Raw genomic sequence first — 55195 nt, forward strand, 5'->3', positions numbered from 1 at the left:
AGCCATGGGAAGGACCCATGTTGGAGCAATTCGTGGAGGACCGTCTGCCGTGGGAGGGACCCCACGCTGGAGCAGGGGAAGAGTGTGAGGAGGCCTCCCCTGAGGAGGAAGGAGCGGCAGAGACGACGTGTGATGGACTGACCGCAACCCCCATTCCCCGGTCCCCCTGTGCTGCTCTGGGGGAGGAGGGAGAGAAATCGGGAGTGAAGTTGAACCCAGGAAGAAGGGAGGGGTGGAGGGAAGGTATTTTAAGATTTGGTTTTATTTCTCATTACCCTACTCAGTTCTGATTGGCAATACATTAAACTGATTTTCCCCAAGTCGAGTCTGTTTTGCCCATGGCGGTAATTCCTCAGTGATCTCCCTGCCCTTATGTCGACTCACAGGCCTTTTCGTTATATTTTCTCTCCCCTGCCCAGCTGAGAAGGGGAGCGACAGAGCGGCTTTGGTGGGCACCCAGCATCCAGCCAGGGCCAACCCACCACCCGGGAGACCAGGACCCCCACGGGGCCGCGCTCCGCCGAACCCCGACCGGTGGGAGCAAGGCCCGTAGCAGACAGGGGCTCGGCAGCGGGGCTGCCCTGCGGGGCGAAGGGCCGGGTTCCCCCCGGCACCCCCGCAGCCCAGGCCCCGCCGAGCGGGGGGAGGCGCCGGGACCGGCCGCGCCCGCAGCCGCTCCAGCCGGGACTAGAACCGGCGACCCCCGGGTACCGCAGCCGCACTGCGCCTGCGCCAGGCCGGGGCAGCCGCTTCCGCCTTTAGTGGCTTGGGTATTTTTACCCTCCGACACTTCTGCCTTCCCCCTTTTCCCTTTAAAGGAACGCGGAAGCGGGGGGGGGGAAGAGAAACACAAACAAGCGCGCCGTGACGTCATCGCGCGACGCGGCGTGACACGTCGGCGGCGGCGGCGGCGGAACTCTGAGCCGGATGTTCCAAGATGGCGGCGGCGGGGGCCGGTGCTGCGGCCGTGAGGGGGGGCGGCGCCCGCTGCTGAGGGGCCTCCGTCGGCGGGGGGCTGCCAGGTACCGCGGGGCGGCGGAGGGCCGGGGAGCGTCGGGCCGCGGGCAGCCGGAGGGCCGGGGAGGGCGGGCGGGCTGCGTGAGGAGCGCAGGGCCTGAGGGGCGCGGGCCCCGGGGCTGGCGGCGGCCGGTGCCTCCTCTGTGAGGCTGGAGCTGGCCGGCGCCGCCGTGCCTCGGGGCGGCTGGGCCTCGGGGCGGTGGCACCCGGGGCTCGCCCGTCGCAGCGCAGGGAGGCGGCCGGTCGCTGGCGGCCCCCGGTACTCGGCCCCCGGTCCCCGGTCGGGGCAGGTTGTGGTGCCGCAAGGAGCGGGGAAGCGCTGCCGCAGTCAGCGGGGCTGTGCTGCCGAGGCGCCTTTCCTGCAGGATTTGGGTTGTTCTGGGTCGCCTCGAGTGCCACGGTGGGACAGGCGCCCAGGCTGCGGGCGTTCCCAATGGTATTTCGTGGGTCGGGAGAGAGAAAAAGAGATCCTGCGGTCAGAAGCATCGCCTGACATTCGTTATTGTGTTTCCTTCGACGAGATGCAATACTTCCCGCAGCTCAGGGTTGTTTTTTCGACTTGTGTCATAGGTCTGTGCTTTACTGGAGTAGCAACTGGTGCTGACTCAGTAGTACAGTTGCCTGAAAGTGTTCAGGACCTGCTGCTGTGAGGGGCTGGTAGTCAACGTCTCCCTTACAAAACAAATGGGAATGTTCTATGCTGCAGCTGTCTGTTAATCATAGTAAGCTCTGTGCTTTTGATTCCCAAAGAGCTCTTTTTTGCTGAATAACATTTGTAACTGTGGTTGCCGTTTATGAGAAAGCCAGTAGGAAGCTGTCACCAGCACTAAAGGTGTAGAATGTGTTCAGCCTGAGTGTCATCCACGTGCGTGCAGATGTGCAGCTGTCTACGTAGAAAAAAGAATCTGAAAAACTAGTGTCCCAGAGACTGATTTTAAAGCTGCAAATCTAATTTTCCAGCTATTCTTGTCTTTGGGATTGCAGCAGGGTTTTTTTATTTGTTTTGTCCTCGTAGTTAGGAATCTGTGTATGTGAACATGTTATTTATTGTGTGGTACATGCACCTGTGTGTGCAAACGTGTGTATGTATCTGTAGGCACACACAAGAATTAATATTAATACTCTGTAACCTGCTTTGTGGGCAGACTTATTCTTGTTCAAGAGTAATTTATTTAGCTTATTCCCCCTGGAGATGGGATTAAATTAATTCCCCCCGAATAAATTATTCCTTCATGCAGATAAATTTTCACAGAGGAGTTTAAAACTAATCATGGCTATAGAGCTCGTCAGGTGAAATTTGTTGATGGTCTTGTCTAGAGGGTAGTTTTAATCCTTGGGGTTTTTTTTTCCCCCCTCTTTGGTAACATTTTCTTGGCACGTCTGGAAACAACTTCTGCAGTTGTTATTTCTGGTGACTAATGTTTAGCAGGCTGCTCTGCAATATCCATTAATAAACCTGCTGAAAGTTAAGAATTTCCAAACTAGATAAAGCAGAGATGGATTGCTCTTAACTTAGGTAGCTATTTCTCATTTATAAATTTCTTAAAATCAGCATTTCTGTTAATACTGTATTGGGGGCAGGGAGGGTCGGTATCACCCAGTTGGTATCTTCTGTTTAAATTACCTGACACGGGCACAGTCATTTTATTTGGACTTAATTCTTCAAATCTTGTGTGCTTTCACTACTGTGTGCAGTCTGTTAATATTAACTTTCCTTCTGTAAGGAATCTGATACCCTCGTATTGAACTTCTGTAATGCGACATCAGAGATCTTGTTATAGGAATGGCAAGCCAGCACTTTAGAGTAGAACTCTACACTTATTTTAATTAGATAAATAATTACTGGTACTGGTTGTTACAAAAATGTGGTGAAGTATTAGGATTTTTTTCTTTGTGTACATGTGATAAGACACTCTAAGGATTGAAGTCCACATTAGAAATTTGGAAGTGGGTGTTTAAGTTGTAAAAATCCTTGGGTTTTGTGCTCAACCATATTTCAGAAATGACTTTTAAGATGCTGAATCTTTTTTAAAAAAAACCTAAAAATTGCACAGCTTTTGTCTGTCTTCTATAAACAGAAATGCATCTGGTATGAAACAATTGCCATGGGTACTTCACTCTACATGATACAAACTGTATTTGTTGTGTACTGTTAGAAAAGAAGACTGTCATGTGTTGCTAAAGCTTCACTGAGCTGAACTGGACAAGTACTGAAGAAGAACTCTGGTTTTGTCAGCTTCCCTCCTCCCCAGATTGTTAAGGGGTGATAAAATTGAAAAATACATGTTCTTGATTAATTTACTGAACTTCCTGTGTACCAAATTCCGAACTGGCATTGTTTGGAGTTCTTGCTGACAGAGTTGGAATACTTCTGTGCCTGTCCTTTCCACCCTGAAATACAGCTATAACTCTGATACCGTGCCAGAGTCCCGCTAGTGTTAAAATGAGAATGTTGATTAATTAATAGGTGGGGGGAGTTGATTGTCTTTTATATTCTTAAATGCAGTTTTACTATTATGCAGCATTCATCTAGAAGAGAGAATATTTGTCATGAAAAACCCAGTTGCCTTTCTCAAAATAAATAACGCTACTGCCCTACACAGTGTTTGCTTTATTAAAACAAAAATGGACTGTGTTCTGTTGAGGGGAATAACATCTGATGAATTCTTTCTTGAGATGCTTGCTTCTCATCTTACCTGTAAAAAGGTCCATTCACATTGAGCAGCAGTGCAACAGAGCTGAAGATTGTCTCTAACAGAATTAGAGATAGATGATAATTTCTCAACTCTTTAGAATTAAATTGAGCTCGCCATAGTGCTTGCAGGTTCGATTGCAGACTGACTACTGCTGCGTCTTGCCTGTGATGTGTACTTCTGCTTGAGACAAATGTAGGGAAGTGTAACAGTATAGTACCATTGATACTTTTACAGTCTGAGATTTTAACATTTGTACAGGACTGAACTATGTTTAATTACTTGGAGCTATTTGTTAGTACGGTTGTTAAATAATGTGCATTGTTACCACATGGCATTAAACTTCATTAATGCTGGACTTGGATTTCGAAATACACTGTTATGTGTAAATTTCTTATGCATTCTGGAGAAGAGAGACTTTCCACTTCAAGTTCTTTGAGTAATTTTGTTTCCAAAATAAAAAGTGCTGCATGCGATGTGAGAAAGGAAACTGACCTGTCATCTGTTTTGCTTTAACAGGGCAGAAGAAGGAAAGAAAATCTACGGCATCCACTACTAGTTTTTCATCTAGCATCTGACCCTGCTAGAAGGCCATCATGCAGCAGCCTCCGCAGACTGTTCCAGCAGGAGCGGCAGCTCCACCTCCTGCAGGCATTGCTCGGAACATGTACTGGAGAAACAGCTCGCTCAGTAAACGAGCAAATGCAACAGCTGCCCCGGTGCAGCCCGTGACAGACCCTTTTGCATTTGGCAGACAAACTCCACAGGGTTCTCATTTAGATAATCCATCCAAGGGCAATGCATTGGTTATGCAAAGTTCTTCCCCGGCGGTGTTTCCGCAGCCAGCCGTTACGCATACTTCACCATCACGTACAGGGGACAATCCTCATGGACCGCATACGTCTTTATCAGCTCCTGTACCTCAACCAGGAATAAATACCAGTATGTTTTCTAATGTTCCGATTCCTTCGCCGTCCCCGGGATATGCTATAAATAGTTCTACAGAAGTGCATCCAAATGCAGATCTTGGACTCCATGGGCCTGCAGTTCCATTGCATTATAATACAGGAGCAGCAGTTGAAAATTCTTTCAGTGTGCATCCTGGAATGGTGTCTGCGTCAAACAAACCCGGAGGCAGACAAGATGTTAGTAGAGATCCAAATGATGTTCCTTCAGGACCCAATGCAACAGCACTCTTCCCTCCACCTCCTCAGCAGCCTATGTCTCAGTGGAGGCCTGTTCAAGGTAACCTGCAGTCTCCAGTTCGCAATTTTGTGCCCTATCCTGAGCCGTCTTCTCAGATTGACGTTCATAACGTTTCTCAGTCTCCTGTTAGCGCTTCTCATCCTCCTCCACAGACAAATTTACAGCAGGGTCCTGTACACCAAGGTGTTCCACAAAATGTCATGCAAGCACCTTTATCTGTTGGTTGTGAAAAGAATGGGAAAAATGGCTCTGCAAATAGCAGTCATCACATGAACAGCATCCAGCCTGGAAATGTGTTTAGGCAGAACACAGAAATGACTAACGCTTGGTTAAGTCAACCGTACCAGGAACAGTTTTACCCACAGCCACCATTGCAAGACTTCGGTTTTGTTGTTCCCACAGCTCAGGAAAATAACCCCCAAAACCAGTCTCCAGATACGTCTGAAACATCAAATAGATGTATACCCACAGATCGAGATTCAGGAACTCTCTCCATGTTTTTCAAAGGGGATGAGGCAGAAAATGAAGAAATACTTTCATCTGAAAAAAATTACGTAGTTGAGAAAACAGAGTTTGATGCTTGTCAACCAAATTCGGCATCCTTGTATCACCAGCCAATGCATCCTCAGCGGGTTGCAACTAATGTTCTCTCTCAGGCGCAGATTGGTACAGGTTCAGCCAATGAGATGGTACAAAAAGGGATGGATGTCCAGTACTTCCCTAAAATTGTAAGTCAGCAGGAGACGCAGGCTGCTAAGCACTCTATGTTTGTTAGTGATGACAAGGCACGTATAGGTGACGCGTCTGGGAATGGTGGGTCACAGTATGAAAATGTTGAGAACCTGGAGTGCATTCAGAATCAAGAAGTGCTGCCAAGTGAACCACAGAACATCAGTGCTTCATCCCCGGCTGCTGGTCCTGATCTGTACAGATATGGATCCTTTCCAGGTCAGGTGCTTCCAAAGAATGCTGTTGTGAGCCATGCTGAAGGAGGACCAAATTTGGAGGCACCTGATTCATTACCTCATCCTGTCCGACCAGATAGTGTATCTTCAAACTATAGCAACATTAGCCATAGGAGCGCTTCTAGCTCAGCAAGACCTCAAGAGCAAGTTGGTACGTTTATTCAGCAGGAAAGTGGAAAGCCTGATGAAGAATCTTCTGCTAGCTTCTTTAAACAGATTGACTCCTCTCCTTTGGGAGGCAATTCAAGTGAGCTAAACCTAGGCAAGAACTACCATGGTAATCTATCCCAGCCTCCAACTCCAAGTCCTCCTAAGCCTACAGGGGTGTTTCAGACAAGTGCAAATAGTTCTTTTGAGCCTGTGAGGTCCCATGGAGTTGGTATAAAACCTGCAGAGATTGACCAAGCAAAGATGGTGGTTGAATTAAGAGAGAACCACTCAAACCAAAAGAATATCAAGAAGAATACAGCTGTGCCAGCTGCGTCCCCAGGCAATCTTGAACAGCCACCAGATAATCTGGAAACTATTTTTATGCCTCAGGTACACCCACTGCCTCTTGCAGTCACTGGTGAAGCTGGAAATATGTTGCACTCTGGACCTGTTATGGAAAACATACAGTCGGTATCTGAGAGAAGGTCCTCAACAAGAGCTCAGGGAGCAGTTAAGAAGTGTGATAGCCCAGCAACGACTTTGTGGGCTCATAATGAGTTACCTAATTTTGGGGGAAATGTTCTTCTAGCTCCTGCTGCTCCTGCAGTGTATGTACCTGCCAAACAAACTGTAGAAGTCATTCAGCCACCGGAAGAAGGCCTGTCTAATCAGCAGCCAAGTAAACCAGGGGCTATTGCTGTGCAGCTTTCCCAAGATGGAAATATATCTTCTGAAAATCTTGAGAATCCTCCCAAAATGGGAGAAGAGGAGGCACTTCAGTCTCAGGCAAGTTCTGGTTATGCAAGTTTGCTGTCTTCTCCACCTACAGAGTCTTTGCAAAATCAGCCTATCCTGATTGCTCAGCCTAATCAAAGCTATAACCTGGCTCAGCCAATTAATTTTTCTATTTCTCTATCTAATCAGCTAAGCAGCAGTGAGAACAATCAGCCAATGAAGGACTCTGGGGTTGGGGACAAGCCTACAATGGGTCCCCAAACTTCACATGCTGGTGGGATCATTTCTGGGGAAAACGTGCCATTACCTGTGATGCAAGTTGGATCTCTATTAGTTAATGCACTTCCAAATACTAATCTGTTAAAACATAATTTATTACAAAGCCCTGTTAATTCCTCTGATGCTGCTTCTAATCAGCCTGCAAACTTGCTTATGAAAACTCCACTTAATTTGGCTCCAGAAGGGCAAAAGAATGTTAATATGGAAGGCTTTGTTCCTGAATTTGCTAGCAAGCCAGGGTCTAACTCATCTGTTTCTCCTGGGACAAATCTACCCAGTGGAAGTGCAAGTGCATTAGTCCCCCCTGTTAATTCCGTAGTACAGGCTAATAATTCTGCAAATCATTCAAATAGCAAAGAAGAAGCTGCTGGAGTGCTTGACTTCACAGTATCACGGACATTGGAGAAAAGCAGTGCAAGTAATTCTGTACAGGTGCATAACCAGCCGCTTTCTGGTGGTTCAGTGTATCCTCAACAGTCAGCTGGCAGTGCTGGTCAGGGGAGTCCTGAGACGCATGACGAACAACATTTCTATCAACAGGTGATAAAAGATGTACAGCGTCAGGCTGTATCAGACAGAGCTGTGCAGGGAGCATTGCCATCTCAACCACAAATGCAAGCAGCTCAAATGCAGCAACCAACATCTTCTGGGCAGTCCTCAGTTCCTTCAAACTACCAGATTGCTGCAGGGACTAAAGCCATGCAGGCATCACAGCAGCGTGAGAACCAGGTGCTGGGTAACCATCCTCAACCTGTGGGTCCCCAAGAGGCAAGTTCAGCACAGCTGACAACAAGGTACAATCAGACAAGTCCTGATAAGCAACCAGCGTCTGGACAGCCGTCGGGTGCTCCAACTTCCACAGCCCCTTCTACCACCACCAGTCAGTCGGTCATGCCAAATGTGCAGCAAGACCTGCAGCGTCCATCACTGCCTCAGACTCCTCAGGATGCCTTTGGTCCACCCCAGAACCCTTACTACTACTATAGACATCCTTATGATGCTTGCCAGCCTCCATATCCGCCACCTTATCCTCCTGCAGACCCCAGAACAGCAGCTCATCTTTATTACATGGTAAATTTTTATTTTTCCCTTCCTCCCCCCTCAGTCTGTATCAGTAATTTTCATCTTTGAATTACGAGTTTAATCAGTTGTGTCACGATCAACATTCAGTATAGTAGTGTTCGGTTAACGGTTGGACTTGATGATCTTAAAGGTCTTTTCCAACCTAAACGATTCTATGATTCTATGGCATTCATGTTAAGTATTTAATTGTAGGGAAAATCCAGGTAGCAGTAACAAAGCTTACATTACAAAGATTATAAAAACTTGAGGTAGTTGCTAATACCAATTCCAGTTGGCACAGATGTTAGCTGATAGAAATTTATTTGGTTCTTTGGAAAAAGTTGGCACTTAATAACTGTCTTAGCTGCCCAGTTGTTCAAGTTTGGTTCCTATCTGGTGCCTGAATTACTGACGGTTTAACAGAGTGGCCAGCATAGTGGTTGAACTGCCTTCAGTCCAGATGTAATGGTTTTTTCTTAAGTTTAGGATATTGATAGACTTGAATATAACTTGCCACAACAGGTATCGAAAGCTATACTGTAGTCTATTGATCTGCATCTCTTCAGTTGTGGTGTGTAAGGCGATTTGCTTGTTTTTAAAGGTTTATTCTTGGAGGTGGGAAGCCTATGACCTTACATGTCAATCTCTTTTTCTAGGAGGAAAGCTACGGACAGTATGACTCATGGTACAGACGCTATGATAGCACCAGCACTGCTTATATGGAGCCTGGGAACTATCGGTATTCTGAGCCTGAACGTCCTAGTTCCAGAGCTAGTCACTGCTCTGACAGGCCTTCTTCTAGGTATGCAATTCCTAAATTGAGTAAAGATCTGGTATACCCTGAAGCTGTGAGTGTAATGATGCCTGTTGAAGTTTTGTAGCATAAGCCACGGTGAGGAAGTTGAAAGACTCATTGTGTGCTGCCATAGGAACGGATGGTATCCAATGCCACGTCTGAAAAGGATACAATTCCGTGGTCTTTTTCTGTTGCTAAAGCCTTATTACTCCTTTCATTCAGTTCTCTGAGTGGTTGTTGGTGTTTCTGCCAGGCAGGAAGTCACTGCGATGGGCTCAGCGCTGAGGTTAGCTCTTTTTACGTGTGCTGTGAAAGAGCAGTGTAGGCCATGGGTTTGTTAATCAATACTAGCTTAGTTTCTGGCTAGCGCGTCAGCAGCGGCCCCCAGTTCTGTTAATAAATGGCACTTTTGCATGTTGGTCTGGGATTTGCTTTGCAAGCGTAGCGGTACGTGTGGCCTACTGATATACGGTGTTCCAGACGTTCGGAAGAGAGAGATGGTGAATCAAGTGAAAACATCCTGGTGCTGTGGCAGGTTAATTTGTCTGGTGATTACTTCAACTGTGTGGATAAGCTTTCTCACAAAACTCCCAAACTGGCCCATGTAGCAAAGGTGCTGTGTGGGCATGTTTCACCCACTGACTTCACTACAGGTTTTGATGCAGGTAGCACATGAATTAGGAAAAGTTAAAAGCCTTGGTCTGTCTGATTATATGAAACAAAACATTTGAGAAGGGGAAACAATGTGTTCAGATGCGACTTGCAAATATTAAATAAAAAGCAGAAATGAAATCTCTAGTATTTCTCAAGCAAGAAGCAGCAAATTACCCTCCAGGGATTACTGCTTTCTGATGGTTATTGCATAAGTGATTTGTATGAACTTCAAACTAACGACAAAATGTTACTGTTGCATTATCTGGTGGGTGGGTTTGCAGGTTTCCAAGAGAGAACCCCAGTTATCTGTCTGGAAATGATGAAACCTTTTGTAGTATTTGTCTGTTGTTGTTGGTAGTTCACTCACGGAGCAGTCTTCAAATTAAAAACATAACATTTTGCTTACCACCTCCAGAAGATTATAGAAGGTGTATATTGGCCTTGAGCGTAGCTGCGTGTGATAACTTTTATCATCATCTTAAGTGAATGTAAGTGCACTGTGAGATCTTGTAATGAGATAATAACCTTTAGCAGCACTTCCTGGCGTGTACTCTTCTTATGTACTATTTTTATAAGAGGTTGAAGTTCCTATAGGTAGCATTGGGCAGATCAAAGCTTGTTACGAGTAGCTCTGTCAGTGTTGATGTGTGACATGACAGTGCAGTCAGATGTGGACGGTAGTACGGTACTGCAGGGCGGCAGAGCCTGAGAGTGGCAAAGTCAGTGTGATAGCGTGTCTGAAACTTGCCCTTAATCTACCAGCATTAATGATGCAGCTTTGTAAACTCTGTTTGGGGAGGGGAATAACATCTTTCTGAAGGAGACTGAGAAGATTGGTTGGGTGGATAAACCTGATGTGATAAGATCAAATCTCCTCCTCTGCAGAGGAAGGTGCTGTGTTAGCAAACTTCCCCTGCCTTCCAGGGAGGAGCATCACTTGACTTGCTTGGCCACTTTGGAGTTTGTGCTATCAGTTGTGTGATCAGTTGTAGAGGAGCATGAAAGTTCCCATTGTTCCAAACTGGCATTAAATAACTTTACCTCCTGTGCGTGTGTGTATGTATACATATGTGCATTTGTGAGTGTATATACACATGTATATATACATGTGTAGATATAAACTTACCTGTATATACATACACGAACATGTATACGCATAGATGTGTATGTACATATATATAGACACACTACATTTTTCATCTAACATTTGTTTTCTAGCTTTTTTCAGAAATTATGGGATGGTGTCCTAAAAATGGCATCTAATAAAGGCTTGTGATTTTTCAAGTAACGGCCGCATCTTTCTTTTTCCATCAAGTGTTCTAATTCTGTTTTGCGTATGCATTGACTCTTACTTCGATGTGTTGGGTTTAGTCAGATTCATGCACTTGTGTTCATTTGGACAATCAGTATTCTAACAGGGGCTCTGTAAATGAGTATTTTCTTCTATTCAGTCCTCTCTATTTGCTCAAATGGAAAACAAGCCTTTCCTACATGCTACTGTCCATCCAAGCCTATTGAGAAGTGTAATAACCTAGAAGGTGCTTGGAATTAGTTGTGATGTGCTGTGTTAAAATTGCATCTCAGTGCTGTCTCATTTATTCATTGAAGTATTAAATGTGAGGATGTGCTAACACTCAAAGTATTGCTGCATCTACTGAAAAGCTGAGATTGAGAAACAGACCGAGTGCAGAATGAAAATAAAGCATTGGGATTACGGTAGTGCTAGCCCTACAATGTTAGTATTCTGTGTGCTTGCCAGCCACAGAGTGGCATCAGCTCCAAGTCGAACAAGGTGACACAATATTGAGTTCTTTGGCCAGGTACCCAAAGAAAGGTGTAGCGCGTTTTGGTTTCATTTCTTTTCCGACTGTTTTTGACGCTGGTGACATGTACCACAATGGCAGCCCTGGAGGCTGAAACCCTCTGCTCAGAATTATCTGTGACGGTGCTAGTTCATGTCCTGACCTGTTTTCATGACCTCTTCTCCAGACCATAGTCCTCTTTTCATCACCATAACGTATACAAAGTTATTAAACTGTTATTAACTATTATTAACACTGTTAAAGTTGAGGGAGCAATTATTTCATTACTTGTTAAGTTAGTGACTTCTCTGTTGAGACAGTTCAAGGGATGCTAATTGTAACAGTAGTTTTTGTGATTAATTGTCTGTAAGTAATTAAATTTATCACCAAAGCAGTTTACAAAAATCACTAAATTATTGTATAGTAAGGGCTGTCAGCTTTTTATGACACACAACAATTTAGTGGTATATTGGTTTGTAAAGTCTGAATTTTATGATTCCTTGATTTCCTGTAAATGCATTATTTCAAATATGAAACTCTACCTAATCAGTTGTGGCATATAGTTCTTCATATCTCCTGCTGACTTTAGAAGAGATTGAAGGAGGAATAATAACTTTTTATACCCGTGTACCTTCTTTCAGGCAAGGGTATACTGAAGATTATTACGCAAAAAGTGGATGGAGTGATTATTATCCAGGCTATTACCCAAACTCATATGATTATGGAGGTAAGGTATCAAAATGAACTCTGAAGTTTTCTGTAGAAAATTGCAGGTTTAAACAAAAATTTATGGGGAAGAGGAACTTTAAGATCAGAGAATTATTATATTTTTCCACAAATATATAAATTATATATATACAAATATATAATTTCCACAACCAGCAAGAATAAAGTTGTACTTGTTGAAAATTGATCTTTGGGTCTACTTCAGTTCTTAATACCATGATGTCCTTCCTGTATGTTTTTTTTATTCAGTGGAAGTAGTAAATAGAAAATAAATTAAGTTTTTTCCTCACATCCAGCCTTCAGTTTGCCTTTCCATTGTGAAAGTACACCATTGCAAGTCTACAGAATAGTTTTCTTCAATGTGTTGCAAGCCTGTCATTCACTGGGGTGTATCCTTGATGTGTAAACTGCAGGCAGACTTCTAAAGTAAATTTTAGGTGGGTGTAAACAGAAATTGACTCAGAACTAGAATTTGGTTTTGTCCATAATTATCTGAATGCTCCCAGAGACATACTGGTGTTGGTAATCTGAAGATAATTGTGTAGTGCCTGGGAGGATTTTAAGCAACATCTGTCCACATCCTGAGACATTTAGCATGACGCTCTGAAGACTGATCACAAAGATTCTGTTAATATTTGTTGAGTTATTATCATGTTATGATGGAGTTTTAAAGTTGTTAGAAAAGATCTATCTGTCTGATGGTAAACACAGTCTCTTCAAGAGTATCTAGCTAACTATAACAACCGTGTTTTTCTGAAAGGTGTGAAATTGATTTTTTTTAGTTGGTTTTTTGTTTGTTTGTTGTTTTTAACTAAAAATGAGTGGATATATTTATGTAGCTTTAAGTACATTATTTTGTTTTTGCTGTATGCTTCAGGACCAAGTCAGCGTGTAATTAAAGAGAAGGCAGTAGAAAAAGGTTATAGGCAACAGCTTCCAATACCTAAACCATTTCTTCTTATTTTCCAAAGATCCCGGTCACTGGGAACATTACTCAGCATACGACCCTAGATACAGAGATCCTAGAAGTTATGATCAGAGGTATTGGTATGATGCTGAACACAACCTTTATCAGAAGAGAGAGGCGTATCCATATGGCAACAGGTTTGTCCATTCGATCCATGTTCTCCCAATGCTCTTTCCAGACCTAGGGCAGCACAGGGCCTAGGTGCTGATGACGACCAGAGAACTAGAGTGTATGTCTGAGTGAAGGCAGAGGATCTGGCATTGGTTTCTTCAGGGCTGAGTCCCCCGTAGTCAAGTGTGTTACCAGAAAATTAAGTTATGGCAGTAAGTGTTCAGGCAAAGGCTGAGGCTTTGCTTGAGCACTAACAGAAATACTACTTTATGTGCTGAAGATCTGCCCCAAAGCCTTCAAAATTTGTGAACTGTTGTGATAATTGTATCAGGCATCAGAATTTCAGGGTATCATGCAGCTTTGTAAGTAAAATCTTCTCAATATTCTCTAGGAATGCAGATGCATCCTGTAACAGACTATTAAAATGCAGTATTGCACATATTTCACAGATATATGTTCTAGTCCTTTCCGTACCTTTAACACAGGTCATTGAGGAAAAACAAATGAGCTGTCATATCACTTAAGAAAAGGATTTAAGGCAGTAGGACTTGTTTTCAGATCGGGTGAACATTCTGTGGGTTTTCCTAGAACAGACTGAGTATGGCGTTGGTCTTGATCTTGAATATTCTGGATGACCTTCTTGAAGAAATGTCAGTTTCTTTACGGTAATAAAAACCTCAATCTAGGAAATAATCTAAAAGCTCTTCTGAAGTTTGGTACAGTTTTCTTCTTGACAGGTACGCAGTGAAGTCACTTCCCTCAGGGATATGGGTGGTGATGTTCATTTTTGCTTTGTATGTTTCCTTGTTCTTCAGACATGACCGGTATGAAGATAACTGGAGGTACGATCCTCGTTTTACTGGAAGTTTTGATGATGAATCTGAACCCCATAGAGATCCTTATGGTGATGAATTTGATAGACGCAGTGTCCACAGTGAGCATTCTGGTCATAGTCTCCGTAGCTCCCGCAGTGTTCACAGTCACCAGAGTAGTTTCAGCTCTCGCTCTCAACAAGTGAGTTTCAAGTGGTCACATCAAGTATTCTTTCGGCTGAGTTGGGCCTTTCTCTATGTTAGGGGTGGGTGAAACATTAAAAATATGGAAATATTTCTGGGTTTAGCTTGGGAATTATGTATTTTTAAAACTTTCATTCTGTAAGTTAAGGCTGTTTTGTAATATAGTTTTGAACTTAATATTTATCACAGTTGTCAAGAGAACATTAACCAATATCAGCACTCAGCTGTGCAAGTTGCCACACACACAGAAATGGAAAATTTCCTCTACTGAATCCATTTGCTGTTTGTGAGAACTTTGCCCTTACTGTGCTTGGCTGTAGTTGATAGTGTGTCTGGCTTTCAGTGTTATGTCGTCTTTCTCATCACAAGCATGAATGCTATTACTGAACTTGGGATCTGTTAAAAGACTAACTCCATATTTGTATGATGCTATTTCAACTTTAAAACCAAAACTCAAATCTAACTGATTACTCATCTACTTATGCCATAAGTACGAATACCTGAAAAACACAGAGAATATTTGGGTAACTTTTGAGGTACAGTCTTTGCTAGCGGAACGTGTCATTTAGCTGTAGTCTCATGTGTTGGTTCCTCATGTTTCTTGGAAGTTTGGGTGGTTTTCCAGTCTGATCTCTGATTCATTTAGTAATATTGGGAGTAGTATTGGAGATCATTTAGGCATTAATCTTCAGGCACCGAAGTCATTCAGGCATTCATCAGGTTTAATCAGTTGATATTTTCTGTCGAAGTGTTAGAGCAGAGGTGAACGTGGATTCTGATCCATAGTTGCTGATACAGCAACACTTGAACCTGTAACTCATTCTATAATGTTATTTTTCACACAAGCACATAGACATTCTGTCTGAACTGAACATACTTGCATGTGAACAGATCAAATGATAGTAAAAACACTGAGGGAGAACACTAAGATGTATTAATTGTCTTCTGTAGCCTGTTGCTGCAAGTGTCTTGCAGGGAGGCTTTCTCAAATGCAGTGATGTAGCAAGCCTGGTTTACGAACAGTATAAAGAATCGAAGCCGGGGGGGAATGCTTACCATCTTGAGGCATGCTTGCAGTATTGCTTGCTTTGTGTAACTTCACGCTCTCTGCTAACAGTTACTAATATGATCTATTTAGAGCCAGCTGTATAGAAGTAATCATGATCTAACGGCTAATACGTATGAAACTACTGCACAGGCAGTGTCGCTCCACACAGATTTTCCATATGGCGGATATGCTGCTAACTTTGATGGACAACAGCCTTTTACAGATTATGGCTACCCGACTGAAACTGGATGGTCAGCTGTAGAACAAGGTATTGGCACCACTGGGGAAGGAGGAGGGAAGGCACTGTGCTTGTGAGGTTGTCTACCAGTAGTAGTTTGCACTTTCATTAGTATTTGTAGTGTATGAGATGCCTTTCACATGTTCATTGAGCCTGTTAACAGGAAAAAAATGCAGTTCTACAGTGTATGTGAACAAAGTTTTGTTTTCTTTTCAGTGTAAGGATAACTTGCTTGCTGAAACCTGGGTATATCACAGAACAGTAGTAGCTAGACAGTGTTTGCTGTTAAATACTGCATACTTCCATTAGTAAATGTCTTTTTAGATAGATTTTTAACTACGCTTCTTGTGCTTTGTGGGAAATGATTAAAGTTTAACTTAAACTTCAGGTTTTTCCATAATTTTTCTTACCCTTTTGGTGTGGAACAAAACACTGTTTCTCTGGAAAAGCTTTGCCAGAGTATGCTGAAGTGTATCATTAGCTCTTTGAAGATGCGTCATGTATTTGTACAGAGAGCACAGAAATGTGACTGATAGAAACAATCAAAGCCCCTGTATTGAAAAAAATAAGTGGATGTTAAAGTTCTAGTTTTGTTCTTGTTGCAAATCTTCAGAAGATCTTTGGGATTATAATGGAACTGATTAATTGTTGCTTATGAAGTTTAGCCGAATTGAATGGCAGGGTCTTTTCCACTAGTACTGCAGGATTACTGAATTGGATAAATACATCAGCAAGTTTACTTAGTTGCAAGACAGGTTACTTGTTCTTATTTTATCTTTTCTTCCAGTTTCAGCACCTTTAAGGCCCTCAACACCTGAGAAATTTTCAGTGCCTCATATCTGTACTAGGTTTGGTCCTGGGGGCTTCTTAATAAAAGTGCTACCAAACCTGCCTTCAGAAGGACAGCCAGCTCTGGTTGAAATACACAGTATGGAGGTAAAGCTTGAAAGAAAAAAGGGAGGTGGTGGAATACAGGCCTTTCCTTTGGAAGGGGAGGAGGAAACTTGGATCTATAGCTTCCTGACTTTTTTTATATGTCAGTGCATGTTATCTTTATATTTTTGGGTTATAATAATAGGTAAACCAGTAACTTTAAAAATTATTTTCCTCTGAGAGATGACGTAGTCATGATCAGATCATCCAGCTCCTTATAATTTTATTCAGGTAAAATACTTACATCCTAGAAAGGCTGCAGTTGTGTTGGTTTGTTTGGAGTTTGTGTTGGAGTAGAATTGTACACAAGTACTAGAACAGCATCAGGAAAATTATTGGACTTGGCAGTGTTAGGTTTATGGTTGGACTTGATGATCTTAAAGGTCTTTTCCAACCTAAATGATTTTATGATTCTATTCTATGATTAAGGAGATGCGAGGAAGATTTTTGTATTTTGCTACGGAATGGCTTCCATGTAAAGTAGGTTTCATCATTTATTATCCTTGTGCAGGTTGTAAGTCACCATATGTGTGTGTTTAAAAGCAATAGGCTTGATTACACTATGGGTTATGTTCAGGTCTGGGTTTTTTTATTGTTAAAAAGCAAAATTCGTAGTTATAAGAATTTCTTACGGTTTATATTTGTGTTTTAGACTATGTTACAACATTCTCCAGAGCAAGAAGAGATGAGAGCATTTCCTGGTCCTCTTGCTAAGTATGTTCTTACAGATTTCTGAAATAACTTTCATGCATTCAGAATTGATTTTTTTCGTCAAACTTTTAATTGTCTGCAAATTACAGGATTTAAACTGACTTAAAATATTTGTGGCTTTTCACCTGCTTAAATAATACCTCAGCTTTAAATTTGTTCCTTATACTAATCACAATAATGATCTGAAAGTTTACATTTGTCTCATTAAAACCTTTTTTCTTCTTTTTTAATTTGCCTTTTTTTTTTTCCAGGGATGACACCCATAAAGTGGATGTTATTAAATTTGCACAAAATAAAGCTACACAGTGCTTTAAGAACGAAAACCTAATTGACAAAGAATCTGCAAGTCTGCTTTGGGACTTTATTGTACTATTGTGCAGGCAGAATGGGGTATGTCTCACTGCTTGAATTATTGTCTATCCTAAAGTATTTTATACACATAACAGTGTTTATGTAAAAGACAGTAATATGCATATAGTGACTTGTCTTGGAATAGTTCGCAGATTGATGGAAGAGGTAAACTGGTCACTTGTCCTCAGGTGCTCAGAGGTGCTGATATTCACACATTGTTGTTGACGTGACAAATAAAATGAAGGCAATGTTGAAATAACAGATTTTTTTATTTTGTTTTTTCTCTACATGTATAGACTGTTGTGGGAACAGACCTGGCTGAACTTTTGCTCCGAGATCATAAAACAGTGTGGCTTCCTGGGAAGTCCCCTAATGAGGCAAATTTGATTGATTTCACTAATGAGGCTTTGGAACAAGTGGAAGAGGAGTCTGGTGAAGCCCAGCTTTCATTTCTTACTGACAGTCTTATAACCACAATTGACAGTCTTGAGAAAGAGACAGAGAGATTCAGAGAGTTGCTGCTTTACGGCCGCAAGAAGGTGAATGCTTATACTGTTGTTCCAAATACTGCATGTGTCTTGTTTACTTATTTTTCACAAATCTTAAAGCTCTAGGCGTCAGTTAAAATCATGCGCTGCAAGTTGCAAAAATATAATATTTCATGGTGCTGCACTACAGTGGTATGGAAAAATGTTATGCCCTACAGTTTATAATACAAAACAAAATTATATTGATGTGTTAGCAGTTGATCTAAACAAACATTTTTTTGTTCAGTCATAGAGTACTACTGTAAATAAATCATTGTCTATCTGAGTAGTATGTTAAGCTGTTCCCAGGAAATTAATTTCTGTATTAATTAGGATGCTTTGGAGTCTGCCATGAAGCATGGTTTATGGGGTCATGCTCTACTACTTGCCAGCAAAATGGATAACAGAACACATGCAAGAGTTATGACCAGGTACTGTTTTGCTTGTTGATTAGTACAATATGACTACCTATACTGCTAATGAGGGAGAGACTTGGTGCTCAGAAATCTTTATGTCAAAATCATGAGTTACCCTTAGTAGCTCATGCAAGCATTATGCTTGAATTTTACCTGTATATTCAGTTGTCATCCGTTAACTTTTTGTTCTGGGGCCTTGTGGCCATAAACTTAAACTCGTTCCATTTAAGGGGTATTTGAACAGTGTCATCTGTGGGCTTGCTTGACAGGTGCTGTTAGTCAGGCTTTGCAAAAACTGTGCAAAACCCCAACTATCAACTTTGTTAAAGCAAGTAACTCTGATGTCCCCTTCATTCTCCTTGCCTGAAAGAAGCAGATGTGTTCATGCATGCTTTGTCTGTAGACAGAGAAACTTTCAGCTTCCTGAGCTTGTGAAATCATGTGCTAAGTCTAGTCAGCTGGCATGGGGAGAATCCTGAGGTTTTTCCTAGCTTGGACTGACCTGTGTCAAGAGTGGCACATCCAGTTAACTAGTAATGTTTTGCTTTTGAACGTTATCCACTGGGCAATTGCTTATTCAGTGTAGTATTTTCAAACACCGCTTCCTTCTCTTAAACTAAGCTAGATTAACTGCCACTGAGCGTTCGAGTATGTTTTAACTGCTTTACCCCATGTTTGTGTTTTGTTTTTCTGTATAATGTCTCTGTAGGTTTGCCAACAGTCTCCCAATTAATGACCCTCTGCAGACTGTTTACCAGCTCATGTCTGGAAGGATGCCAGCTGCATCCACGGTAAGATTCCAGTGCGAGCTGCAGTTGAGACTGAAGAGGTACTGCAGTGAGTAGTGTAGTTCACAACAGTAATCTTTCTATGGGCTTTTCCTAGAATTGTAAGATAGGTTGTTTTAGTCCTTTTTAGGTTGAAACACTTAACCCATGTAGAGCTCCAGTCAGTGATTTGACTAAGTAATTCTTCTAATTTTAGTGCTGTGGAGATGAGAAGTGGGGAGATTGGAGGCCTCATCTAGCGATGGTGTTATCCAACTTGACCAATAATGTGGACTTGGAATCCAGGACCATTGCTACCATGGGAGACACTCTTGGTAACTCTTGGGGAATGAACAGGGTGATGACTGAACGAAAAGCTTTCTAAAAGCTTTAATTACTCAGCTTATTTTTTTGAAAACAAAAAAATTGCTGTGTAAAATGTAAAATGGAACAGTTTTATAGGGGCATGTCTGTATTGTTGAAGGTATTTGAATGCAAAACCAAGACAATATGGGACACTGAATTACAATGTGCCACCAAGAGGAAACATGCTGAGTTCTGTCACGTATTTCTCTACAGCTTCTAAAGGCCTGCTGGATGCTGCTCATTTTTGTTACCTTATGGCCCAAGTTGGTTTTGGAGTTTATACAAGGAAGACAACAAAGCTTGTCCTGATTGGATCAAATCATAGGTTTGGCTTTCCTTTTTTTTTTTTTTTTTTAAAAAAAAAAAAAAACAAAAACACCACATGACTTTTTGGCTGCAAAAATGAAAGCTTAGTGGCTGGAGACTGAGTTGCACTGCTCCCCTTATCACTAGCAAGAGCTGGTTTTGAGAGAACTATTTGATGCCCTGTCCTTGTTTGAGGAGTAGATGTTACTGATATTGTGTGTCTAATAGAGCTAAGTTTCTGAATTTATTTCTGATTGTCCTTATTGTCAGCATATATAATCTCAATGTTAAATAATATTTTTCCTCTCCCATTCCTGAATAGCTTGCCATTTTTTAAGTTTGCCACCAATGAAGCCATTCAAAGAACAGAAGCCTATGAATATGCACAGTCACTAGGAGCTCAGCCTGGCTGCTTGCCCAATTTCCAGGTGAAGAGCTGTTTTGTGGGTTTTTGGGGGGGGGGGTTGGCAGGTTTTATGTGAGGTTTTAATCTCTCATGTGCTGTATTCAGCACAGCAAATATTTTATCCATTGTAACATGTAATATTCATGGATAAAGTAGTGCAAGATAGCTTTTTTCCTGTTGTCGCTTAAATCTCCTTTTTGAATTCTGAACTTCTGAACTTTAAATGTTGCTGCTATTGTAACTATATTCCAAAAGAGAAATATAGCAGAATGTGTTGGCACTAGCTGTAGACAAATAGATAACTTCCATTGGATACATTGGGTGGAAGAGGATAACTGAATGCTTCCTCCCTCCCCACCCCCACCCTGCAGTGGGTTATCTGAGCTTTAAGCCGAAATGACAGGCTGCCTTTCATCTGATACTGCTAAGAATGTTCTCATCACTTGGTTTATTTCACCTGCTTACGTTCCATAGGTTTTCAAATTCATCTACGCTTGCCGACTGGCTGAAATGGGACTTGCTGCTCAGGCTTTCCATTATTGTGAAGTGATTTCCAGAACTGTCCTTAAAGATCCACATTACTATTCACCTGTACTTATTGGCCAGCTGATCCAGGTAACATAAGGAAGAATTAAGTATTTGTGGCTTCATATTGTAGGTGGTAAGCTGTGGCTAAAGTTGCCTTTTGTTGGCTGGTTAACTTAAACTTTGCAATGGTTCCTTTCTCTAGATGTCATCACAACTACGCCTGTTTGACCCACAGATAAAAGAAAAACCAGAACAGGAATCTTTTATTGAACCTTCATGGTTAGTAAGGCTTCGACATGTGGATGGACAGATCAAGGTACAGAATGTACTTTTCAACATGAAGTATTCTCTTTTAAGGATTAATGTAAATCCAATTTTTAAAACTGTTTTGTTTATACCACTAATTACAGAAACATGAAGTGACCTTATGATATATTCATGTCATAAAGTGCAAGTGTTATGATTTAAACCAAGTGGATTTTTGACATTTTAGTGCCCTAAGATTCAATACGGAATAGTTAGAGGGTGGTGTACATTATATGAGGCAGGCTTTTCTTAGTACTGTAATGCAAGGAGAATTGCAAGGCTCATTAGGTTGCAATAACTTCTGCTGTAAGCAGAGGATCTGCTTGCCAGAAAAAAAAAGTTGTGTGTGAATTAGTGTAGCTAGATTGTAACAGAGTGGAAATAATTACCATTTATTTAGAGAGATCTGTTAAAAATTTGAACCTTGAGCTACTTAACTAAGTTTCCATTAAAAAAAAAAAAGAACAAACCCAATACCAAACAGAAAACAAAACCCTAAACAAAAAAAACACAAACAAAAACTCTAAATGTTTTGGTTGAACTTGGCCTGCAAATGGCTGACAACTCATTTTTTTGACTAAACACTAAAAAAACCTGTGTGCTGTTTTCACTCTTAAGATTTCTTTTGTTATATGTTCCCTTGGTTATGAACTTAATGTATGGTACAGTTAATAAGATCTTGCTTTTTTGTGCAGGAGGGTGCAATAGCTTATAACACAGACAGATCCACCCCACCACCATATGCATGTAGTACACCAAGCTCTGAATTAGACCATGCTAGTCAATGTGATGGAGCAGGAGTTGGCCGTGACATGGGTCCAGGTGCTGAAAATGCATTGTTAGCATCCTTATTACCCAATATGGCTCAACAGATGCAAAGTGTGCAGCTGATGCCTTCAGGTTAGTGTTTCATATCCTTCTTCGTGACAGAGAGAAAATAAATGTTTCAGGTTTCTGGTAGAAGAAACCACTTACAAGGGTGGTAGAAACAGTGAGATTTCACTTCTGCATTGTATCATTTTATTCATAGGGTAAAAGGTTCACATACTGGAATTTCTGTTTAGTTATAACTCTTAACTTTTTTTTGTGCTGCAGTACCTCAGGCTGTCCTTGATGGGTCAGCTGCTATGATTCCTCCTGGTGACCAGGAAGCTGTCCGAAGTGTCCCTTTCTACTCAGTGGCTTCTCAGCCTGTTGTTCCAGGACCTGGCTTTGCACCTCCAGGATTTTCAAATCCATATGGAACTGAACCATCACCAATGTATTTAGGGTCAGCACTACCACCAGGAGGGCCACCACAAGAATTTGAACCACGGTCAGAAGAGCAGGCAAACCTGGAAACAGGTCTGGGATCTTAGTAAACAGCTTTCCTTCCTTATAAGGGGAATGAAGTATTTGGGGGAATAATGCAAAATATCTCAATATTTAGAAAATAGCGAGTCAAGTCTGGGGCAATGAAATTTAAAACCACCAAGTAATGGTGCAGAAACATCTGTGGAAAATTGCAGTATTCATCCTGCTTATTTGGCTTAGTTTAAAAGATAGGTCAGACTCAGCAGACTATGGTTTAGACCCTAACACGTAATCACTGGGTGCCTTGGGATCGGCAGTTCTGTTTGCAAGGTCTGTGATTGGAGCCTCAGGGATTTCTGCCTCTGGACCTCAGCTTCTAGGACCCTGATAAGTTTTAATTCTGTGACAGCAGAACCTGTTGTGTGAAGGCAGGTATACACAAGTTTGGCAGAGCTGTGTTACAGATGTAAGGAACCTTAAACTGTCCCATACTGATGGTTGCATCCCTCAGCCCGCTCTGACCTGTGTTTAGAACAAACGTAATACCCATGCAGGAGTTAAAAAAAAAAAAATCACAGCAACTGCAGTTCACTTTTTTTTTTTAAAAGACCAGGTTCTTTCTAGCACAAAATTCATAACTAGTGAAAGCTTTTGTCTTAAAAAATGGTGTTTGGAGGCTATTTTGGGGTTGTTTTTGTTGTTGTGTTCCCTCCCACTAACATAATCTGATTTGCTTTTTAAGGAATGCAGAGAATTGCCCCGGAGTCTCCTTCACAAAACTCTTTCCCTGAACAGAGAGAGGAGGATTTCTATGGCAGAATGGCTAGCATGGTATCTTTATTTTGTATATCTCTTGAGCAAGTGTCAGCTGCATTGCAGATATTTGCAACCACAAGAGTGTATTGGGGCTCGGTCTTGCTCTTCAGCAAGTTTAGTTGAAGCTTAGTTTTTCTTCCCTGCTGTCCTTCCCCTTCAGTGGAATAAATAATGAAGAACTAGTAGAAAAAATTTAGCCATAATTTTCTTCTCTAAAAAGAATTTTTTTTTTAAAGGGGGAGGGGGAATATCAGGCTGTTATCTGAAGAGTTTAATTTGTCTTTCTCTGCCCTGCCTTCCTCTCCCATCTCCCAGAATGATTCTTCATAGCCAGAAGAACTTGTAGCATACATCAGCAAGTGAGGCGAGCAGGTCCTAAAGAACAGTTCTGTGACTGAGTTTTAAAAGCATAGTATTGACTACTGTGTGGTCATGCCTGGAGATGTGGAAGGTGTTTATCAAAATCCCAAACCCATTTTCAAAATATATAGTATTTTAACTATTTAAATATCACTGAAGTTGGTATCTCCCTGGAGGTTAGTTTAATCTCTTGAAGTGACAATTGTTTGAAAGAATTAGCATAAACATTTTTAATAGAGATACATTTGGCAACTGATAAAGGATGGGGAGGCTTTTTAACTAGAAGTTAACCGTACTTATGGAAGAAACAGTGATGGTGTTTTGTTTGGTGGGGGTTTTTTTTAATGCTTGAGTTGCTATATGAACATTAGAAGAACAACTTAGTGTTGGAGGGGGAAAAAAATGCAGCAACCACTCCTTGGTGCAGCATTTTTGTATCTTTTCTCTTGTGGGCTGGTTAGCCTGCACAGCAGTACCCTGATTTTAACTCGTTTTAATGGACCTGTTACACAATAGTGCAATTACTTTGCCAGACTTCAGCTCTTGTTCTGCACCTCCTATATGTCAGAGGAGATAGATGTACCCAAATAACCAACTTGAATATCTTGAATTGTGTGGGAATTCTTGATAAAAAGTGAATGTTGTGTCAGATATTTAGCTGCTTGCTTATTAAGCATGTCCTGGCTTTATATCTAACCAGGCACCAGGACGAAGATCCAGATCTGCATCTCAGTCTTCAGCACATATGGTATGCCATGAGCAGGCTGTTTCTTTCACTAAATTGTCATTCTATTTATGTTTATTTTTACGTGCTTTTGTATCTCTTCCTATTACTAACTTTTCAAAGAAGGAATTTGTTTAGCAAGATGAAATGTCACTGCTGGAGTGGTGGATTAAAACTCGGTACTTTCCTGTATATCTGTAATACAGGGCTATGGGCGAAGATCCCGAACAACTTCAGAGTCCTCTGCTCATTCTGTGGGACGAGAGAGATCCAACTCTGCAGCAAAACAGCCTTCTCCTTCTCCCCCTGTTCCTGTAGAGAAGGAGTCTAAAAAAGAAATAAAAAAGGAGCCAGCACCTAGAAAGGTAAACTTTCTAAGAAAAGTAGCTATAGCTGGAGGAAATTTGTTAGTATATGTTGTAACTCTGGTCCGGGGTACTGATTTAAGGATGTCCTGACTAAACCATTTCTTTCTATTTATTAGGTGCAACTCTGGGCTCAGAGTTGAAGTCCCTAACAGAAAACGAATTGTTGCATGAATGTTTCTTTTAATCTGCCTGTAAAGACAGTGTTGAGAGAATTAACTGAATAGGTGAATTTATTTTTAGACTGGTGCAAACTGGTTTCGCTGGCTGATGGGAAAAGGCAAGAATGAAGCTCACCTTCCAGATGACAAGAACAAATCAGTAAGGCCTCTAAGTTGCAAAAACCTTTATACATTTTAATTTGTTCAAAATGTTTTCCTGACTGACAGATGAACATTGTTTTGGCAAGTAAACAAATGTGTGTAAAACTTTCAAGATTGCACTTATTCCAAGACTGGCTTTTAAAAAAAATTTTTACTTTTTTTTTGGCTTAACAGCTTTCTTTGAACTCGTAATCTTTGACTGTGATTTTCTTGCAGATTGTTTGGGATGAACAGAAACAACGCTGGGTTAATCTGGATGAACCAGAAGAGGAGGTAAAAATCTGAATACTCATTATTTCTTCAAGTGGAAAACTGAAATCTGTACTGGCACACAATTTTCTTTAATCTGTTACTGGCTCTTAAGAGCTGCCTTTTACTGAATTTGGATTAAAATGTGCAACATCTTGAAATTAATAAACGGGTTACATATTCTTACAGTCTACATCCTTATGGAACTGTTTGTATCTTTAGTTGCTGGTGTGGATCCAGTAATTGTGATTGAATTTGCAAGGGAATTTATTCTAAACTTAGTCTGGTGTATCTCTTCATAGAGGTTGGCATCACCTAGACAATTGCTTGTTAATTGATTTGCTGCAAACAGAATATAGGGGAAAAAAGGTAGGAAGGTTCTATAGTTTTGAAAATGTAATGCATCGTATAGCAAAGAAAATCACACATCCTGTCCATCCTTGTCACTCAAGGATCTGTCTCAAAACACAAATAAATGATAAGAACCACTGTTGTAAATGTTTACTTTTAGAGGGAGCGTAGATGGGTTGTAGAAATGCCTTGACATTAGTTAAGTTATGAGATGGAAGATGAGCAATACTGGTCTGCACTACAAGATGTATGTCTGTATACCCTATTTTATGTGCTCTGGAATAGGCAAGGGAAAGGAGAAGTCAGATGGATACTTGGTTTACAACTCTCGATCAATGATGTGGCTGGATTTTTTTTTTTTTTTTGTTCTTCCTGCAGAGTAAGCCTCCGCCACCACCTCCAACAGGATTTCCTAAAGTTCCTCAGACTGTTCCACCTGGACCTGGAGGCCCACCTAGTGCCCCTGTCAACATCTTCTCCAGAAGAGCAGGTAACAGACAACACTGATGCTTGAAGTATGGAAGACTTCAGATTCTCTCTTGCACAAAATGTGAAGGCAGAAGTCTTGGCTTTTCTGGAGTTGTTTGGGAACAGTTGGCAACTCAGTGATATCATGGAGCTGTGGCTGTTGCTGGCTTTGCTTGTGCCCAGCTTCTGCACTGTGATTGCTGTCACAGCTGTATTGTGACTAGGGTAGTATTGTTTGTATTCCTGGAGCATTCTTTTCTGATTCTGAAAGATGGATTAACCAGCAGATGGTTTGAAACAGACATAGGGCTGCCTAACACAAGGCTTATTTCTGTTATTTCTGGATTTTTCTGTTTTAGCTGGAAGCAGAGCCCGTTACGTTGATGTCCTGAATCCGGGTGGAACCAAGTCAAGCGGTGCTGTTCCTGCACCATCAGACCTATTTGCCCCCTTGGCACCAATGCCAATTCCTGCAAATGTATTTGTTCCAAACTCAGGTGTGTCACAAATGGATAAAATTGTAAAATAGTGTAAAAATTGTATGGTTCTTAATGGTTATATGGTCATCTAAGTCACTTTTGCCAGTGTGTATATTACGTAGCCTTTAATGAACATTTGAGAATGTTCAGTCTCATTAACTCAAATTTGTTTTAGAAGTAGAATTAGTCTGGGAACTGCAGTAAAACAAATGGGTTAGTAAAGCCCAGCTCTGTGTGCTGCAAACAAAGGGGTTCTCTTTTTTGAGACACACACACCTCTGCCGCCCAGCCTTTTTTTCTTTGCTTTTTTCCCCATCCACCTTGTTCCAGAGTAGCTAGGACATCCAAATAGCAAAATTTGAACTGTGTAGTATTCCTGTGTTGCTCAGTGTCTTGTGCTCGCTTCTGACACCTGTTCCTAGTTCCAGGATTGCTATTTGGGGAAAGAAGTGGGGCGGTCTTACCTGCACACTTGCTTACCATATTTTTTTTTCTGCTTTTGCTACATGCTGTGTTGCACCAAGGTTATCTGTATGAACTGTATACATCTCCTGCTTTTGCAGACTTGTAACAAGACTGGGGCATCCAGAGACACCGATATTGCCCTCTTTAAATTACCTTTTTCCTGGGAGAAGATTTGTGTTGTAGAAACTCCTTTCTGCTGATGTCCCTGCTTCTCGTTCTGTGAAATCAAACACCCTGGTATGGTGTGTGGGGCTAAATCCCATTTCCTTTGTAGTTCCAGGGGAGCCCCAGCCAATGGAAGGGAGCGGTGCAGCAGAGCACGCACCAGCTGCAAATCAAACCAACACAGATCCTGCTGCAGCTGTTGAACCAGAGGTGGGCTAGAAAGAATGTCTTGTGTATATATAATTCAAACTTCTGATATTAAAAAACCCTCATCATTCTGGATAGTAGTTTCATAGCCGCAGTAGGTACAAAGCACATTGTTGCAGGGATTATGTTGGTGTATAACATTTTAGTTGAAAAACTGGAGAAGGGAAATGCAGGTGAAAATGGAAGTGGGAAGTCCATGAAAAGTTGCATTTCCTAATTTGGCAGGGACCAGGGAGAGGGACCAGGAACATGGGAAGAGCGATACACTGCATGTTTCACCTGGCTTGATGTACTGTAATGTTGTTTTGCTTCAGTGGGATCAATATAGCAGAAATGTGAAATAGCATCACAGTAATGAAGACAAACAAAAGTGCATTGTTTTTCTTTAGTATTTAAACCCTGCAATCCTCCCTCCTGGATCTGGACTTCCTAACACTGATGGCTCCCAATCAGGCGAGGTAATGCTTGATTCAAAGTAGCTAATGATCTGTGCAGCGTATTTTAACCATTAATTTCTAGTGGATGTAACATGGGCCATCTAAAACAACAAGTAACTGATTCAGTTGCTGATAAGTAGCCAAGGTGGAATTGTATGACTGCCTCCAAAATTGTACAGAAAAAAACCTCGAAGTCCATACAAAAAGTTCAACCTCTGTGGCCTACATTCTGTAGCGTGATCTCCTTTTTCTATATAAGTAGACTTATAAAAGCCTTTTTCAGAGTAAAATGTCAGTAGCAGTTTGAAGATCTCTTCTTGCCTCCATGCATGCGTATAATTTTACTAATATTAAGTGCGAGACACAAAGAGGAGAATATATGGCTATGTGCCAGGCAGAGTAACATTACCTTTGTTCCTACTAAATGTTTTCTATATCTACGTAATTTTGTGCTTTAAGAAGTCCTTTTGATTTAAACTAACTTCTGGCTTTACATTTTTTTTTAACTTGAAGTTGGTTTAACCTTTGGCAGTGAGACTTTTAAAATTAAATAAAACAACTGAAAGCTTGGGGCAGTGACATGCATGACGACTTTTTTATTTGTGTTTTTTTGTATTTGTGTGTTCTTGCTGTTTTGTAGCTTTCGCGTTCTAGTTCAATGAGTTCATTATCACGTGAAGTAAGCCAGCATTTTAATCAGGTACATGTGGCTGGCCATTCTCATTTATGTTAACTTATTTACTTTTCCCCTCTTTATTTTGCATTTGCTCAAATACTAATGCTATGTTTAGTCATTTTCCCCTCTTCTCATTTCACAGAAATAACATTAAAAGTGACTAATGATGTAGTGTTCCTTTTAACACTCAAACAGGGTCTTCAGAGTTTTTTGTATTTATGAGAATGCATGTAATCCAGGCATGCTTTTTGTTTATGTTCATGTTCCTAAGAGATTCACTTAATAATTTTGATCAGCTCTTTCCTGGGATACCAAAGAAGTCAGTTGATTTTAAACAAACAAAAAACACTAAAAAAAACCTCTTAGAAAGATTCACATGAGTGAAACCTTGTCATTCTGCTGGTGCCAGTCTCAAATTAGTAATAATACCGTTGCCTGTTTCATCTGCAAAAGCCCCTGTAGGAATTAAAGGAATGCTTCATCTCTGCTGTAAGTTCCAGTACTGTGGGGTCACCATAAAGGGGTGACACAAACTCTTTCTGATATTTCTCAGTAAAGCACAATTTGATGCAGATTCTTTATTTTGGGGCAAGTCCCAAGACCTACTAACAAAAGCAGAAGGTATTAATTCAGTGAAGTCGCACCGGTGTCTTGTTTTGGTTTTGCATGCTTTGGATTTTCAGAGCTATTTACAGTTTATGCATGTGACATTGTTTTGCCAATTCCTACATTAAGCAAGTAATATTAAAGATATGGATGCAAACTGTACCAGCACTTTTTGCAGTTGTTCCAATATGCTGCGCTGTCCATATTGTTGGCATTATTACTGTGAATATTTTCTCTGTATGAGTAAGCAAACCACATTTGCGAGGCAGTGAAGCTCTGCAATTCTGTAACTTCAGTATTACCTACTTTCTAGCCTGCCGCTGTACCGCCTTCGGGGGGACCTCCAGCAGGAACAGTACCGTTCTACAATCCTTCTCAATTTGCACAGGTGAGTAAAGGCCTCATCTTTTCCTTAAACAAAACCATAGACGTGTTAGCCCTGACTAAACCAAATAATGGAATGTTGCTCGAGTAAATCATAGTCATGCTGAACCTTCTTGTTTTAAGTGACCGCAGGCCACGCCTACCTTTAATAGGTAACTTGGTGTGGCCTTACATATCAGTACAAATTCTGCCTTTTCTTCTCCCAGGTGCCTTTTGAACGTAGTCTTTGTGTTCCCCCACTCCCCATGCCCAGCTCATCCTTACAGTGAGATAATCCAGTCTGTCACCTGGTTTGACTCTGGGCTTTCCCTGCCTTTGTAGCATTTGGGAATTTTGCAAGATAAAGTAATGCAGCGAGCAGCTGCTACGCTGCAGTCTTTCATCTGTTCTCAAGCCAAGTCTGAAGGGTTAAAAGGTTGTGTGACAAAAGAGGCCATCCCACTGTCACAGGTACCAGCATTACAGCAAGGCTTGTTGTACATAGAACAAGGCTCTTGCTACTGCAGGATGAGTTTCTCTTGCCTTGTTAGAGCCACAAAGATGAAAACTGTTTAAATGTGTACTGCTATGAAAATCTGGTGCCTCTGAAGTGTGATTTTGCTTTGATAGTCACCATCACCTGGCAAGCAGAGTCTTGATCTCGGATACATTTTGATTTTACGTTTTACTAGCTTAATCTGGACTGTTGCATGTAGAGTGTTAAATGTGCACATATTGTACCTGTTTAAGTTAACAGGTTTGCGTTCAAAACTTTATTGCCAACTTTCTGTGTTTTGTCTCCAGTATGACACTTTCACAGAACATTTTTTTTATTCCCGTTCTCCTTTTTCAGTCTCCCGCAGCCACGGGAAGTTCAAGGCTGGGAAGAATTGGACAGAGGAAGTATCCAACATTGAAGTAGAATACAATGGCTTTGTATTTGGAATTCTCACTCATGTTCTGAGTATACAAAACTATTCAATCTTATGGCACATGGTATCAGTACTAGCTGCAGTTGACGTGACAGAAATTTAATGATGGGTGATTTTTTTAATGGGTCTCCCTACTTGCACCTCATCTACGTAAATCATTACCAAACATGAAATATATGTAACTTTTTTCCTTTTAAAAAACCTGGCTAGAAATAGCTTTGCTGTGATAAAGAATAGACCCAAAGGAGGAAATAGTTGCTGTCTGTTACAAAAACTATTTGTAAATTGCATAGGCAATTTATTCCTTAAGTTTATTTTAAACCTACTCGTGTGACCTTGGAAGACACAGTTTCAGGGATTCCTTGATTTCTGAAGGATGCTCCCCTCCCAGCGGGGGAGAAACATGTCCACATTGTAACATAACGCTCTGTGGCCTTAAGAGGACCATGCACAATTGTCATGCTTATCAAACAGGGCTCGGTTTGTCGGTGTATGACGTGGGGGACATTCATCTGGGAAATGCCTCGTGCTGGCTCGTGTTTTGAAGGCGGGAGGGGGCCACAGCTCATCCAAATAAATTGACCTATATTGAATGAAAACTGTGACTGTAATCTAATATTAATTTGATTTGGATCTTACCTAGTATGTATGTAGTTTGTGGTTTACACTACTTGTAAAGCAAATTGTATAGTCTGAAAGAAGCTCTCTGTATAATAGCCAATGCTGTACTATTTGACGAGTGAGTGTTCTTTTAAGTGCAATATGGTTACTTGCTTTCTCTCAAACTGCTGGCACTGTATAATTAAGGTGGTAACAGCTTGAAAGTTGTTTCAGTGTTTTTCCTATTGAGTGCCAGAATCAGCATAATACTCTGTTCTTGAATTTCCATTGCTAAAATAACCAAGGTCTTAAATAGCTAACAGCTGAATTTCAAACATACTAAAAGTAGATGGATTAGACCTGTACTGATGGACTTTAAAATCTCTAGGTTTAATATAGGAAATCTTGAAAACAATGATATGCAACATTCATAGTCACTGAAGAATCTGGATTATCTGCAAAGAGAGAAATAAACTTTAAATATTTATTAAATCATTAGGCCATATGTTATTTAGAACTTGCCACCAAACTATTTGATTTTACTTGAATTTCTGCCCGTGAGTAGAAATAATGGGAATGTGAAATTGCCAGGGTTGGTCCCCGATTGTTTTTTTTTTTTTTTTTTTTTTCTGTTCCTGAGTAACGCCCACCTTTCTGACATCTTGATAGCCTTACGTATGTCCTAAAAGGTTTGTGTGTAGCAGAAGTAAAATGCTGTTTGGGGGGGGGATTAGAAACATTTGCATAATGGCCCATACTCAATTCCAAACGTGGTCAGCAGCAGTCAGTGTGGTTTACTTTTCTATAATTGAAACCTAGTCAGACACTTGGCTTTCCTCTAGTTCAGCCAGGCTGCTGATTGTTTTCTCCTTTCAGTAGAGACTGCCAAACAACTTAATTCAAGAAGGCTTCCTTTGAGCTGGGAGCGGCTATCTTTCCTAAGTGTAAGATTTGACACTGTAAATTCTTAAATAAAATATTTTGCGCTCTGGAGCACTTTCACATTTTACTACTTCTTGTGGTTATTGCTTTAGCAAGCTGGGTGAAGGAAGCTCTCCTGTACGTTTGGAAATAAGCTGTCGAAAGGAAGGGAGCTAGCGAGCACTGCCTCTGCGCAGGGGGTGTTCTGTACTGGAACTGGCTTCAAATGTGGGGTTGTGCGTGGGTGTCTTCATTGAAATGTTCAAAATTGGAGCTGTAGAGTTAACATAAGCAATTTTTTTTTTTTAAAGTGTAAAATGCTTTGCTTTAAACTGCTTACTTAAATGCTGCCTTAATTTGGAATGGATCGTGACAGACCATCAAGAAATTGGGTTGATGGTTGGACTGATGATCTTAGAGGTCCTTCCCAACCTTAATGATTCCTAGTTTGACTTTCATTGAAAAAGAATCCAGCCACCAAGCCAGGAAACATGAAATTAATTATTACTCTACCCTTGACTGGTTTAGTGGTGGACTTGGTAATGCTAGGTTAATGGTTGGACTGGATGATCTTAAAGGTCTTTTCCAACCTGAATGATTCGATGATTCTGTGAAAGATGATTGATTTATTTATTTAGAATGAGAGAAAATGGCCTCAAGCTGTGCCGGGGAGGTTTAGGTTGGATATTAGGAAAAATTTCTTCACAGAAAGAGTGGTCAAGCATTGGAACAGGCTGCCCAGAGAGGTGGGGGAGCCCCCATCCCTGGAAGCGTTCAAAAAACGGGCAGATGAGGCACTTTGGGCCATGGCTTAGTCTAGTCTACCCTTGATTGGTTTAGTGTGGATTTGATAATGTTAGGTTAATGGTTGGACTGGATGATCTTAAAGGGCTTTTCCAACCTGAACGATTCGATGATTCTGTGAAAGACGATCGATTTATTTATTTAGAATGAGAGAAAATGGCCTCAAGCTGTGCCAGGGGAGGTTTAGGTTGGATATTAGGAAAAATTTCTTCACAGAAAGAGTGGTCAAGCATTGGAACAGGCTGCCCAGAGAGGTGGGGGAGCCCCCATCCCTGGAAGCGTTCAAAAAATGGGCAGATGAGGCACTTTGGGCCATGGCTTAGTCTAGTCTACCCTTGATTGGTTTAGTGTGGATTTGATAATGTTAGGTTAATGGTTGGACTGGATGATCTTAAAGGTCTTTTCCAACCTGAACGATTCGATGATTCTGTGAAAGACGATCGATTTATTTATTTAGAATGAGAGGAAATGGGCTCAAGCTGCGCCAGGAGAGGTTTAGGTTGGAAATGAGGAAAACTTTCTTCACGGAAAGGGTAGTCAAGCATTGGAACAGGCTGCCCAGAGAGGTGGTGGAGTCACCACCCCTGGAAGCGTTCAAAAAACGGGCAGAGGTGGCACTTGGGGACATGGTTTAGTCTGGTCTACCCTTGATTGGTTTAGTGTGGATTTGGTAATGTTAGGTTAATGGTTGGACTGGATGATCTTAAAGGGCTTTTCCAACCTGAACGATTCGATGGGTCTGTGAAAGGCGATTGCTTTATTTATTTATTTCTCCCTTCCCGCCTCGCCGGGCGGGGGCCGGCGGCGCGCTCCTCCAGCCGCCAGGGGGCGCTGGCGCCGCCCGCGGGGCGGTCCCGGCCCAGCGTTGCCGCCGCCGCCGTTGCCACGGCCGGGCCGCGGGCGCGGAGCGGGGCTGGGGCGGCCTCCACCGCCGCCCGCCGGGCCGGGGCTGCTGCCCGCCCTGCCGCCGAGGCACCGTGCGGAAGGGGGGCGGTGGTGGTGGTGGCGGCCGCCGCGCCCGGGTGGAGCCAGCGGGGCCCGCGCCGCGCCGCGCCTTTCCCGCAGCGGCGGGTGAAGTACCGCCGAGGCCAGCGCGGCGGAGCCGGCCTCCGCCGGGGCGGCAGCGGGCCCGGAGGTCGGTGGTCTCTCAGCGGTGAGCGTGTCGGTGCCGCGTCCGCGGGGGGCGGCCCGTGGGCGGTGGCGCCGGGGCCGCCGGTGACCGCGCGTGTCCGTGACCGCGGCCGTGGGGAGTCCGGTCCATCCTCTGGGGCTGCCAGGGCCGCGGTCGAAGTGGGGAAGCGGGTCGGTGAGAAGGGGCGGCGTGAGGAGCTGGCAGAGCCATCCCTCCCGTCTGGTCAGCGGGGAAAGCGGGCGGCCTCGCCTCGGGTACTAAAAAAGCATCCTGGTGCGCTTTGGCAGGGTTTTGCCTTTCCAGCGCAGAGCTGCAGCGTGTAGCTGCAGGTGGGAAGTTTGGTTTGCAATAACGTAGAATAACGAGGTGCTTCTCCCCCTAAGTAGGAGCTTGCCTTGAACCCCAATTCCGTATCCCTAAAACTACGCCTCAGATATTTTCTCGGTTTCAGCGGCAGTGGCTGGGGGTTGGCGCAAAGCAAGAAAAGGTGGCGGCGATCTCCCCGCTGTGAGATCACGGTAGAAGCTGAGATCACTGGAAATTTCCTGGCCTCTGGCACCGAGTGCTGTGGGCAGCCTGGAGGCTGGTTGTACTGGTGACTCACTGTACAGCAAGGAGAGCAAGCTGTGATTTATGTGCAGTTTTAATTTCCTTTTGTGCTAACAGTACACACAACCTTTTCTTAGAGAAGCCTGTATGCAGCCATGATGCCTACAGCAGCAAGGAAGGCAGTTTGCTGCTCTGCTCTTGGGAGGAAGAAAAAAAAAAAAAAAAGAAAACAACATTGGTTTTCTAACAAGGTCACGTTAAGGTTTGAATTGTTCTAGAGGGAGATGCTATGAGGAGCTTGCTTACTGATTAAGGAGCAGAGTTTGCAGCTCAATAACTTTTCATCCTTACGTGTTTCTCTTGGGGAAATCTAGGTATCCCACCTCTTGAAATTTTGCAGACAATGCACCTGCCTACACATATACCTGCCCTTCATTCTCAACTAAAGACTGCGCTGTCTTCAATTTCTACGTCTTTCTGGCTTGGTTAAAGCTCTGTGAACCTACGGGGTAAGCAAGGGAAGGAAACTATGCTGTGAGGAACTTTCCATATGGAGCAGCGTCCATAGCTGGTACCCGGGGGAGAATGAGTACTCCAAATGGATTTCCACAGCACGCAGGGGCCCGTGTTACTCAGAGCACGGAGGGTGGAGCAGTACAGGACCTGCACGCTAAAAAAGCTGGCAAAGCGGCAAAGAAGGAGGCTGGTAGCAATGGGGAGCTTACCTTTGAAGATCCTTCAAGTGTAGGCACCTCTTTAAATGAAACCTTAAAGCTTCTACCAGATGACCTCAAAGCTAATACGAAAATTAAATCGGTCACTCCAAGGCCTCCTCGGAAACCCCGGCTGGAGCGTGCTGCATCTCTGGATGAGAAAAGCTGGAGGAGGTGGAGGCGGTTTAGAACAAGTCAGGAAAGTCTGACTGATCCCAATGAGACAAGTTCCTCAAATGGTTCTCTGCAGGAAGCATCCCTCAGCCCTCCTGTCAGGGGCAGGGCAAGCCCCTGCCATCAGTGCTGCCAGCAGAATTCCTTGCACAGTTCACCAGACACCTCGGAAGCCAGTCCCACGGGGAAGAGCAGAGGAGGCACCTCCGACCTGGGGAAACGAGCCTCCGAGATCTCCAGTGCCTTTGGTGGGCTTCTGCGGGGGAAAGCGTTTGCAGGCGGCAAACCCCGGCTGTCCCAAATAATGCCAGCTCGACCTCTGCCACCCATGGAGCTCAATGTGGCCTCCCACACACTGAGGACAGCTAATAAGATTGACTCAGATTATATGGATTATCGACATTATTCTCAGCACAAGTTTGGGAGGGTAAGCGGCAGCCTGAGCGATACCAGGCTACATGGCAACGGGATGGTATATGATAGCTGCTCCACAGACTCCATGAAATCTACGTTCAGCCTGCTCACTCCCATTCGCTCCAAGGATGTTCGAAGCAGGTATGTCCCCCGGCTTCTCATGGCAAAGTTTGGGATGTGTTAGCAGGGAGCCAGCTGCCCTGCAGAATCCTGCTGGGCAGAGGCAGGGAACTTCAGACTGATCAGTAAAGCACAAAAGTTGTTCTGTGTTGTTTAACCTGCTGTGGAGACTGGAAACAGTTTGAAGATGAAGAGATTAATACAAATACTCTTTATTTGCTCCTTTCAGCTGGGTATTGTTTTTCATAAATGTAAGTTTGATTTTCTGTCAGCTTGCTTGTAATATTTAAGTAATCTGGTTTGAAAGTTAAGAAACGGTAGCTGTGTGTGCTAACAGTTGGGAAAAACTTTTTTTTTTTTAAATCTAAAAGTACATTGGGCTTGAACTGAAATGTTAAATGGCAGGAAAAAACCCCAAATATTTTAGCTTGAAACTATCATGCAGTACATGCAGTACTATCACAATCCTGTAAGGTGCTGAGGGTCCTCTGCAGATGTTGAGCTCATTTGGCTTATGGCAGATCAAATCATGTACTGTGAATGGCTTCCGTGTCCCACAGGAGCTCCTCTGCCCCCACTTTTCCAGGAATCTCTTGAGGAAGAGTGTGATTCCACTCAGATCTCAGCACTTTCTCCTACTCTGGCCCTGACCTCTTGCTCTGGTTGCTCATTTGTCTTCATTCTTAGTTAAGCTTAGGTTATTGAGTGGAGGGAACTGAGGTGGGTATATTAATCGGCTTTCTAGTGTATTGAATCCTCTTCTTGTGTTGGCTGCAGATCTTCTATTTGTGAAGACCTACCAGCACACGGCCCAAACACTGCAACGCGTGTTATTGATAATACCGCAGGTCAGAAAACGTTAAAAGGGAAAGGATAGCGAGTACTCAGCTAAAGGTTGTATGTTGCAGATACACAACGGTCTGCAAGAGCTCGAGGGGAAAATCTGGTCATTGATCCAGAGAGTGGGAGTCAGTGGTACAGGGAAAAATAATTCTGAGAGATAAATTAATGTGTTACTAACTGGTAGAAAAGCCCCAAAGATGGACTGTTACTTGTTTGCCACGAAGGGTTTTCTTTCACTTCCCTCTGCAAAGCTGGAGTCAGGTGAGCAGCTGAGTAAACCAGTGGGTTGTGCAGCATTTGCTGCCACCATGCTGTCATCATTATTTGCAGAGCTTAAGCAAGATTAAAATGCTTATTCAACTTGCAGTCCTTTTGCCAATACCCCTTGCTTTTGTAAGCAGCGTGTTCTTTGGAGAGGCAGGTGGTGTGGGGCAGATCTATCCTTTTTGAACACAATATTTTTTTAGACCTTGCACACGATAAATCGTTTACTTGAAAGCTAATTTGACGAGCTGAATTGAAGGAAGAATGTGAGTTTGAATCCTTGATTAGGAGCAACTTGGTGCCAGAACATTGGGAATGGTGGAGTATTTTCGTGTTTTAAGTAAACTGAGCTGCTTCCAAGATACTCAAATATCAAACCGATTTCTTCATTTGGTGCCTGTGGTAAATACTAGGGGGATTGAAGACTTTGGATGGCTTAAGTCTTCTCACCACAGAACCTGTGCAGCATCAGTCTCATCATCATACTCATGTCCTGGCTTTGAAAAGGCTGGATTATGACAATAGTTTTGTTTTCTTGCATGTGATCCATGAACTCTTTATATGGTTTGGAACTTTATAAGGAACTTCAGGCAAGCAGAACAATATATAAATATTAAATGCTATTTTCTTGAGCTAAAAGTGTGTTCTTGATTAACTCAAGATTCAAGCGTTATAAGTTGGAATAACAACTATCACACTTATCTTCACACATAAAAGATGCTCTTTTATGGGTCTTCTGTTCACAGAAGCTATTTGGAAGGCAGCCTTCTGGCGAATGGTGCCTTACTGGGAGCAGAAGAACTTAGCAAATATTTTCCTGATCGGAATATTGGAATTTTTGTGGCCACCTGGAACATGCAGGGTCAGAAGGTATGTGCACATAAGGTATGCGCAGGTCTTTTGGCAGTGGTAAGGTTACCCCATCTTTAGGGCAAGGACTGGTGCAATATTTTTTTTCTGTTCACAGCTATGTTCCTTGTCAGCCTGAGTTCATAGTCTTTATGAAGTTACAAGGCCCTCTCATGCGTGTTCATAGAATCATAGAATCGTTTAGGTTGGAAAAGACCTTTAAGATCATCCAGTCCAACCATTAACCTAACATTACCAAGTCCACCACTAAACCAATTAAGGGTATAGTAGCAATTTCATGTTTCCTGCCTCGGTGGCTGGATTATTTATAATGAAAGTAAAAACTAGGAATCATTAAGGTTGGAAAGGATCTCTAAGATCATCAGTCCAACCGTCAACCCAACACCACCATGCCCGCTAAACCATGAGAGTCATTGTAATGGGGCTCCTCAGATTCTAGGGGTGAGCTTGCTAGTGCCATTCTGGCTTTTTGTGACAGCTCCGTTACAGTCCGTTGCAGTTAAGGTCATATGAAGATGACTGACAATTTAGTGCTTATGATGAGAACATCTCCGATGAAGGACACAGCCTCCTGCCTACATCTTTACGTAGCGTAGGAATTCAAGATTGATTCTACCAGGTGTCTGAGAAGCTATGCTTGGAAGAACACAGTCAATGCCTGGGGTGTTCAGTAAATAGACTATAAGCTTTGTAAAAAGTAAGCATCACAGGAAATTAGAAACATCATGTTACTGGCCCACTTGTGGAATCTTGGTTACTGCTGGAGCAACAGCAGTTGAAGTTTGCCTTTGGGAAGGAGAGTTTTTAGTATTAATCACTTAACCTATTTTTTGAAGCCTGATTGTTTGCATATGTTGTGGAACTTGTAGTTTAGCCTGGACTTGTCTTGTGCTTTTCTAGTAAATCTTTGCATAACTAATATTGCTATTTTTCTCTCTCTCTCTTTTTTTTTTTTAATTTTAAAAATAATAGGAACTTCCAGTGAATCTGGATGACTTCTTATTACCAACAGATCCTGACTATGCCCAGGACATGTATGTCATTGGGGTTCAAGAAGGCTGTCCAGACAGGTAGCAAAAACAATGTAATGAACCATCCTCTTTTATTGTTAACTAATTATTTTGGTTTTAATTAGTCTGGAAATTGTCTCCATCATATTCTTAATATTGTCAATAAACAACCCATTTAATAAGACTCTGAATTCCATTGCATGAGCACCAGGGAAAATGGGTTTTAGAGGAAAATGTCACAAAAATCTGTAAATATGGAACTTGGTCCTGTTGTCAGGGCAGCTTATAGCAAAACTCCTGTCTGATTTCTGTGGGCATCTTACCGTAGATCTGAGCTGGCTGACAGGCTGGCTGTTAGCGTTAGCAGCCCCATGCTCATTAGTAGTACATTGCTACACATTTCTAGTCTGTCTGAGATTGACCAGCCCTAGAAGGGCAGGTTGAAGCCTCATGCCAGACTCTGCTTTTTTAGGGTATCTTCCCAGCGGGACGCTCTTTTCCTCAGATTTGCAAGCTGCTCAGTGCAGCAGCAGCAATACTCTCTCACCAACATGCAAAGCCTGCTGCATGGCATGTGTGGAGTTACACGTCAAACAGACCAGCCTTCACTGCAGCATCGCTGTGGCAGTGGAGGTTTTGCTTACGCTTACTTGCCGTTCTTTATCAGAGGAATTGCTCTGTTTTCACAGTGCTGATTTCCTTTCCCGGTTATTGTCTCTTGTACTGTCCTTGTGATCTAGCTGTTGTTCTTTCCTGCAGAAGAGAGTGGGAGATCCGCCTGCAAGAGACGCTAGGTCCACACTACGTCATGCTCTACTCTGCTGCACATGGAGTGCTGTACATGTCGGTCTTCATTCGGAGGGACCTGATCTGGTTCTGCTCAGGTGTGTAGTCCAGTAAGAGCTGGAGAGTGGGGAGGTGAAAGGACTGCTGCCATCAGGTGTCTTGTCCTTTTCTCCAGGACTATGCCTCGCCTAACTTTCCTGCTCACTGTCTCTAGAGGCTTTTCAGTAAAAGCAGTTTCTTTTTCTCCTTCCAGAAGTGGAGTATGCCACGGTGACAACTCGAATCGTATCTCAGATCAAAACTAAGGGAGCTCTGGGAATCTGCTTCACATTTTTTGGGACCTCCTTTCTCTTCATCACCTCCCACTTCACATGTGAGACATTTACAAGCTTGTTAGAAGTGTTCTGATAGAGGGAGGAGGAGGGTTGCTTTACAAAGGTAAAAAAGCTGCAGGGGGATAGAGGAGCAGGACAGACTGAAGTCAAAGCTCAGGATTGCTGAGCTGAGAGCAATAAGGGAGGAGGATTTTTCGGTAGCAAACTTGCAAAAGAACTGTGTTTAGAAAAACAGAAATGAACTCTGCACAATTGTGTCCCTTTTTCCACACTTTCTGACATTATTTTTCAGTCTGTATGCTCCCTGGGTCAGTGTGTTATATTTTACATGTGGAAAATCTCTGATGTCCTTTGGAAGCTCTTGTTATAACCAAAAATGGTAATTGAATGAAAATGATGCATATGCATTGTTGGCAGTAATGGGATTTCTGTCTTTCAGCTGGGGACAGTAAGGTGAATGAGAGGAAACTGGACTACAATAAAACCATTCAAGCCCTTACACTTCCCAAAAATGTTCCGGACACAAACCCGTATCGATCCAGTTCTAGTAAGTGTGAAACCATGCTTGTGTGGGAGCCAAAATGAACAGAGTTTATGCATTGTCTTTCGGTCTACACTAAGGAAGAGAGAATGAGAGTGCTAATTTGAGACGGTATAAAAAGAAACCATGGGTCTTTTGTCTGAGGATGGTTATTATTCACATGATTTTTTTTTTTTTAGGTGAGGCATAATTTGGGGGGGAATTTGAGACAAAAAGTTGAAATGGAGGGGGAGAGAAAAAATTCAAAAGGAATTTTCATGTGATGTATTTTTTCTCAGAACAGCAGTAAGATAATTTTGGTGTAACTTTTATCAATATTATGGATTTGTTTTACTTTCCAAGTGTTTTCTAGAACAAGTAGAAATTACTTTATTTCAAAACTTAAGAGAAAGAACATTATTTTAATTTGCATATACACAGGTCAGCATATTGTTTGCCAAATTCTATTATTGTTTCTTAATACTGTGCTGTTAACGTGATGTCTGGATATATAGCTAAGCCCTTTTTCTAGAAACATGAATTTACTCTTTATCTGCAGTGTAGCATTACATTTTTGTGTCCATGCTATTTTTAGGTCCTATAGAAACTTTGGTCTCTTTTCAGCTTTTTCTATGATTTTTTAAAATTTCTGTTCTGTTTTCTTCTGTTTTTTTATTACCACATTCTGTGAAGGTCACAGGCAGGAAACATGCTCAAGTATTATATCTCCTGGTAGTAAAAAGAAAGAATTTATGCCTGTTCCTTGAACATATCTAGCAGCACTCTCAGTAAGCTATGCATCATACAGCTCTCACTTCGAAAGAATTAAGTGAGTTTCGTTTTAATGAGCATTTAGCTACATCATGTACTTTAATTTTCCTCAAAAGTCAAAAGGAGATTCAGGGGAGAAAAGTTTGGGATCTTTTTTTTGCTTTCAGAACTTTTCAGGATGTTTACTTTTATACTGCCACTTCTGGCTTGAATTTGCAGGTGACGTCACAACTCGGTTTGATGAAGTATTCTGGTTTGGTGACTTCAACTTCCGACTCAATAAAGATCGTGAGACTGTGGATTCCATCTTGAACCAGAACCTGGAAACAGACGTGTCCAAGCTACTGGCATATGACCAGCTTACTAGTGAAATGAGCAGGGGTGAGAGACAGCTGTTCTTCTCCCTAGCCACCAGGAACAGAGATATCTACGCACAGAAATAATTACAGCCAAATCCCTACTTCCTAGAGACCTTTCCTGCTTTCTCTTGTTAAGTTCCCTAAAAGAAGTAGTCAGCAGTTGTCAAATACAGTGGCAGTCTGTACAAGGGACTTTTTGCTATAGCATTTCGTTATATATAGTGTAATCTCCCAAGCCGTTTACTGCTCCGTTTCATCTGACTCCTCTATAAACTGGACATCATTCTGTCACAGTGTCTAGGGCATTTAGATTTGAATAGCTAGCATTTGCAAAGCATCGTGAGCTTTCAGTGCAAGGGGAAGTGCGTGCACCAAGTGTTCTTTGTTTAAATAGCCACAGACTAAATAGCCACTGGCTATTTTTTTATCCTCACTTTGTAACAACTTGAGCTTGCTCCCTTTCTAGAGCCCAAGCCCAGGTTTTTCTAGTCATGTATGTACATGGCTGTTGTTTCTAATCAGCATTAGTTAAGCAGTGTTGAATAAATGCAGAAAGTGTGCCGGGTTCTTAGGAAGGAGGAACCTGTTCATGCTGTTCTCCCCTTCCCTTACAGGGTCTATTTTCAAAGGATTCCAAGAGGCTGACATCAATTTCCGTCCTTCCTACAAGTTTGACATAGGAAAGGACAGCTATGACACCACTTCCAAACAGAGGACTCCTTCCTACACGGTAAGAGATGATTTCAGAGCAGCGTGCTGGAAGGGCTGCTCAGCCTCACATCTGCCTCCAAAGGGGATTCTCACCTGCGAGAAAAAGCTGCCTTCCACAGTTGGTCTGCATGAGATACGGTCGTGCTGAGATTTGTTGCTTAATGGGAACAGGGCATGAGGAACTGGTTTGTTGAATCTGTGAGCACAGGGGGAGTTTGGCACAGGCTGCTAATCTTATTTTCCCTGTCTTACATCCTGTTCGAGTGCATTCTCCCCTGCACTCAGAGCTGGGCACAGAACCACTGTTGGGATCAGACACGCATTCTTCATGAATGTATCCCTCTCCAAGACACTTAATTTCACTGACTGGAGCGCGATAAATGAATGGATTTGTTTTGTGAACCAGTGCTTCTTTCCAGGGTGGATGTGCAAAGGGAGTTACCATGAGTCTCCCCTCTCTCTCTGCCTCCCAGGATCGAGTTGTATACCGCAGTCGGTACAGAGACGACATCCACGCCGTCAAGTACTCATCTTGTCCTGTGATCAAAACTTCAGACCATCGGCCTGTATTTGCCCTGTTTCGTGTGAAAGTGAGGCCTGGCAGAGACAAGTTAGTATCCCCTTATGCTACTCTGTATGATTGCACATGGCTCCAGTGGTCCTGAGGATATGCTCCTGTTCAGAGAGTCCCTGAAATAGAGTTAATCCCGAATAGCTCTCTGCAGCCTGTTTGTTTTTTACCCAATATATGTTCTCAGCGCTCAGAGCAGTAAGAGCGCTTAAACCTTGCACTGACATCTGAAATCCCTGCTGCCAGGTCCCCTAATCTTCCTGAGGGAGCTAAACGGAGTCCATTGCAATTGACTGTACATCTGTGTTTCATCTGAGATGCAGCTCTGGTTTTCCTGTCAGCATGGACAGCTTTCCTCTTCTGTTCCTCTTTCCCTCTTTGGGATCAGTGCAGCTTTCTCTCCCCAGTGGTGGCTGCATTTCAAGATAGCTGTATGTCAGTGGAGTATTTTGAGCTCCTCCAAGTTTCTTAATATCCCGCTGTGGGCTGCCATGCTAGTAGAACTCCTTAGAAAATTTGGTTAAGTCACTGACATTTAGGTAGTCTCTTTTCTGTGAGTAGCATGCTCAGGGATTTCAAGACCCAAGTATCTAGAAAATGGTGATTTCTCAAACCACTTGATCAGCAGTGCAATTAGAAATGGGGTTTGTTTGTTGTTGTTTATGGGTATTAAATACCCATTAAATAGAATTATTGCAGAGTCTGTGAAGCTGGGCTGCTATGGTTTCCTTCTGGCCTCCTAGAACAGACCAAGGTAAGAACTGTTGTGCATGAGCCATACCAGCGAATACCCCAAGCTAACAGTAAGCTACTTTAGCTTTTCAAATGAGTGGTTTTTTGGTTTAGGGTCACAAAGAATGTCCTCCATGTATGTCCCTGATGAATGCAGGCATGTTTATGCTTAAATTGAAAGTATATTTGCCTTTTACAACCAGTACTTTCTTCATTTAAATGTATTGTGAAAAACCTTAACTTGTTGCTGTGGAAGAACTTTGTTTTACCCATTTTCTCCCACAGCAGTAGCTGAATGCCTTAAGAAAGTAAAAATCAGGTTTCTGGCCTTTGTTGTATGAACTAGTTGGGACATGTTGAGCAAACAAGAAGAATGTATTTGTGCCCTGATCTAATTGCTTGTGTTTATATTGTAGTATTCCACTTGCTGCAGGGCAGTTTGACAGAGAACTCTATTTAATCGGAATAAAGAGGCGGATTACAAGGGAACTTCAGAAACGGCAAGAGCAAAAGGACCAAAAATCCAGCAGCATATGTAGCGTTTCCTGAGCTGAGAACTCTGCAATGCTTGTTACGAGGTGCCCGGAAGGAGGATTTCAGGCCACGGCAAACTCTGCAGGGAATTGTCTTGTGAAGAATGTCTTAAACCTTATCCTGGATTCATTTGCATGAGCTAATCCATGTAGCTCAAGTGCTTTTGCTGAAGCAAATGAGTCAGTTGTTTAGGACATCCATCCCAACAGATGTAATTGATTTATTTTTAACCATATGGATGCAGTCTCTTGGTTCTAAGCGGACTCCACACAAGGAGCACAGCTTCTGGAATTGGCATGACCGGGTGCAGGGGACCTAAGAAAAGCCTGCAGAAAGGTGAAAATTTTTGTTTGTGTGTTTGATTTGATCTCGTTAGCTTGCATATATTGCGGGGTTTTTTTTCCTCCTTATCTGTAGCCAAGTGTACAGTATTCTGTAAAATGTCTAACAGGGACCAGTTACGGGACTGGGGCAGTTTTGTGTAAGGATGGTGCTCCTGTATTGGGCTTTTTTGGTCCTCTACAGCAAGATCTGTGTGAATGTACTACTGTACATTTGACGTGTAGAAACATTGCCTTTCAATAATTATCCTATAGGCCTTCTGTTACTAAGGGGGTAAATATCAATCTCTCACACCATGTATTTGGCTGCTGAGACTGCTTGAAACAATCCCTTCCTCAACTCACTTCCCCTCCCCAGGGGTGATAAAACACTACCTGCCTTCAGCAGCAGGACACGGGAGTTGAGAACAATGGCCTAAATACAGCTACTGTGTAATGCTTCACCAAAGTGATTAACGTGTCAAGTGAGTACTAGGGAAGTATGCAGAGAAACTGCAGCAAGTCAGATCAGCGCAGTTCCATTACCTCTGATTCCTTTTGGTTTTATTCTTCCAATTCAGTGAACTGTGAATAACTTGCTATTTTTGAAGTAGTGTCGTCTTAAGGCTAAATATACTACATGGACCAGTGTGGCACTGGTAAAGTGTTAAGTACAGCTAATACTTAAAAACTCTTCATGGACACAGATCGGCTGGATCATCGATCACCTTAGTACATAAAACACCGTACAAACAACTCGGAGGAAGTGCTGCTAACTATGCAACCTGTCCAAGACAGAGCTTCTGTTCTGCGGTACAAACATTTATGGCACTGACCTGTCTGTAGCCATCAGGTATTTGGATTTCCTTTCTTTTTAAAGGAATAAAAATAAATTAATGCAATACCTTAAATGAGAACCAGCTCTTATTTGCAGGGTTGACAGAACTAAGAGTTCTTTGACTGCGTGATGCATGCTAACCATTCGGGTGACCTGAAGCATTTGTCTTCAGCTGGAAAAGCGGGACAGATTTCTTTGGGATCGTTTGCATTGAACAAACAAAACACAAACCTACCAGTTCAAGAAACCCAGCCATTAGCTGATGAATTTCAGAACTCGTACTACTTGCTCCAGTCATTTAGAGGTCTTTTTATTTTCTTACAAACATACACAACAACTGAATAGGATTTCCATACTGGGGGTTCCACAAGAAGCAATGCAACCATGTTTTCTTCCAGTTGCATGAGGAAAGGTATGGGGATAAAGCAGGCAATAGCTGCTTCACAGTGTTCTGCTCCCAGTTTGATTGCTCCCTACAATACACATCTAGCCAGTGAAGTGCTGCAGTGCAGCTGCCTACATTTTTAAGCCCGTATGCTAGGGGATTATGTAAATCAAATGGTTTCTTCCTCTCTTTTGGGTCTCCATTTCTTCAGTATGGCAGATGCATGGCACTTTGCTTCATGTCTTTCTGTAACATGGTATCAGTCACTTTCCAGATCATAAGCTTTCTAAATGTTGTCATTTTGTTGATCTTGACTCCTAGCTGAGCGACATCTCTGCGATTGCGAGATTGACAATTACGTTGTCTTTTTGCAAGGCCTTAAGTTCATCTGAGTGACAGTGAAGAAAGTAGGTATGAGTTATGAAGCAGCAGCAACTCCTTTAATAATTTTGTTTGTATACTAACTCTGGAGTAAAAGAACTTTTATTCTTTAGCATAGTTCACTTGCAAGTGAAAAACCTGAAGAATAGGCTTGCTTTCATTCTAGTGTCCATGTAGCATTATGCATAGCATCTTTCTGGATGAACTCCACAGAAACTTAGTTAGGCCATAAGTCTACTTTCCTTTGAGCTCTAGCAAAATTATGAAGTTATTTCCAGACATGTGACTTGTAGTAGTACTACAGATGGTAAATTACACTGATGAAATGGATCCATGATGCTTGTAACAAAACCTGGACTGCAGGAAACTTGTTGCCTAACTTCATGTGGGTAATAACTAATATTTTCCTGCTTCAGTTTGCCCAAGTCTTTTGTTCACCTTGGTAACAGCTATAAATACTCTTTGAATTAAGATATGTAAGCCAAGCTCTTTAACATGCCACCACATTCCTCCAGAAGGGCACACACCACAGCCTCCAGTGTGACAGCCCCACTTCTACTGCTGATGTGATTAAGCGGTAACACACAGCAATGACTTACTTTTCTCAGATACATGCTTTCAGTTGTAGTGATGAATGTTTTGGCTTGCTATGTTCTCCCCAGTGCCAAGAGAAGGCTGTATACACCCATTTTCTCTTGTAACCTACTCAGAGGGTCAAAGTACTCATCCAGAGCCAGCGTGGGCCTTTAAGCCCAACATAATGAGCTCTTCACAGTCCAGCGTTCTGAAGCAGCTTTGTTCAGCTGTAGCATAGCTCCATATTTGCACAGTATGCCTGGAAAGATGGGGGGGAGGGCTTGCAGCAATATTATAATCTCAAAAACATTAAAAAAAGAAGCAAGTCTGTCAGACATGCAGAATGCACTGCTTTATCGAAAGAGCCGGTACATCCGCGGGAGTCGCCCATCCTTACTGGAAAGAGCTGCCTGGATGTGTTCGTAAGTGGGCAAATCTGTTAAGTCACCCAGTGCAGCCACAGCTGGTTTTTTATGAAGCATCTTAGTGACTACTCTCTTGATATCAGTAGATTTCACCTGACCTGCAGAAAAAAAAAAAAGCCAGAGTAGTGACAACTACATTCTAAATAGCATGAAGGCAGCTTTAATGATGCCGAGTCAGACCCTGTGCTCAGAAAACCAATCACAAACTGTAGGCCTTCTCTACCATGCTTCTGTTTTTTCCTTCCTTCTGACAAAAGCAAGCATTGTGCTAGCTTGCAAGCAATTGAGAAGATCAGTTTGAAATACCTGTCTGTAGTATTTATGCCCCCAGGCTTTCTAAGGCAATTAATCTGTGCTACAAGAATACGTTGTAAGTTGCCCTGCCCCAGCTGTACCAACAATTCAGTCAAAGCAAGAAAAGGCAATGTCTACTCACTGATCAGGGCACAGAGCTCATGAGGTAGCTTCCTTGTGTTTGTTGCCAACACTTGCCTTCCCACATCTTCAAAGATAACTGGCCGAGACTCAAGGTTCATCATGAGCATGGACTTCAGCTGTGTCTTTGCTCGCTCAAGTTCTACCTGAAAATGAGCAGCAGATACAAACACATTCAAAAAAGTCTGGCCACTGCTCTCTAATACCAGATGCCACGTAAGAGTACTGCAAACACCTCCCTCTTTGTGAAGGTGTTGCTAAAGTTACTATATTCTTTTACAGAAATACGTAGCACATGTATCTACAAAAATTCATTCTAGCAAGGGCAGTGCAATGTATTATTTCAGCTCAAAGACCATCTGCAAGTTAGGCTGCTGACCTCTCCTACTGCTCCTGCCATTAGAATGAATTCTCTTGTGATGATTTCTACCATCTCTCGAACCTAGGAAAAAACAGATAATTGAAAGAAGATTAGAACAATGCTTATTCTGTTAACATTGTCTGGTAATAAGTGATGTGATTACTTTTTAAGGATACCTGTCTTTGAATACAGGACTATATACCTGTTTTGGATCTGCACTGGCATGTATACACAGGAGACCTGTATCCTCATAACTGTGGTGGTAAGAGGTTGCATTATACATCCAGTGGTGCCTGTGAGTATACAAACAGTATTTAAAAAATTAAAAAACAGAATTAAAATGTAAAAATTAAACAAACATGGACAGTGAGTCCCCTCCTAGTGCATTTTCAGGATTCTTAGTAGTGCCAATGACAATTGTCAATCCCTGCCTCTGACAATGTCTGCAGGTGCCATCTACTTCCTTCTCTCCACTTGCACCCTTGAGACAAAACGCAGAGCGATACAGAGCAGCGTTACTGGTATCTACTGCCAATTCTGTTAATATCCCCTGATCAAAGGATGGATTGGGCAAGAGGAGGAAGACAGGACTCCTGGTCACTTCTGCCCTTTACTTTCACCCTCTGAAAATGCCCACTGACAAATCAGTCCCGCATGTTTCAAGCAGAATAAGCTGATGTAAAACCTGGGGGTGTTGGCTTTCAAAAGATGAAGCCTTCCATGTGAACCTGCTAGGGAAGACCCTTTCTGCTGCCCCTTAAACAGGAAGGCAAACCAACCTGTTGAGCACATTGAGGTACAGTCGGGTGAACATGCCCTTGCCAGGCCCTCCAGCTGAAAAAGAGCCACCACCTCCCATCATCATGTTTAATACTGCGAAGGGAATGAAATCTTCCTCCTGAATTACAAGAAGAAATTCAGTCAGCTAATAGCAGAGCTCTCCAGGGTCTGGGATGAGTAAAGAGGGGGAAAAATTCAGAAAAAAACACGGCACAAGAAGAGCGTAAAGGTCAGTGCCTTCATCAAACTGTCAGTGAAAAAGCTGCTCGTCTGTATGCGGAGCAACAGCAGCAAGAGTGCCAATGTTTATGTAATGAGATAGTATTCTGGGATTCTTCAAGTACAGGGCACCCAAAACAAAGGATTTTAGGTTAATACTTACTAAAAATGAGCAGCTTTCTAACCCAATCATGATGTGGGTAAGCTCTGGGATGGGAGTAGGGCCCAGACTCACATCCGACATATCTTTTTCAACCTGTGGGAATGGCAGACAAATTATTAGGACTGATTTTCACCTCTGTTGTATCCAGCTTGATACATTCCCAATAATTAACCTGTCACCCAAACAATGGCTGTCACAGCCAGTTTTGGCTCATGTTCGTGAAGAGTATGCAATTTTAGAAAAGCAAAGCCTACAGAGAAATCGGCTCAAGTCCAGAATCTGCACCTCCAACAGAGAGGAAGAGGCACGATGCCACCTCCACCTTCCTTTTACCTTGACAATGCCTCCTGTGTACTGAGCCACAGATCTATCCACATCCTTGGTCTGCTCGCTGCCCCACACCGGCTCCACTCCAAGCAGATATTTCTTCGCACACTCCACTAACTGCTCGTGCTCGATTCCCACCCCAGCAAGCACCATCCTGTCTGGTGTATAGTAGTTGCGCAGGTACGAATGCAGGACTTCTCGATCAATTTTGTCAGTATTTTCCACTGGGCAGAACCTATTCAGTCCAACTGTATTTTCTCTGTAGGCTGCCTAAAAGGAAACAGCTACGTTACAGTAACAAATGTTGCTTCAGCCCCCTCCATCTAAACCTTTTCTTTCTGTTTTAGAGTTATGCCTACCTGTTTGAATCATTTAAGAGAGGGAAGGCTGAGCGTTATTTCACTAATGTTAGCGTAACTCAACAATGTGTTGTCACCCATGTCAATAAAGATAAATTATAGATGGTTTTAGTTCAGGTTAAAATCTTTCACGTGTGTCGAATGTAGGATTTCAAAGGGAAGGGACAGAAAAATTCTCCCTCTCACCACTGAAATCTAATTGAATAACAGAAAAATCTGTTTTCAGAATAGTCTAAAAGAAACCCTTAAGTTGAGGAAAAACTGAGGAAGAGAACGCAGCATGTCTCATACAGGGGACTGCAGGCAAGGTAGACTTTTCAGTGTTTTACCGCATGGATCATTTCTGTGAGGAGAGGCTCTGGATCAGGTCTCATATTCAAGTCTTCAAGCTCAAACCGTATAGCTGCCCGAGTCATCTCGATTTCTTCATCTGCAGTAAGAGAGAAAGCAAGAGATCACCACCACCACGCAAAATACCCAATTGCTACATGATAACTTCTTGATGAGTACAACTTAATGAAGAATTCTGAAATCTAATAGCAAGTCAAGCATTGGGAATCTTTTTTTGAGACAGAGACTTATGTTCCCAGACCTGATAACCTGGGCTGTAACGCTACATCAGCCAGCAAGTTGACCACTGTGTCCAGGCCTTTGGCATCAGCAGAAACAGCGTACATTATGGTGTCCCTGCAACACAAGCAGAGGGGTTCTGCACTGAGAAGTCACATCTATGATCATTCAGTAAACGTGCATCAGGAAATCACAGATAAAGCTGCTTGACCATTATCACTAAATGCTTTCAAAAGGAAATGGAACTGACTTTTATAACCCTTCCAGGTTCACTTTTGTAGCTTCTTAGCAGTTGCCACAAATGGATTTCTGCTGCTTAGAAGCAAAAAGTAGCTTTTACTGTCACACACCAGAAAAAGCAACTCAAGCTACTGTCAGCGCTACAACCACTCAGGTAACAGCACAGAGAAAGAGCAGCATACCTCGATGCCTGGCAGTCACAAATGCCCCCGTGCTTTTCTAAGGTGAGGAGAATTTCATCTTTGCTGCCAAACTGAGCTGTGGACTAAGAAAGAAGATAACTGTGTTATGAATTAGTAAAGCTGTAACTGTTTATAATCCTTCAGTGTAGCCCAGAACAAGCATCATCATCTACATTCTTTAAGTCAAATGGTTTGCTAAATACTCACTAACCTTGGAGATGAAAGCAGAACAGACTTTCAAAATATAATTACAGTCGCAATAATTAACAAGGAATACCATCACTATTTATTTAAAGAGATCAAACCCATTGTGCCACTGCGAGGAGCAGGCCCTGCCCTCAGCCGCTCTCTCACGCTTCCCCCAGTTGCTCGCTGCTGTGTAGATTTATGGTGTTTGCCACAGACTCTGGGATCCCACTACAAGTACGGTACTCACAGAGAAGGCCAGCTTTTCCAAGAAGTGAGAGATGCCACTGAGATATTTCGCTTCATGTCTTGATCCCGAATTTATAAGAACTAGTGTTAAGAAGAGAAAAAATCAGCATGACTTTTACCCACCCTGGGTCCTTACACACATGTCAGGCTCCCGGGAGAGGTGAAGTGTCACTGCCGCATCCCTGGCCATCATAGAATCATTTAGGTTGGGAAAGACCTTTAAGATCATCCAGTCCAACCATTAACCTAACACTACCAAGTCCACCACTAAACCAGTTAAGGGTAGAGTAATAATTAGTTTCATGTTTCCTGGCTTGGTAGCTGGATTATTTTTTAATGAAAGTAAAAACTAGCAATCACTAAGGTTGGAAAGGATCTCTAAGATCATCAGTCCAACCATCAACACAACCATGCCCACTAAACCATGTCCCAAAGTACCCCGTCTGCCCATTTTCTGAACACTTCCAGGGATGGTGACTCCCCCACCTCTCTGGGCAGCCTGTTCCAATGCTTGACTACCCTTTCCATGAAGAAATTTTTCCAAACATCCAATCTAAACCTCCCCTGACGCAGCTTGATGCCATTTGCTCTTGTCCTATCGCTTGTTACTTGGGAGAAGAAACCAACACCCCCCTCACTACACCCTCCTGTCAGGCAGCTGTAGAGAGCGATCAGGTCTCCCCTCAGCCTCCTCTTCTCCAGGCTGAACACCCCCAGTTCCCTCACCCGCTCCTCATCAGACCGGTGCTCCGGGCCAGGGCAGTGGCAGGGCCCGGTGCCGCCCCCCGGCTCCCTCCCGTGCCGGCCGCGGGTACTCACGGCCCACGGTGCAGAACTGCCCGAACTTGTTCTGCGAGGCGACGCGCAGCCCGTTCTCCAGCACCGTCACCCGCGTCTCGAACCGCTCCCGGCCTTCGACCGCCGCGAAAACCGCCTTGGGCACGCCGGGCAGCGGGCAGGTCAGCGACACGCTGGGGTAGGCGCCGCCGCCGCTGTAGCTGCGGCCGGCCGCCAGCCCGCACCTGCAGGACAGCGGGAGCCGTCGTCAGGGAGGCCGGGAGCCCCGGCAGCACCCCCTCACCCGCCCCGCCTCCATTCCCCCCGCGGGCCACGGAGGGAGCGCTTACCGCCGGGCCGGGCCCCAGGCGCCCCGCCGCAGCCACGCTATGGCGGCCGCCATCTTGCCGCCACCGGGGAGCCGCGCTGCCGCCCGGCGCGGGGTCAGGCGCGTGCGGGGTCAGGCGACACTGCGCAGCCGCGCTGACCCCCGGGACTGGCTGGGCGGGGAAAGGGGCGGGGCTGAGCCGCCTCGGGGAGGCGGGACTCGGTGGTGAGGCCGCGATTGGATGAGGTTGTGGTGGCCGCTCGCTAATTGGTCCGTTCTGAGGGGAGGCGGGGCCCGCTCTGAGGCGAGGCCCCGCCCCGCGGGCGGTGGCTGCCCGGGCCGCGGAGGGGGCTGAGGCCATGGCGGCGGGGGGGCTGCCGGCGGCGGGCCCGGCCGAGCCCAACCCCTTCTCCTTCCACGAGTTCGTCCGCAGCAAGGCCCGGAGCGGCGAGGAGGCGGGCGGCGCCCCCCAGGTAGGGCCCGGGCGGGGGCGCGGCTCGGCCCCGCCGCGCTGAGGCGCCTGTCCCGCGCCCACCTCAGCCCCTCTGCTCCGCTCTCCCCTCCGCAGGCAGCGCGGCCCGGCCCGAGCCTCGGCCCCCTCTTATTCCCGGATCCGGTACCGCCCGCGGAGGCGGATGAGGACGAGGAGGAGGAATGGAGCGGCAGCTACCAGCCCTTGGCCGTGGAGCAGGCCCATCTCGCCGCCGCGGGCCCCGCCTCGCCCTCCGCCGGCTCCTTCTTCTGCGAGGGTGCGGGGCTGGCAGGCAGCGAGCACCCGGGCGCGGCCTCCCTCGGAGCCCCCCCGGGGCCGGGTTGTCGCTCCCTGCGGCAGCCCAGCTACGAGGAGGTGAGCACCTCGGCTGTCCTCCCGGCACCTTTCTCAGGGCGGACACAAACCCTGCCTGCGGGTTCCGTCTTCTGTCAAGCGAGCTCTGAGCTGAGCATCGGGGTTGTTACAGAAACTTGGTGTCAGCCTCCAGTGTTGCTAAAGCGTGCTGCCAGCAAGCTGCGTGATAATAGCAGCTTGTTCTTAGAGATGCTTGCAGAAGAGAAGTTAGTCTGCAAGTCTGCTCTACAGCATGATTCAGATTCGGTACCTTGTCTGTCCTACTCCTTTTGGCATGACCTAGGCGACTTCCTTACGCTCTTCCCCTTGAGGTCATCTTAATTTAGAACTAACAGCGTTTGAGTAGTCACATCTGCACTGGTTGCTTGGTGCCACATGTCTGTGCCCCACAGGGTTAGTGAAGTTAAATGGTTTTGAGAGGGGAAAACTACATGCGAAAGTAAGCTTGAGCATAATAGAAAGTGCGAGACTTTCCAGCAGTAGAGTTAGAGCTGAATATTTCTTCTGGTACTGGTCTTGGAATGTTGGTAGTGTTGTGAAACTACACCCTCATTTCTAACGAGAATTTTTATTTTTTAGCTAAAAGAAGAGAATGCCAGTTTGAGAAGCAAGATCAACAAGCTTCAGATTTTCTCTGAAACTCAAGCAGACAAGTGCGTAAGCCACACTATGGGGGAAACTAACCACATAAGCAAGGAGTTGTCTTAGAAGAGGTGCTCACTGGAAACAGTCAACATCTTTAAAGAAGAAAAATGTAGTTGAAATCTAAGCTATTTATTAAAAAGCTTTAACAAAGCTGGTTTTCTTATTGAAAATGGCTTGGAAAGTAAGTAGCAAGCTGACGTCTGACAGGTGTGCTTGTGTGGCTTACGCTTTATGCAGTTTAGGTGGTTAGTGTAGGGCTTGACAGGATGCATTTCATAAAGCTTCAGATTAACAAAATAATGAATCTTAGTCTCTCTCCTTTGCAGCAACAAAAGCATTTTTATTTTTGCTGGTGAGCAACTTGATATTGGGAGACTTGAATTTTCTGAGGTTAAACAACCTGGTGACTGATCTAGAGTGGCAATTTCTTAAGTTCCCACGTGAATCCTCTGTGCTCTGCTGCTCCTCGCAGTGAGGCAGCTTGTACTTCCATGGTGATGGGGTAACCATTTGTTTCAGAATTACCCTCATCTAGACTGATTGTTAACAGCCGTGTTTTCTGTACGGCCTTTCTGCATTCAGCTGCATAGTTCCCATTCATGCTAGTAGACGTTGAACAAAGAAACCCCCTGAGCCACAGCCTAGAAGTGTACTTGTGTGGGAAGACTTAATTTTTCTTAGAACGAAAGAATGAGTTTCTTGATCCTTCCCTAGAATTTTCTTACTAAGGTGTTAAATGCTACAAGCGCTTACTGAACATTGTCTCTTGTTTTTTTTAAGGATGAGGAAGCTTGAAAGAAAGCTTGAGGAAAACAAAATTAAAGAAGAAAAAGAAGCACAGGATTTAGAAGCAATGGTGCAGCACGTGGAACAAAATCTCCAGCTGATGACTGTAAGTGTTGGCGTTTGCCATGTAGCAGAAGCTTGTTCGCAGTTGGAACTGCGTAGTTCCATACCTTTTCCTTCCTCCCCCAGGGAAGTGCTCCCACATGAGCACTAAACAGCTCTGACACGGGTTCAGATTCTTCCCTTATAATAAGACTGTGTCCCAGTCTAGAACTCCTTTCATTACCTAGAGTAAGAGAGGTCTTTGCAGAAGGCTGCAAAAAAGCAATTGAGGGTGTCGATGAATCTGAAAATGGTATTTCTGCAAAGACCTCCTATATGACCCAAGAGCCATTTTTCCTGCTTGCTTATTTATATTGAATACCTTTTCCTATTGTCCATGGAAAAAAAAAAAAATGGCTGGAGGTGATGGACTGCACCTGAAGATATCTGAAAGGAAAAATGGGGAGGGGAGGAAACAGCTGATCAGACATGACCTGGGGCATTATCCCCATCTTGTAAAGCATTTGGAACAAGAGGTGGTATAACACAAACCGTATCACTTCAAATTCTATGCTGGAATCATGCATTCCTACGTAGCTCAAACTGCCTGCTATGTTTTAAGCACTGCTGTGGTATAAATAATCTTTATTCTATTTCAGAAACGGGCTGTTAAAGCAGAA

At 43.2% G+C, this 55195-nt stretch overlaps 3 protein-coding genes across 11 annotated transcripts; 2 read left to right on the forward strand and 1 right to left on the reverse strand.

Annotated features, from left to right (window-relative positions):
• The first annotated feature begins 985 nt into the window (after positions 1-985).
• On the forward strand, positions 986-31963 carry SEC16A (SEC16 homolog A, endoplasmic reticulum export factor). Of its 7 annotated transcripts, XM_075717132.1 has the most exons (33): positions 993-1022; positions 4230-6817; positions 7586-8116; positions 8764-8909; positions 12001-12086; positions 13057-13189; positions 13979-14177; positions 15318-15495; positions 16253-16401; positions 17051-17112; positions 17361-17499; positions 17757-17999; positions 18321-18418; positions 19113-19194; positions 19388-19505; positions 19750-19861; positions 20165-20270; positions 20723-20863; positions 20979-21092; positions 21778-21982; positions 22178-22426; positions 23118-23206; positions 24252-24299; positions 24482-24640; positions 24884-24961; positions 25180-25236; positions 25942-26053; positions 26391-26528; positions 27250-27350; positions 27737-27805; positions 28425-28484; positions 29380-29454; positions 30283-31963. In XM_075717132.1, exons 2-33 carry the CDS (start codon positions 4307-4309, stop codon positions 30349-30351), a joined length of 6657 nt encoding a protein of 2218 aa, XP_075573247.1. In that variant the 5' UTR covers positions 993-1022; positions 4230-4306; the 3' UTR covers positions 30352-31963. The 7 variants fall into 7 exon arrangements, with proteins under 7 accessions (XP_075573240.1, XP_075573245.1, XP_075573242.1 ...); XM_075717125.1 differs by having other exon boundaries at positions 986-1022; positions 4230-8116; XM_075717130.1 differs by having other exon boundaries at positions 986-1022; positions 4230-8116; positions 15378-15495.
• A 2784-nt stretch (positions 31964-34747) lies between these two features.
• On the forward strand, positions 34748-45242 carry INPP5E (inositol polyphosphate-5-phosphatase E). Of its 3 annotated transcripts, none has more exons than XM_075716329.1 (11): positions 34748-35809; positions 37642-37765; positions 38738-38835; positions 39535-39659; positions 39815-39934; positions 40336-40443; positions 41407-41568; positions 42161-42276; positions 42677-42867; positions 43977-44430; positions 45122-45242. In XM_075716329.1, exons 1-10 carry the CDS (start codon positions 34953-34955, stop codon positions 44107-44109), a joined length of 2034 nt encoding a protein of 677 aa, XP_075572444.1. In that variant the 5' UTR covers positions 34748-34952; the 3' UTR covers positions 44110-44430; positions 45122-45242. The 3 variants fall into 3 exon arrangements, with proteins under 3 accessions (XP_075572444.1, XP_009488579.1, XP_075572446.1); XM_009490304.2 differs by having other exon boundaries at positions 42731-42867; XM_075716331.1 differs by lacking the exon at positions 45122-45242 and having other exon boundaries at positions 43977-44767.
• A 325-nt stretch (positions 45243-45567) lies between these two features.
• PMPCA (peptidase, mitochondrial processing subunit alpha) lies at positions 45568-52270 on the reverse strand. Its single transcript, XM_075716283.1, has 13 exons — positions 52218-52270; positions 51910-52112; positions 51092-51171; positions 50656-50738; positions 50256-50350; positions 49993-50093; positions 49311-49574; positions 48978-49070; positions 48595-48713; positions 48018-48108; positions 47834-47896; positions 47456-47600; positions 45568-47117 (listed from the first exon to the last, which is right to left on the reverse strand). Exons 1-13 carry the CDS (start codon positions 52268-52270, stop codon positions 46948-46950), a joined length of 1560 nt encoding a protein of 519 aa, XP_075572398.1. The 3' UTR covers positions 45568-46947.
• Between the last annotated feature and the right edge of the window lie 2925 nt (positions 52271-55195).

This window comes from Pelecanus crispus, chromosome 9, assembly GCF_030463565.1.
Source record: "Pelecanus crispus isolate bPelCri1 chromosome 9, bPelCri1.pri, whole genome shotgun sequence".
Taxonomy (NCBI): domain Eukaryota; kingdom Metazoa; phylum Chordata; class Aves; order Pelecaniformes; family Pelecanidae; genus Pelecanus; species Pelecanus crispus.

Bases quoted from the DNA above. Each gene is read 5' to 3' on its own strand.
- SEC16A (XM_075717125.1), top strand. From the start codon at position 4,307: ATGCAGCAGCCTCCGCAGACTGTTCCAGCAGGAGCGGCAGCTCCACCT. The intron at 24,641-24,883 runs GTAAACTTTCTA...ATTTATTTTTAG, and splicing joins AGGAGCCAGCACCTAGAAAG to ACTGGTGCAAACTGGTTTCG. The intron at 26,054-26,390 runs GTAACAGACAAC...TTTCTGTTTTAG, and splicing joins CATCTTCTCCAGAAGAGCAG to CTGGAAGCAGAGCCCGTTAC.
- INPP5E (XM_075716329.1), top strand. From the start codon at position 34,953: ATGAGTACTCCAAATGGATTTCCACAGCACGCAGGGGCCCGTGTTACT. The intron at 39,660-39,814 runs GTGTGTAGTCCA...TTCTCCTTCCAG, and splicing joins CCTGATCTGGTTCTGCTCAG to AAGTGGAGTATGCCACGGTG. The intron at 42,277-42,676 runs GTAAGAGATGAT...GCTTCTTTCCAG, and splicing joins AGAGGACTCCTTCCTACACG to GGTGGATGTGCAAAGGGAGT.
- PMPCA (XM_075716283.1), bottom strand. From the start codon at position 52,270: ATGGCGGCCGCCATAGCGTGGCTGCGGCGGGGCGCCTGGGGCCCGGCC. The intron at 51,172-51,909 runs GTGAGTACCCGC...TCTTAACACTAG, and splicing joins GCAGTTCTGCACCGTGGGCC to TTCTTATAAATTCGGGATCA. The intron at 47,897-48,017 runs GTATATAGTCCT...GTTTTTTCCTAG, and splicing joins CCAGTGCAGATCCAAAACAG to GTTCGAGAGATGGTAGAAAT.